General features: G+C 60.8%; 1 protein-coding gene across 1 annotated transcript; it reads left to right on the forward strand.

The window, feature by feature from the left end:
• Positions 1-15,163: 15,163 nt before the first annotated feature.
• PIGQ (phosphatidylinositol glycan anchor biosynthesis class Q) lies at positions 15,164-59,871 on the forward strand. Its single transcript, XM_054161358.1, has 10 exons — positions 15,164-15,855; positions 23,556-23,687; positions 27,410-27,530; positions 38,867-38,993; positions 39,917-40,070; positions 43,453-43,564; positions 49,825-49,905; positions 51,846-51,960; positions 56,422-56,483; positions 59,548-59,871. The coding sequence occupies exons 1-10, from the start codon at positions 15,182-15,184 to the stop codon at positions 59,698-59,700; spliced, it is 1,731 nt and encodes a 576-aa protein (XP_054017333.1). The 5' UTR covers positions 15,164-15,181; the 3' UTR covers positions 59,701-59,871.
• The last annotated feature ends 5,242 nt before the right edge of the window (positions 59,872-65,113 follow it).

Consider the following 65,113-nt stretch of genomic DNA (forward strand, 5'->3'; position numbering starts at 1 on the left):
CCTGGGCCCTCAGCATAGAACCACAAAACTCTCAGGGCTGGAAGGGAGCTCAAGGCTCAGCCAGTTCCAACCCCCCTGCCGTGGCCAGGGACACCTCACACTGCAGCAGGTTGCTCACAGCCACCTCCAGCCTGGCTGCAAACACCTCCAGCCAGGAGGCTTCCACCACCTCCCTGGGCAGCCTGTGCCAGGCTCTCACCACCCTCCTGGGCAACAACTTCTTCCTCACAGCCAATCTCAATCTCCCCCCTTCTACTTCTGCTCCATCCCCCCAAGTCCTATCCCTCCCTGACACCCTCCAAAGTCCCTCCCCAGCTTTCCGGCAGCCCCCTGCAGATCCTGGAAGGCCACAATGAGGTCTCCTGGGAGCCTTCTCCTCTCCAGCCTGCACAACCCCAACTCCCTCAGGCTGTGCTCAGAGCAGAGCAGCTCCAGCCCTCTACTCATCATCACAGAGACATAGAATCATCATGGAGACATAGAATCACAGAATCATAGGACCAGAGAATCACAGAGTCTCAGAATTATAGAGTCATAGACACACAGAATCACAGGATCATAGACTGATTTGGGCTGGAAGGGACCTTCCAGATCATCACCACAGGCAGGGACACCTCCCACTAGACCAGGCTGCTCAAGGTCCCACCCAACCTAGCTTTAAGCCACAAGTTCTCTGGGCAACCTGTTCCAGTGCCTCATCACTCTCACAGGGAGGATGGCTAATGAGCACCTCATCTAAATCCAGCTTCTCCCAGCTCAAAGCCATTGTCCCTCATCCCTGCACTCCCAGCCCTTGTCCCAAGTCCCTCCCCAGCTCTCCTGGAGCCCTTCAAGTACTGGGAGGCTGCTCTGAGGTCTCCCTGGAGCCTTCTCTTCTCCATGCTGAAGAGCCCCAGCTCTCCCAACCAGTCCCCACAGGGGAGGTGCTCCAGGCCTCTGAGTATCTTCATGGCCTCCCCTGGACCTGCTCCAACAGTTCCACTTCCTTCTTGTGCTGGAGGCTCCAGAATGAAAATGAAAAGTGAACATGGAAGAGTCACAGAAGGGACCCCCCCCTGGCCCAGCCATGTCTGTAGCTCCCTGGTGGGGACAATTTCCCTGGCTGTTTCCACACCTGTTCTTGGATTTTGAGCACTGTCCAGCTCTGAAGGAGGACCCTAACAAGGAGTCATGGGGGGTGGTGGGCATGGAGGACTTGCTTCCATGGAGCAGGACCTCTGCTGCTGCAGACACAAAGCACAGTGGGGAAGAAGGAGGCAGAGCTGTCCTCAGGCCCCAAGCCCAGCAGAAATTGGGCTCTCTGGGTGTCCAGACTCATCCCTACCTCATGTGGTTGTCTTTGAGAGCTCTGCAAGCCTTCAGGGGATGGCTTTGGGCAGTGGTGGCATTGGCACATGAGGTGAACATCCCAAATGCCTTCAGCTCTGCTTGGGGGAAGCACTGCTTGTGCAGGCAGTATGGAGCAGCAGGTCCTAGGCAGCCATGGGGTGACAAAGGTGGAGCAGTGGCTGGCAGGCAGCTCAGGGCAGCCAGGTGTGTCCTTTGTAGTGTTGGTAACAAACAATTACAGTTCCCTTCTGCTTCTCTAGGAGCCTTCAATGAGCTCACACTTCAGTACCCACAGAGAAGGACCTGGGAGTCCTGGGGAACTTTTTGTTCCCCAGGAGCCAGCAGTGTGCTGCTGTGGTGAAGAAGGCCAGTGGTCTCCTGGGGTGCTTTAGAGTGTGGCCAGCAGGGCAAGGGAGGTTCTCCTCCTACTGCACTACACCTTAGGGAGGGCACATCTGGAGTCCTGGGTCCACTTCTGGGCTCCCCAGTTGCAGAGGGACAGAGAGAGAGAGAGCTGGAGAGAGTCCAGGGCAGGCTGCAGAGCTGCTGAGGGGCCTGGAGCAGCTCTGGGAGCAGCAAAGGCTGAGAGCCCTGGGGCTGAGAGCCTGCAGAAGAGCAGCCCCAGAGGGCAGCTGAGCAATGCTCAGCAAGAGCTAAAGGAGCTGTGGGGGGCAAGAGGCTGGGGCCAGGCTCTGCTGAGTGCTGCCCAGGGCCAGCACAAGGGGCAAGGGGCAGCAAGTGTCAGGCAGGAGGTTGGAGCTGAGCAGGAGGAGAAAGTTGTTTGGGGTGAGGCTGCTGGAGGCCTGGAGCAGGCTGCCCAGAGAGGTTGTGGAGTGTCCTGGTGTGGAGAGCTTCCAACCCCCCCTGGGCATTGTGCTCCTGGGCAAGCTGCTGGGGGTGCCCTGCCCTCCAGAGCTCCCTTCCAACCCCTCCCTGCTGGGAGTCTGTAATCCTGTGATTTAACATTCCTATCCCCATCTCCTGCTCCAGCCAGCCCCTGGAGAGCACACAGCAGAGCTGTGCTGACATTGCTGCCTTTTCGGGTCTCCTACCTTTAAATTTTGAAAGTGGAAGGACAGTGGCAAACAAGAAGCTGTGGTTCTAATAGAACCATAGAATTGTCAGGGCTGGAAGGCAGCTCAAGGCTCAGCCAGCCCCAACCCCTTGCCACGGCCAGGGACACCTCACACCACAGCAGGTTGCTCACAGCCACCTCCAGCCTGGCTGCAAACACCTCCAGGCAGGAGGCTTCCACCACCTCCCTGGGCAGCCTGTGCCAGGCTCTCACCACCCTCCTGGGCAACAACTTCTTCCTCACAGCCAATCTCAATCTCCCCACTTCTACTTTTCTCTATCCCCCCAGTCCTATCCCTCCCTGACACCCTCCAAAGTCCCTCCCCAGCTTTCTTGGAGCCCCCTGCAGATCCTGGAAGGCCACAATGAGGTCTCCTGGGAGCCTTCTCCTCTCCAGCCTGCACAACCCCAACTCCCTCAGGCTGTGCTCACAGCAGAGCAGCTCCAGCCCTCTGCTCCTCCTCGTGGGCCTGCTCTGGACACCTTCCAGCACGTCCATGATGGCTCTGACATCTGAAATACCTTTGCAGGTTGAGAGTGTCCTTCAGAGCAGCACCTCCCCTCCACTTCCTGGCAGGTTGTTGGCAGTTTCAGGCAGAATTCCTTTATTTGGGTGGGGAGGGAGCTGTCCTTACCAAAGCCATGTCCTGGCCAAGTGTCACACCTGACCCACCACAGCGTGGAGCTTCAGCATCTCAGGTGTCTGCATGGACTGAGCACAGCCTGGGGAGAAGAGGCTTAAGGAAAACAGGGTCAAGAAGTGTAGAAGGCCTGAGAGAAGCCTCTAACCTCATGGACTGGAGGGCTGGAGATCCCATATGGGATCACAGAACGTTCCAGGCTGGGGGGGACCTGCCAGAGCAGGCTCACCTAAAGCAGCTCACACAGGAACACACCCAGGTGGGGCTTGAACGTCTCCAGAGACTTGAAAGGTCTTCAGAGGCAGGGATCTGCTCTACACAGAAATCTTTCAGGCAAGGTGTGGTGCCAGCCCAGCTGTTGTGGAAGCTGATGGGCCTTTCAGGCTGCTTCCTCCAGCTGCAGGTCCAGCTTGCTGCCACTCATTTTTGTGTCATGGTCCTTGTTTGTCTTGACATCCTGTGCATGTAATTGGCTGGCAGGGCTGTGAGCTGGTCCCTGGAGCCAATCCAGATTAGCACCAACAGCTTGACCCTGGGCAGACAGCAATCAGCTGAGCTCAGAGCACGTCCCCAGAGGTGGCAGCAGGCAGGGACAGTAACGCTCCTCCTGCTTCCCTCTAACAGGGGCCAGAGGTTAGTCATGGAGTACACTCTGGAGGGCAGCCAGCAAAAGGAGAAGCTGCTGAAGACCATCTACACCCTCCAGCTGAAGTCAACTGCCACGCTCCAGACAGCCAGCCCACTGCTGAGCAGCCAGCCTGGCATGGGCATGGTGACACAGCACCACCTCCACCAGCTGGCAGACAAAGCCAGGAGCCTGTGTGGAGATCTGGACAACATTCAGCACCTCCTCCGCTACTGCCAGGACAAGCTGGTGTGGCGGATCCCCAACCCCACGGGCAGCCGCTACGGGGGGGTGAGCGGGATCCACTGCTGCCTGGATGGCTCCCTCTGCGTGACAGCCGAGAGCGCTCCCTGGGTCCACGTCCTCAGCAGCAGCGGGAGGGCGCTGCGGGCGCTGCCCTGCCGGCCGGCCGGCAGCCCCGGCGCCCCCTTCTTACCGGAGGATGTGACGGTGACGCGGGCAGGGCTGGTGGCCGTAGCTGACCTGATGAACGGAGCCGTCTGGGTCTGCAAGCCTCATTCCCGCCTGCCCAAGGGGGAATGGGTACAGCTCAGAAGGGTGGCTTCCCCCAGGGGGATCGCAGCAGACTCCACGGGGAAGATCCTGGTAGCGGACTACGCGCAGGGCCAGGTCCACAGCTTTGCCCTGGACCACGCCTTGAAGGCGCTCACCAGCCACTCGGTCCCCAACCTGCAGGGACCTCGCTACGTGGGCTCAGCACCCCGGGGGGGCTTTGTGGTGAGTGAGGAGTGTGGAGACGTCAAGGTCTTCACGAGCAGCCGTCAGCTCCTCTGCTCCCTCAGCGGCCGGCACGGACACCGCTTTGGCAACCCCGCTGGGGTCTGCGTGGACGTGGACGGCAGCATCCTGGTGGCGGACGAGCAGCTCCGCACCGTCCACCTGTTCCCCGAGCGAGGGGCTCCTGTCTGCTTGGTGTCCTCAGGGCTGCAGAGGCCTACTGGCCTGGCCTGCTCCTCCTTTGGGCAGCTCTTCGTGGCAGACGCGGGGGACAACTGCGTCAAAGTCTTTAAGTACTGCGTGAGGTCACCCTTCAGCCCTGCCAAGCCTAGGGCACCGTGTGGTGACCCCAGCCCAGCACTCAAGAGGGGAGCAGGGCTGGTGCCACAGCAACCCCACTGAGCTTTGGGTCTGGTGGTGGGCTGTGAGCCCCCCTGCTCCCTTATCACAGAATCAGCCAGGTTGGAAGAGACCTCCAAGATCATCAAGTCCAACCGATCACCCAACCCTAACTAACCAGCCAGACCATGGCACTGAGTGCCTCATCCAGGCTTTCCTTCAACAGCTCCAGGGACTCTGACCCCACCACCTCCCTGGGCAGCACATCCCAATGGCCAATCTCTCTTTCTGTGAAGAACTTCTTCCTAAAATCCAGCCTAAACTTAAGACCGTGTCCTCTTGTTCTGCTGCTGGCTGCCTGGGAGCAGAGCCCAACCCCCACCTGGCTCCAACCTCCCTGCAGGGAGTTGCAGAGAGCAAGAAGGTCTCCCCTGAGCCTCCTCTTCTGCAGGCTAAGCAACCCCAGCTCCCTCAGCCCCTCCTCCCAGGGCTGTGCTCCAGACCCCTCCCCAGCTTAGCTGGGCACTGTCCCTATGCTTGACTGCCTCATTGCCTTCCAACTTCTCCAGAGGGCAGAAGCAAGGCTTAGAGCAGCTCTGACTTCCTTGGAGTCCCCAGAGGAGCTAAAGGGGGACCCAGCTGCTCAGCACTGGCCACACATTGTTGGCACCTGGACAAACTTAGCACCAGGCCCTGGATTCCTTGTGTGGTTTTGCCAAGATCATATAAACATTTCTCCTCCCCATCCCCCCTTTCTTTTGTGGTCGTGGTTCCACCTCCCTGGCTCCAGAGTAGGACTGGAGGGGTAAGGCCAGGCTGGAGCTGGCAGCCAAGGTCAGGTTTGCAGCAGAGCTCAGAACGGCAGAAGGAAGGTGACTCAGTTCTGTGCTGCATTCCTGACCTCTGCAGGGGAACAACCACTACTGCATGGAGAGCCTTGGATGGGGGCTTGCGGAATTCACCGCCCAGCTCACACCAACACGGCTCCTGCGGGCTGAGCCTGCCCTGCTCTCCTGTTCTCCCCGTGGAGAGGACTCAGACCTGTTCTCCTGCACAGGAGGACTCAGATCTGTTCTTCCCATGGAGAGGACTCAGATCTGCTCTCACCACAGAGAGGAGGACTCAGACATGTTCTCCATCTGGAGGAGAGCAGGACTCACAGTTGGGGCTTTATCAGCAGGGGCCAGGGGAAGGAGGGCCGGGTGTGGTGGCAGAGGCAAGGGTGTTCTCCTCTCCCCACACCAGACACCAGTGCTACACAACCCCTCGGCCTCTGCCAGCAGCTGAGACCCTCATGAGCCCAGTCACCACCTCTCACCCCAAACAACCCCCAGAGAGGATCCTTTCTCCACCCTGGCCCCGGAGCAAGGGCTGAAGTTGATGGACACCCTGCGGTGCCCCTCCAGACCCCCTCTCCCCAAGGAGTGAGGCCACCCTGGGAGCAAGCCCAACAGCAGAGAGGGACTCTGTGGTTTGCAGAACAGAACAAGCCTGTCCCATCCCCTCTCATCATGGTTGGACTTGATCTTAGAGGTCCTCTCTAACCTTAATGATTCTACTCATGTGAACACTCAACCCCCAACCTTCCCTCACCTCATTTCCAACTTGGTGGCACTCAACAATAAAACCTAAACCTTCTTCTACCTCACCCCCATGGGACCTGTGTCACTCACCTCCCTTTCCATGCAGGATCCCTCAAGTTGCTCACCATCTTCCTCAGCTTCTGACACCCTCCTGTCCCCAGTCCACTACTGGGTCACAGGAGGCAGGAGGGAAGGTCCTGAGCACCAACATCTGCACCCACAGACTTCTGCCAGGCTGAGGTGGCAGGGATGGGGGATAATGGGGTTCCAGGAGGAAAGGCACATTCCTGGCCTTTGGGGATGGGGGGAAACGGGGTTCCATGAGGAACTGGGAGCCCTTGGGCTTTGGGGATGGGGGGCAATGGGGTCCCACAGGGAAATGGGAGCCCCTGGCCTTTGGGGATGTGGAAATGAGGTCCACGAGGAGCATTGAGCCACTGGCAGTTGGGGATAGGGATAACAGAGTCCTGCGAGACCAGGCAAGCCCCTGGGCTGTGGGGATGAGGGACAACAGTGTCCCCTGGGGAAAGAGGAGCCCCTGGCCTGTGGGGATGAGGACAAGGGAGTTCTGTAAGAGGAGGTGAGCTCCTGGAGTTGGGGCAAAGAGGGTCCCATGAGGAAATGGGGTCCCTGGCTTTTGGGGATGGGGGACAAGGGGGTCATGAGGAAGGTGAGCTCCTGGCTTTTGGGGATGGGGGACAAGGGGGTCATGAGGAAGGTGAGCTCCTGGCTATTTGGGATGGGGTACAAGGGGGTCCCTGAGGAAGGTGAGCTCCTGGCTGTTTGGGATGGGGGACAAGGGGGTCCCTGAGGAAGGTGAGCTCCTGGCTATTTGGGATGGGGGACAAGGGGGTCCCTGAGGAAAGTGAGCTCCTGGCTATTTGGGATGTGGGACAAGGGGGTCCCTGAGGAAGGTGAGCTCCTGGCTATTTGGGATGTGGGACAAGGGGGTCCCTGAGGAAGGTGAGCTCCTGGCTATTTGGGATGTGGGACAAGGGGGTCCCTGAGGAAAGTGAGCTCCTGGCTATTTGGGATGTGGGACAAGGGGGTCCCTGAGGAAAGTGAGCTCCTGGGTTTTGAGGATGGGGATAAGGGGGTTCATGAGGAAGGTGAGCTCCTGGTTTTGGGGCATGGGGGACAAGGGAGTTCATGATGAAAACGAGCTCCTGGCTTTGCTCGGGCACGTCTGAGGGCTGGGCGAGCCGTGGCTCCTTATCACCCTGCCCTGCAGGACGCCGCCGCCCCTCCGGGCCCCGCGCAAGGGCAGCGCTGGGACGAGCCCGCGGCGAGCAGCGCAGCCGGTAAGCCGGGACAGAGCCCTCGGCGGCGGCTCGGGGCGGGCTCCATCTCCCGCGGCGGGCAAGAGCAAGGGGAGAAGCGGAGGGCGGCAGGGTCAGGGAGGCGGCAGGGGCAGGGAGGCAAGGGCAGGGCGGCAGCGGCAGGGAGGCGGCAGCGGCAGGGCGGCGGCAGCGGCAGGGAGGCGGCAGCGGCAGGGAGGCAGCGGCAGGGCGGCAGCGCGGGCGGAACGCGGGAGCGCAGTTCCCGGCGCCGGCCGGGCCGGGCGCGGTGCACAGCCCGGCGGCAGCGGCGGCTCCCGGCGGCGGCGGCGGAGCGGGCGGTAGGCGGCGGGCCGGGCCGGGCCGGGCCGGGCGGGACAGGAGCGGGGCGGCGGTAGGGGCACCGGGGCGTGCAGGCCTGCCCGGCCCCGCAGCGGCTGCCCGGCCCCGGCAGGGCTTCGGAGGCCAGGCCTGGCCGGGGCAGGCTGGGCAGGGCCGGCAGCGCGGGGTCCCGCCGGGCGCCCCCGGGCCCGGGGCGGGAGGGTGAGCCCCGGGGGTGCTGGGGGCAGGCACTGCGCTGCTGGGGTCGCCCAGCCCGCAGATCCCATGGGAAAAGCACAGAAACCCCGAGGGAGCCGCGGGTTGGAAACGCTCCCTAAGATCACTGAGCCCAACCGTGCCCTGACTCTGCCCGGGCTGGGGCTGAGCCCTGGCCCTCAGCACCACAGCTCTGCCTCTGGGAAACACCTCCAGGGGGTGGGGAGGCAGCCACCCCCCTGGCAGCCTGGGCCAGGGCTTTCAGGGAAGAAGTTTCTTCTCAGGTCCAACCTAGACCTGCCCCGGTGCAACCCGAGGGCATCTCAGCCTGTCACTTGGGAGAAGAGACCAACCCAGCACCACAACTAGGCACAGCTTTGAAACCCCTCCAGGCATGGGGACTCCACCACCTCCCTGGGCAGCCTCTGCCAGGCCCTGACCACTCTGCCACCAAAGACATTTTGCCTCCTCTCCAACCTAACCCTCCCCTGGCACAGTTTCAGGCCATTGCCTCTCCTTCTGTCCCCTGAGCCTAGGGAGCAGAGCCCAAGCCCCAGCTGGCTGCAGCCTCCTCTCAGGGAGCTGCAGAGAGCAAGGAGGTCTCCCTCAGCCTCCTCCAGACTAAGTACCCCCCAGGTCCCTCAGCTGCTCCTCACAGGTCCTTTTCTCCAGACCCTTCACCAGCTTCATTGCCCTTCTTTTGGCATGGTTCAGGTTGGAAAGGACCCAAAAGATTAGGTGGGTTGGGTTGGTTGATGGGTTGGACACGATGATCTTTCAGGTCTCTTCCAACCTGGTTTATTCTATTAAATACAGTTCCAAGCCCCTGCCATGGCCAGGGACATCTTGCCCTAGACCAGGTTGCTCAAATCACAGCATCACCAAGGTTGGAAGAGACCTCAGAGATCATCAAATCCAACCTGTCCCACAGACCCCATGACTAACCCATGGCACCAAGTGCCACATCTAATCCCCTCTTGAACACCTCCAGGGATGGGGACTCCTCCACCTCCCTGGGCAGCACATCCCAATGGCTAACAACTCTCTCTGTGAAGAACTTTCTCCTCACCTCCAGCCTAAACCTCCCCTGGCACAGCTTGAGACTGTGGCCTCTTGTTCTGGTGCTGGGTGCCTGGGAGAAGAGACCAACCCCCAGCTGGCTCCAACCTCCCTGCAGGGAGTGGGAGACAGCAAAGCCACATCCAGTCTGGTCTTAAACACTTCCCAGGGATCACCTCTCCTCAACTTTCCTGGGCAACCCTGATTTTCACTTGAGATCCCTAATACACAGAGGAAAACCTCTTAGATTGGATCTGTGTCTTCTGATGTCTTTATGGTCTCCCAGAAAACAAAACAAAGGCAAAGAAAAACCAAACCCTTCTAGAAGTGAAAAATCATCTTGGCTGCTTGTTTTTCTGTCCCTTTCAGTCTAATAGTCATTGAATTAATGATTAATTAGTAGGTTGGACTTGATGATCTCCGAGGTCCTCTCCAACCTGGTTGATTCTGTGATTCTGTGAACTTTATGGAAGTGAAATCTGGAGTGCTGGGGCCAGTCCTGGGCTCCCCAGTTGCAGAGGGGAAGGGAAGTGCTGGAGAGAGTCCAGGGCAGGCTGCAGAGCTGCTGAGGGGCCTGGAGCAGCTCTGGGAGCAGCAAAGGCTGAGAGCCCTGGGGCTGAGAGCCTGCAGAAGAGCAGTCCCAGAGGGCAGCTGAGCAATGCTCAGCAAGAGCTAAAAGAGCTGTGGGGGGCAAGAGGCTGGGGCCAGGCTCTGCTGAGTGCTGCCCAGGGCCAGCACAAGGGGCAAGGGGCAGCAAGTGTCAGGCAGGAGGTTGGAGCTGAGCAGGAGGAGAAAGTTGTTTGGGGTGAGGCTGCTGGAGGCCTGGAGCAGGCTGCCCAGAGAGGTTGTGGAGTGTCCTGGTGTGGAGAGCTTCCAACCCCCCCTGGGCACTGTGCTGCTGGGCAGGGTGCTGTGGGTGCCCTGCTGGGGCAGGGCTTGGGCTGGGGGAGCTCCAGAGCTCCCTTCCACCCATCCCCTGCCATCCCCGGCCCATGGCCTTGGCAGGGCTGCGGGGCTGGGAGGTGAGCTGCCATCCCCTGCTGGTGCCCATGGCAGGGCTGTGGGGCTGGGAGGTGAGCTGCCATCCCCTGCTGGTGCCCATGGCAGGGCTGTGGGGCTGGGAGGTGAGCTGCCATCCCCTGCTGGTGGCCTTGGCAAGGCTGCGGGGCTGGGAGGTGAGCTGCCATCCCCTGCCCATGGCCTTGGCAGGGCTGTGGGGCTGGGAGGTGAGCTGCCATCCCCTGCCCATGGCCTTGGCAGGGCTGTGGGGCTGGGAGGTGAGCTGCCATCCCCTGCCCATGGCCTTGGCAGGGCTGTGGGGCTGGGAGGTGAGCTGCCATCCCCTGCTGGTGCCCATGGCAGGGCTGTGGGGCTGGGAGGTGAGCTGCCATCCCCTGCCCATGGCCTTGGCAGGGCTGTGGGGCTGGGAGGTGAGCTGCCATCCCCTGCCCATGGCCTTGGCAGGGCTGTGGGGCTGGGAGGTGAGCTGCCATCCCCTGCCCGTGGCCGTGGCAGGGCTGTGGGGCTGGGAGGAGGTCCCTCGCTCGCCCTGGCTGCCTCCCCAGCTCCTCCTCCTCCTCGCCGTGAGCCGCCAGGTGCCGAGCTGCGCTCCAGCGACTGTCCTGCCGTGCGAAGCGGAGGAGCGAAGCCACCGGGGAGCTCTCCGCGCGTTGCAGAGCAGCTCCCTGCTCCTCTTTCCGACTGACTGGGTCCTCGCAGAGGAGGCAGCCTCGGGGGCCTGCCGAGTTCACATCCCTGACGAAGCTCTGAAGGACAGGGAAGGGCGAGGGGCGCCGACCGCTCTGCGCCAGCGCCCTGCTCGCTGCCGCTGCAGCCCTGCTGGCAGCCTGCGCCTGATTTAAAGAGACATTGTCACCTGCCCCGGCTCCTGCAGCTCCCGTCCTGCACGGCCCCTCCGCGGGCTGGGCACCCCCAGGAACCTTGGCCATAAGGAGCCCTGAGGAGGCAGAGATGCTGCTTTCATTTAGAATAGAATAGAATAAACCAGGTTGGAAGAGACCTTCAAGATCATTGTGTCCAACCTATCATCCAACACCTCCTAATCAACTAACCCATGGCACCAAGCACCCTGTCAAGCCTTGCCCTGAACACCCCCAGCGACAGCGACCCCACCACCTCCCCAGGCAGCCCATTCCAGTGGGCAATCACTCTCTCTGTGTAGAACTTCCTCCTAACCTCCAGCCTAAACCTCCCCTGGCACAGCTTGAGACTGTGTCCTCTTGTTCTGCTGCTGGCTGCCTGGGAGAAGAGACCAACATCCATCTGTCTACAACCTCTCTTCAGGTAGTTGTAGAGAGCAAGAAGGTCTCCCCTGAGCCTCCTCTTCTGCAGGCTAAGCAACCCCAGCTCCCTCAGCCTCTCCTCACAGGGCTGTGTTCCAAACCCCTCACCAACTTTGTTGCCCTTCTCTGGACTCATTCCAGCAAGTCAACCTCCTTCCTAACCTGAGGAGCCCAGAGCTGGACACAGGACTCAAGGTGTGGCCTAACCAGTGCAGTGTACAGGGGCAGAATGAGCTCCCTGCTCCTGCTGGCCACACTGTTCCTGATGCAGGCCAGGATGCCCTTGGCCCTCCTGGCTGCCTGGACACACTGCAGGCTCATGTTTGGCCTATCATCAACCAGCACCCCCAGGTCCCTCTCTGCCTGGCTGCTCTCAGCCAATCTGCCCCCAGCCTGTAGCTCTGCCTGGGGTTGCTGTGGCCAAAGTGCAGCCCCTGGCACTTGGATGTGTTCAATCTCCTGCCCTTGGCCTCTGCCCATCTGCCCAGCCTGTCCAGGTCCCTCTGCAGAGCCTCTCTGCCCTCCAGCAGATCAACTCCTGCCCCAGCTTGGTGTCGGCTGCAAATTTACTGAGGATGGACTCAATGCCCTCATCCAGACCATCAATGAAGATGTTAAAGAGCACAGGGCCCAGCACTGCTCCCTGGGGCACACCACTGGTGCCTGGCTGCCAGCTGGATGTGGCACCATTCACCACCACTCTCTGGGCTCAGCCTCCAGCCAGTTCCTAACCCAGCTCAGAGAGCTGCTGGCCAAGCCAGGGGCTGACAGCTTGGCCTGGGGTTTGCTGTGGGGGATGGTGTCCAAGGCCTTGCTGAGGTCCAGGCAGAGCACATCCACAGCCTGCCCCACAGCCACCAGGCAGTCCCCTGGGCATAGAAGGAGCTCAGGTTGGTCAGGCAGGACCTGCCCTTCCTAACTCCATGCTGGCTGGGCCTGAGCCCTTGGCCATGCTGTGAGTGCTGTGTGACTGCACCCCAGATGCCCTGTGCCATGACCTTGCCTGGCACCGAGGTCAGGCTGCCAGGCCTGGAGTTCCCTGGCTCATCCAACCTGCCCTGCCTGTGGCTGGGCACCACGCTGGCAGCCTCCAGCCCTCTGGGATGTGTCCAGTGAGCCAGGGCTGGTGAAAAATGATGGAGAGTGGCTTGGCCAGCTCATCTGCCAGCTCTCTCAGCACCCTAACCTCAGCACCTAATTTAGGGGCTTGTGGCTAAGGAAGGTGCTGAGGGGGCTGGAGCTGCTCTCTTACCATGCAGCCATAGAATTGATCAGGGTGGGAAGAGACCTTTAAGGCCACTGAGTCCAACCTTCAGTTTAGGAGCAATGCACTCAGTAGGGAAGAGTTCTGGTGGCTGCATCCTGGGGTGCAGCAGGGAGAGTGTGGCCAGCAGGTCAAGAGAGCTTCTCCACCCTCTCTGCCCTGCCCTGGTGAGGCCACATGTGGAACACTCTGTCCAAAGACTGTAGCCAGTTCTGGGCTCCCCAGCTCAAGAAGGGCAGGGACTTGCTGCAGAGGGTAGAGGCTATGAAGATGATTCAGGGGCTGGAACATCTCTGGTGGGGAGGGGGCTGGGAGCATTGGGGCTCTTTAGCCTGAAGAGGAGAAGCCTGAGAGGGGATCTGGAGTGGAGCACTGTGACTGAAGATGAGGCAAAGAATGGGTCCTGAGCACCTCCTTTGCCTCAGTGTTTAACAGCAAGGCAGGAGTTCAGCACCAGTGGCCTCCTGAGCTGGGCCATGGTGTCAGGGTGCAGTGTGATGCCCTGGAAATCCATGAGGAGTTAGTTGGGGACCTGCTGAGCCACTTGGACACTCCCAAGGCCATGGGACCGGATGGGATCCACCCTAGGGTGCTGAGAGAGCTGGCAGATGAGCTGCCAAGCCGCTCTCCATCATTCTTCTCCAGCCCTGGCTCACTGGAGAGGTCCCAGGTAACTGAAACTGGCCAAGGTGGTCCCCAGCCACAAGCCCTGTGCTCAGCACTGCTCAGGCCACACCTGGAGTCCTGTGTCCAGCTCTGGGCTCCTCAGCTCAAGAAGGACATTGAGAGACTTGAAGGTGTCCAGAGAAGGGCAACAAAGCTGGGGAGGGGTCTGGGGCACAGCCCTGGGAGGAGAGGCTGAGGGAGCTGGGGTTGCTTAGCCTGCAGAAGAGGAGGCTCAGGGGAGACCTTCTTGCTCTCTGCAACTCCCTGCAGGGAGGTTGGAGCCAGCTGGGGGTTGGGCTCTTCTCCCAGGCAGCCAGCAGCAGAACAAGAGGACATAGTCTCAATTTGTGCCAGGGGAAGTTTAGGCTGGAGGTGAGGAGAAAGTTCTTCACCAAGAGAGTCACTCACCATTGGGCTGTGCTGCCCAGGGAGGTGGTGGATTCCCCATCCCTGGAGGTGTTCCAGAGGGGATTGGATGTGGCACTTGGTGCCATGGGTTAGTCATGAGGTCTGTGGTGCCAGGTTGGACTTGATGATCTCTGAGGTCTCTTCCAACCTTAGTGATGCTGTGATGCTGTGATCTCATCAGTGCTGATGTGTCAGGAGGAGGGGACCAGGCTTTTGTCAGTGGTGCCCAGTGACAGTACCAGGGGCACCAGGCAAAAACTTGAGCACAGGAAGCTCCTTCAAAGATGAGGAGGAGCTGCTTTAGCTGAAAGGTGCTGGAGCAGGCTGCCCAGGGAGGTGGTGGAGTCTCCTTCTCTGGAGCCATTCAAAACCTGCCTGGATGTGTTCCTCTGTGACCTCCTCTAGGTGACCCTGCCTTGGCAGGGGGGTTGGCCTGGCTGATCTTCAGAGGCTTCCAAGCCCCTGCCAGTCTGTGATGCTGTGAATTAAAGCTGCCAGCTGAACTGGGATCAGTTCAGCACTGCAGGCCCTCGGCCAAGAGCCACGAGAGGGAGGAGGCAAGAGGAGAGGAGGGAGCTGACCAAGGATGTGCAGTGAGTTTGTTGCAGGACACAGTTGGGGGTTGGTGGCTGATGAAGGAGGCTCTGAAATGCTCTGGCTGCACAGCATGAAGCACTGTTTGATGGTTGGTAATGGGAGCAAACGCTGCCCAGAGGCATCAGAGTGTGCTGCGGTGCACTCCTTTCTCCAGCAAGTGCTCAAACACAGCCAGTGTCAGATCCAAGAGCTGAGGCTGGAGGGATCCTGCAGCTTTGCCTCCTGAAACACTGCCCCAGGACTGGGAGAAGGGCTGGGCTGAGGAACTACAGGCTCAGCATCCCTCTTTGCCATGAGGCTGCTGGAACACTGCCACAGGCTGCCCAGGGAAGAGGTTGAGGCTCCATCCCTGGAGATAGTCAAGGTGAGGCTGGACAGGGCTCTGGGCAGCCTGATCCAGTGGAGGATGTCCCTGCTGACTGCAGGGGGGAGTTGGACTGGATGCCCTTGGGAGGTCCCTTCCAACCCAACCCATTGTATGATTCAAAGGCTGCAGGTTGCCAGGATCCTCTCAGGAGCGTTGCTGCCGCTTCTGAACGGTACTCAGGAGTGGTTAGGTACTTCTCTGATGGCTCTCTGTCTTTGGCCACCACCAAGGTCATTGTGCAACTGGTTGGACTTAGTGTCTTAGACTTAGCTGGGGGCTTTGCTGAGCTCAGGCTCTCCTGGCATCTCACCTCCATCCTCAGGCTCCGGCTCTGTGTTTCTTGGCAGGTGCCCTGCTCCTCCCGGCTGGCTGCCATGGTGCTGAAGGTCTTCTTCCCCTCGTGCTGCTCTTCAGCAGACAGTGGCATTCTGGTGGGCCACTGGCTCCCCCAGCAGAGCTCTGCTGTTGTCCTGGCCGTGCTCCACTTCCCTTTCATCCCAGTCCAGGTGAGGAAGTACCTCAGCGAAGTCCAACGAGCGACGCAGGTCGGCGTTTGCGTGCTGGGCTCCTGGACCAACAGCAAGCAGGAGAAGGAGGAGAGCCTCAGGCAGTTCTTGGCAGACCTCGGGACCCTGTTCTCCCACGAGCTGTGGCTGCAGATAAGCAAAGAGGGGGACAGCAAGTTCTGGAGCTGCTCTGCCCTGCAGAGGCGCTGCAGCCGGCCTCGGGAGGAAGAGGTCATCTTGGTGTACTACGAGCAGCGGGAGGTGATGCTGAGCCAGCTGCATCCCCCGCTGCGGCCGGCGGCGCCTGGCCGGCAGGGGGCGGCCCAGGCCTGCCAGCTGGCTGCCGTCTTTGACACCGTGGCACGGAGCAAGGTGCTCTTCATGACAGACCGCTATGACGAGGGCCCCATCAGGCTGACCCACTGGCAGTCGGAGGGGGTGGAGGCCAGCATCGTGGTGGAGCTGCTGAAGCAGGCCTCGGGGCCCGCCTGCCTGCTGCTGACCTGCCTGCTCTCCCTGGTCTCCTGGATCTGCAGGAGCAGGTGGGTGCTGCAGCCTCAGCCAGCTGCTGTGCTTTGGCTGCAGATCTAACTCGTTGCAGGGTTCCTGCTCGGCCCCAGGGAGCAATGCACTTGGTAGGGAATGGCTCTGGTGGCTGCGTCCTGGGGGGCAGCAGGGAGAGCGTGGCCAGCGGCTCGAGGGAGCTCCTCTGCCCTGCCCTGGTGAGGCCACATGTGTAACGGCTGGCCAAGCTGCTCTCCAGCATTCTCCTCCAGCCCTGGCTCACTGCAGAGGTCCCAGGTGACTGAACCTGGCCAATGTCCACAAGAAGGGCAGGATGGAGGAACCTGGAAGCTCCAGGCCTGGCAGCCTGACCTCAGTGCCAGGGAAAGTGATGGAGCAGATTATCCTGGGGGCAATAACTGCACCTGAAGGATGGCCAAGGGCTCAGGCCCAGCCAGCATGGAGTTAGGAAGGGCAGGTCCTGCCTCTCCAACCTGATCTCCTTCTATGATCAGGTGACTGCCTGGTGGCTCTGGGGCAGGCTGTGGATGTGCTCTGCCTGGACCTCAGCAAGGCCTTTGACACTGTCCCCCACAGCAAACTCCTGGCCAAGCTGTCAGCCCCTGGCTGGGACAGCAGCTCTCTGAGCTGGGTTAGGAACTGGCTGGAGGCTGAGCCCAGAGAGTGGTGGTGAATGGTGCCACAGCCAGCTGGCAGCCAGGCACCAGTGGTGTGCCCCAGGGAGCAGTGCTGGGCCCCAGCCTGTTCAATATCTTCATTGATGATCTGGAGGAGGGCATTGAGTCAGGCATCAGCAAGTTTGCAGCTGACACCAAGCTGGGAGCAGAGGTTGGTCAGTGAGAGGGCAGAAGGGCTCTGCAGAGGGACCTTGCCAGGCTGGGCAGATGGGCAGAGGCCAACAGGATGGCATTCAACAAGTCCAAGTGCCAGGGGCTGCACTTTGGCCACAGCAACCCCAGGCAGAGCTACAGGCTGGGGGCAGAGTGGCTGAGAGCTGCCAGGCAGAGAGGGACCTGGGGGTGCTGGTGGGCAGCAGCTGAACAGGAGCCAGCAGTGTGCCCAGGGGGCCAAGAAGGCCAAGGGCATCCTGGCCTGCAGCAGGCAGAGTGTGGCCAGCAGGAGCAGGGAAGTCCTTGTGCCCTGTGCTCAGCACTGCTCAGGCCACAGCTTGAGTCCTGTGTCCAGCTCTGGGCTCCTCAGCTCAAGAAGGACATTGAGAGACTTGAAGGTGTCCAGAGAAGGGCAACAAAGCTGGGGAGGGGTCTGGGGCACAGCCCTGGGAGGAGAGGCTGAGGGAGCTGGGGTTGCTTAGCCTGCAGAAGAGGAGGCTCAGGGGAGACCTTCTTGCTCTCTGCAACTCCCTGCAGGGAGGTTGGAGCCAGCTGGGGGTTGGGCTCTGCTCCCAGGCAGCCAGCAGCAGAACAAGAGGACACAGTCTCAAGCTGTGCCAGGGGAGGTTTAGGCTGGAGGGGAGGAGAATGTTTTTTCAGCAAGAGAGATTGGCCACTGGGCTGTGCTGCCCAGGGAGGTGGTGGAGTCCCCATCCCTGGAGGTGTTCCAGAGGGGATTGGATGTGGCACTTGGTGCCATGGTCTAGTCATGTGGTGCCAGGTTGGACTCAGTGATCCTCGAGGTCTCTTCCAACCTTGGTGATACTGTGAGACTGTGTCCAAAGACTGTAGCCAGTTCTGGGCTCCCCAGCTCAAGAAGGGCAGGGACTTGCTGGAGAGGGTAGAGAAAAGGGCTATGAAGATGCTGAGGGGACTGGAACCCTCTGCTCTGCTCTGGGGAGACCTCACCTGGAGTGCTGTGTGTAGCTCTGGAGCCCCCAACACAAGAAACACCTGGACCTGCTGGAGCAAGTCCAGAGCAGGCTGTGAGCATGATCAGAGGGCTGGAGCAGGGGCACAGGCTGGGAGAGTTGGGGCTGTTCAGCCTGGAGAAGAGAAGGCTCCAGGGAGGCCTTAGAGCTGCATTCCCATATCTAGAGGGGGCCTGCAGGAAGGCTGGGAAGGGACTATTCAGAAGGGCCTGTGGGGATAGGATGAGGGGAGGGGGTTGGAACTGGAGCAGGGCAGAGTTAGGTTGGACATCAGGAGGAAGTTCTGCACAGGGAGGGTGGAGAGACACTGGGATGGGTTCAGACATTCAAGGTGAAACTTGATGGGGTCCTGAGCAGCCTGCTCTAGCTACAGAATCACAGAAGGGTAGGGGCTGGAAGGGACCTCTGGAGCTCATCCAGGCCAAGCCCCCTGCCAGAGCAGGGTCACCTAGAGCAGATCACACAGGAACACATCCAGGTGAGTTTTGAGTATCTCCAGAGAAGGAGACTCCACAACCCCCCTGGGCAGCCTGCTCCAGGGCTCCAGCACCCTCACAGTGAAAATCTTACTCCTCATGTCTCCATGGAGCTTCCTGTGCCTCAACTTCCCCTCATTGCCCTTTGTCTTTCTGGGCTTTTTGTGGTCTCATACAATTATGGACTGGTTTGGGTTGGAACCCAACCAACCTCCCAGCACTGATCAGGGACAGCTGCAGCCACAGCAGGCTGCTCCCAGCCCCAACCAACCTGCCCTGCACTGCTGCCAGCCATGGGGCAGCTCCCAGCTCTCTGGGCAGCCTGGCACAGGCTCTCCGCACCCTCAGCACCAAACCTTTCTCCCTTCTCTCCACTCTCAGTCTCCCTCTTGCAGTTCCAACCATCCCCCCTTGGCCTGCCCCAACAGGCCCTGCTCAGCAGTCTGTCCCCAGCTCTCTTCTGTCCCCTTGCAGACCTGCAAGGCCACCAGGAGGTCTCCCTGGAGCCTTCTCCTCTGCAGGCTGCACAACCCCAACCCTCCCAGCCTGGCCTCCCAGCAGAGGGCTTCCAGCCTCCCAGCACTGCTGTGGCCTCCTCTGGCCCTGCTCCAGCAGCTCCCTGGCTGTGCTGAGGGCTCCAGAGCTGCCCCAGCCCTGCAGGGGAGGTCTCAGCAGGCACAGCAGAGGGGCAGAATCCCCTCCCTGCCCCTGCTGCCCACACTGCTGGGGCTCAGCCCAGGCCAGGCTGGGGCTGGTTTTGCTGTTCAGGGACGGCCAGCTTTGAGAAGAGCCGAGTGGTGTCCTTCGGGGCCGTGTGTGAGCGGCGGGGGCGCAGCCCAGCGGCGCTGGGGACCCCAGGCAGGGAGCTCAGCGCTGCAGCCAGGCTGAGCCTGGCCCTGCGGCCCGGCTCGGCTCGCGGCCTTCCTGCGGCGCCACCTGGCGGCGAGGAGAGGCCACTGCAGAGCGCTCCCCGCGGGGGCCTGGCCGCGGTGTTTCCCTTGCGCTGCAGGTCCCTGGGGAGCTGCTGGGGCCGTCAGGATGGCTCAATCGTGAGCTCCCCTTAAAAGCGGTCTGTTGGCAAGAATCTGAGGGTGACGAAGGGACTTGAGCACCTCTCCTGTAGAGAAAGGCTGAGAGACCTGGGGCTCTTCAGGCTGGAGAAGAGAAGGCTGAGAGGGAACTTAGCAGCATCTCTAAATATCTGAGGGGTGGGGGCCCAGAAGAAGGGGCCAGGCTCTTCGTGGTGGTGCCCAGTAATAGGACAAGGACCAACGAGCATGAGCTGGAACCCAGGAGGTTTCACCTCAGCAGGAGGAGAAAGTTGTTTGGGGTGAGGCTGCTGGAGGCCTGGAGCAGGCTGCCCAGGGAGGTTGTGGAGTCTCCTGGTGTGGAGACTTTGCAAACCCACTTGGCTGTGTTCCTGTGGGAGCTGCCCTGAGTGCCCTGCTTGAGCAGGGACCCTGGACTGAATGCTCCGCAGAGGTCCCTTCCAACCCCTGTGATTCCCTTGCTGGGTGAGGCTGAGGAGAGAGAGCATCAGCACAGTAAAGGCTGAGCACAGGGCTTCAGGAGCCAGCAGTTTTCCTCCTCAGTTCTGCTTGACCTGAGGTGTTCTGGCAGCTGCTGCTTTGACCAGGAACTTGTCACCTTCAGCCACCTGCACAGAAGGACACAGGTGGAGCCTTCCTCCCTCCTCCCTCCCTTGCATTTCAAGTGCAATTCTCTGCTCTGGCACAAGGTTGCCACACCAGGACTCTGTAACCACTGGGCTGGGCTGTAATTGGAAGAGAAAAGTCATCTGCACTTGTGCCTGGGTGAAGCTGGGGAACCAGGACAGCTCTGCCAGGGGGACCCAGCCTGGCCACCCCTCCTTGTCCCCCTCCCCTGCACACAGCTCTTCCCTCTGCCACTTTGGATCTCACCTGCTGACAAGTCAGCTGAGGAACAGGCTGTGCATTGCTCTCCAAGGTGGGAGGCTGTAACCAAGAGCTGAGTGACTAACTGGGAGGCCTCCAGTGAAGGGTGATTCACAGAGCACTGCCTGGGCTGCAAACCCAGTGGCAGGGGGGAGGGGGACATGCCGGCACCCTGGATTTAAAGCTGGCATCAGGGGTGGTTGAGAGGGCTGAGGAGGTTGGGGGAAGGATGGGTACAGCAACCACACAGAGAAGGTCTTGGAACAAGCATTCCTTAGAGGGCTGGAGACAGGCTGGGAGAGCTGGGGCTGTGCAGCCTGCAGAAGAGAAGGCTGCAGGCAGACCTCAGAGCAGCCTCCCAGGACCTGAAGGGCTCCAGGAGAGCTGGGGAGGGACTTGGGACAAGGGCTGGGAGTGCCAGGCCCAGGGCCAATGGCTTTGAGCTGGGAGAGAGGAGACTGAGAGTGGAGAGGAGGAAGAAATTCCTTGCAGGGAGGCTGGGGAGACTCTGGCACAGGCTGCCCAGGGAGGCTGTGGCTGCCTCCTGCCTGGAGGTGCTGAGGACCAGTCTGGATGAGGCCCTGAGCAAGCTGTGCTGGTGGGAGGGGTCCCTGCCCATGGCAGGGGCTTGGAGCTAGATGAGCTTGAAGGCCCCTTCCAAGCTAAAGCACTCCAGGATTCTATGAGCCATTTACAGCTCAAGAAGGACATTGAGAGACTTGAAGGTGTCCAGAGAAGGGCAACAAAGCTGGGGAGGGGTCTGGGGCACAGCCCTGGGAGGAGAGGCTGAGGGAGCTGGGGTTGCTTAGCCTGCAGAAGAGGAGGCTCAGGGGAGACCTTCTTGTTCTCTCCAGCTCCCTGCAGGGAGGTTGGAGCCAGGTGGGGGTTGGGCTCTGCTCCCAGGCAGCCAGCAGCAGAACAAGAGGACACAGTCTCAAGCTGTGCCAGAGGAGGTTTAGGCTGGAGGGGAGGAGAAAGTTCTTTCAGCAAGAGAGATTGGCCACTGGGCTGTGCTGCCCAGGGAGGTGGTGGAGTCCCCATCCCTGGAGGTGTTCAAGAGGGGCTTGGATGTGGCACTTGGAGCCCTGGGTTAGTCATGAGGTCTGTGGTGCCAGGTTGGACTTGATGATCCTCGAGGTCTCTTCCAACCTTAGTGATGCTGTGAGACTGTGGAGAGGAGGAAGAAATTCTTGGCAGTGAGGCTGGGGAGACTCTGGCACAGGCTGCCCAGGGAGGCTGAGGCTGCCTCCTGCCTGGAGGTGCTCAGGACCAGGCTGGATGAGGCCCTGAGCAAGCTGTGCTGGTGGGAGGGGTCCCTGCCCATGGCAGGGGCTTGGAGCTGGGTGAGCTTGAAGGTCCAACCCAAGCCATTCCATGGCTCTCTGAGATGATGCCCAGAGCAGGATTTGTTCCCCAGCAGTGCTGTGCGGTGGTGCTGTGCATTCCCTGAGCAGCCTGCAGCCCTCCACGTCCCTTGAGTCCTCAGCAGTCACTGCTGTGCCTTTCTTTGGAGCTGGGGTGGTGATGGAAGTGAGTCCCCAGAATAATTGAGCATCACTGAGTACTTTGCCTGTGAGTCAGAGGGAACAAACTGTGTGGCTGCTTCCTCCCCTGCAGAGCCTAATGTGGCTTTGGGGAGCTGCTTTGCTGCTGAGGGCTCCCCAGCTGCTGCTGCTCACACTTGGCAGGGCAGGGGAAGAAGAGAGAGATGAAGACCTTGAGAAAGGAATTGGGAAGCAATAAAGGAAAGAATCAGGGAGTTGTTTGGGCTGGCAAAGCCCTCCCAGAGCAGCCAGGCCAACACCAACCAAACCCCACCATGGCCACCAAACCCTGGCCCCAGCTGCCAGGGCCCCAGGGTTCTGCAACCCCTCCAGGCATGGGGACTCCACCACCTCCCTGGGCAGCCTCTGCCAGGCCCTGACCACTCTGCCACCAAAGACATTTTGCCTCCTCTCCAACCTAACCCTCCCCTGGCACAGTTTCAGGCCATTGCCTCTGCTTCTGTCCCCTGAGCCTAGGGAGCAGAGCCCAAGCCCCAGCTGGCTGCAGCCTCCTCTCAGGGAGCTGCAGAGAGCAAGGAGGTCTCCCTCAGCCTCCCCTTAAGCAAGAGGACAGGAACTGCAGGAAGAAGCTGGTTCTCACAAGCTCCCAGTAGATTCTAGTCTCTAACTGCTTGTGCTGGGACCTGTGAGCAGCTGCACCATGCTTGTTGCTGTGCTGAGCACACAGGGGGCTTGAGTCCAGTCTCCAGAGACCCAGCACAGGATGCAATCCCAAAGCTCAGGGTGCAGTCAGGACCAGGAGGAGTCAGGACCAGGTGGAATCAGAACAATGTGGACCAGGGGGAGTCAGGACCAGGGGGAGTCAGGACCAGGGGGAGTCAGGACCAGGTAGAATCAGAACAATGTGGACCAGGAGGAGTCAGGACCAGGTGGAATCAGAACAATCAGGACCAGGAGGAGTCAGGACCAAGTGGAATCAGGTCCAGGTGGAGTCAGAACAATCAGGACCAGGAGGAGTCAGGACCAGGAGGAGTCAGGACCAGGTAGAATCAGAACAATCAGGACCAGGAGGAGTCAGGACCAGGTAGAATCAGGATGGGCCTTGGAAAATCAAGGCTGGTGGTTGTGTGGAATGCAAATGGAAGGCTGGGTTGTCTGCCTTGGATGGCTTGGTCTGAAAGGTTGCCTTGGATCTGCTCACCTGTGGGGGAGTGGTTAGCAGCTAATGGTCTTTGGTGCTACCACCTCGACACCATTGCTGCTTGCACAGCCTTGACTGTGCTCAGAATGCTTTGCAGGCCTGGCAGAAGGAGGAAGGGACATAGCCATGGTGCTTCCCATGGAGAAGGGCTTGGGGGTGCTGGGGGGTGAGAGGTTGGACAGTGCCCAGCACTGAGTGCTGCCAGCCCAGCCCCAGCCTGGCCTGGGCTGAGCCCCAGCAGTGTGGGCAGCAGGGGCAGGGAGGCCCTGCTGAGACCTCCCCTGCAGGGCTGGGGCAGCTCTGGAGCCCTCAGCACAGCCAGGGAGCTGCTGGAGCAGGGCCAGAGGAGGCCACAGCAGTGCTGGGAGGCTGGAAGCCCTCTGCTGGGAGGCCAGGCTGGGAGGGTTGGGGTTGTGCAGCCTGCAGAGGAGAAGGCTCCAGGGAGACCTCCTGGTGGCCTTGCAGGGCTTCAAGGGGACAGAAGAGAGCTGGGGACAGACTGCTGAGCAGGGCCTGTTGGGGCAGGCCAAGGGGGGATGGTTGGAACTGCAAGAGGGAGACTGAGAGTGGAGAGAAGGGAGAAAGGTTTGGTGCTGAGGGTGGGGAGAGCCTGTGCCAGGCTGCCCAGAGAGCTGGGAGCTGCCCCATGGCTGGCAGCAGTGCAGGGCAGGTTGATTGGGGCTGGGAGCAGCCTGCTGTGGCTGCAGCTGTCCCTGCTGGCTGCAGGGGCTTGGACTGGGTGTGCTGGAGAAGTCTTTTCTGACCCAAAGCCTTCTGTGACTCTGTGCTTTCTGCAGGGTGCTGAACCTGTGGCCTCTGTGTTTCGTCTGGAGCAAGCTCTCAGCCTGTGAGCAGCTGGGACATCGCCTGCAGCACCTCCAGCTCCTCAGCAGCAGCAGGAAGGCTCAAACCCAGCCTCAGCTGATGAGGTATGGAGTGCACACAGAGTAACTCACCCAGCTTTGCTCTAGCCCTGTGTCCTCTGAGCAGCCCAAGCCATGGAGCTGAGGACAGGCTGGGAGCATTGGGGCTGCTTAGCCTGGGGAAGAGCAGCCTGAGGAGGGAGCTCCTCAGTGCTGATCAGTGCTCCCAGGGTGGGTGTCAGGAGGAGGGGAGCAGGCTTTGCTCAGTGGTGCCCAGGGGTAGGACAAAGGGTAATGGGCACAGGCTGGAACATAGGAAGTTCCATCTGAACATGAGGAGGAACTTCTTGAACTGAAGGGTGCTGGAGCCCTGGGGCAGGCTGCCCAGGGAGGTGGTGGAGTCTCCATCTGTGGAGCCACTCAGAACCTGCCTGGATGTGTTCCTCTGTGACCTTCTCTGGGTGAGGCTGCCTTGGCAGAGGGGTTGGACTTGATGAGCTCCAGAGGTCCCTTCCAGCCCCTGCCACTCTGTGGTGGTGGAGTCTCTACCTGTGGAGTCACTCAGAACCTGCCTGGATGTGTTCCTCTGTGACCTTCTCTGGGTGAGGCTGCCTTGGCAGAGGGGTTGGACTTGATGAGCTCCAGAGGTCCCTTCCAACCCCTACCACTCTGTGATCCTGTGTCTGCACAGCACCACAGGCTCCTCCCCTGCACCATGGCCTCTTGTCTTCCCTGCTCTGCTCCCTGCTTGTTTGCAGATCTTTGCACTCTGGTCATGTTCCTTGGCTTGGGAGGGACCATGAAGGCCATCCAGTGCCAGCCCCAGTGGGGCTTCACCCTGCTCCACAGGGACTTGGGAAGGGCTGTCCCAAGGCTGGGCCTTGCCAGGTCATGCACAGATTCACTGAATGGTTTGGGTTGGAAGGAAGCTTCAGGATCATCCAGCTCCAGCCCCCTGCCATGGGCAGGGACACCTCCCCCTAGCACAGCTTGCTCAGGGCCTCATCCAGCCTGGCCTTCAGCACCTCCAGGTAGGAGGCAGCCACAGCCTCCCTGGGCAGCCTGTGCCAGAGTCTCCCCAGCCTCACTGCCTTCTTCCATAGCCTGGCAGAGGTGACAGGAATATCCCCTGGGGGCTGGAACTGGATGAGCTTTCAGGTCCCTTCCAAGCCAACCCATTCTATGATTCTGTATGGCCCCCAGGCAGGCTGTGCTGCCCCCCTGGCTGCCCTGCCTGGCTCTGCTCTCACTGCTCCCTCAAGCTCACAGCTCTCATCTCTGCTGCTGTTAAGCAGGAGCTGCCATCAGGGCTCAGTGGCACTTCCACAGTGCCAGAATCCCAGCATGGCAGGGGCTGGAAGGGGCCTCCAGAGCTCATCCAGTCCAACCCCCCCTGCCAGGGCAGGGCACACAGGGACACAGCCAGCTGGGCCTTGAGAGTCTGCAGGGAAGGAGACTCCACAACCTCTCTGGGCAGCCTGCTCCAGGCCTCTGCCACCCTCACACCAAGGATTCTCCTCCTGCTCAGGTGGAACCTCCTGGGGTCCAGTTTGTGCCCACAGCCACCAGTCCTGTCAGAGGGCACCACTGAAGAGAAAAGGCACCAAAGCCAGGCCTGAGGGGTGGCTTTGGTGCTGTTCAAGTGAGGTGTGCAAGGACTTGGGGCAAGGACCTGGAGGACTCAGCAGCCTTCTCCTTTCACTTCCATGCAAGGCAGAGTGGCCTGCAGGGAGACAAACTGAACTCTGCTTTCCTCTTAGGGGTTTTTATAGGATCATAGAATGGGGGTGGGAAGGGACCTCTGAAGATCCAGGCCAGGCTGGATGAGGCCTTGAGCCACCTGGGCTGGTGGGAGGTGTCCCTGCCCATGGCAGGGGGCTGGAACTGGTGGATTTTCAAGGCTCCTTCCAACCTAAACCATTCTAGGATTCTGGGATCATCTACTCCCCCCCTGCTAGAGCAGCCTAGAATCATGGAATCAGTAGGGTTGGAAAAGGCTTGTTAAGAAATCAGAGTTCTGAGAGCTGGACACTTAGAGCAGTGCCACAGAACACAGACTGCAGAATGAGCCAGGCTGAAAAGACCTCAGAGATCCTCAAGTCCAAGCTGTCACCCAGCACCTCCTGACACCTAAGCCATGGCTCCAAGGACCACATCCAAGCCCCTCTGGAACACCTCCAGGGATGGGGACTCCACCACCTCCCTGGGCAGCACAGCCCAGTGGCCAATCTCTCTGTCTGGGAAGAATTTCTTCCTCACCTCCAGCCTGAACCTCCCCTGGCACAACTTGAGACTGTGTCCTCTTGTTCTGCTGCTGGGTGCCTGGGAGCAGAGCCCAACCCCCAGCTGGCTCCAACCTCCCTGCAGGGAGTTGCAGAGAGCAAGAAGGTCTCCCCTGAGCCTCCTCTTCTGCAGGCTAAGCAACCCCAGCTCCCTCAGCCTCTCCTCCCAGGGCTGTGCCCCAGACCCCTCCCCAGCTTTGTTGCCCTTCTCTGGACACCTTCAAGTCTCTCAATGTCCTTCTTGAGCTGAGGAGCCCAGAGCTGGACACAGGGCTCAAGGGGTGGCCTGAGCAGTGCTGAGCACAAGGCACAAGGACTTCCCTGCTCCTGCTGGCCACACTCTGCCTGCTGCAGGCCAGGATGCCCTTGGCCTTCTTGGCCCCCTGGGCACACTGCAGGCTCATCTTCAGCTGCTGCCCACCACTACCCCCAGGTCCCTCTCTGCCTGGCTGCTCTCAGCCACTCTGTTGGAGTTCACCTAGGGCCTTCCAGCAGACCAGAAGGGTTTAGATGCTGTCCTCTTTCAGCCTCTCTTCTCTCCTGCAGTAGCAGAGACTCCAGCAGCAGTCCCAAAGGCAGTGCAGGAGGCAAAAGCAAACCTGCAGAACAGGGAGGGGCAGAGATCTGATACTGAGTGCCCTGCAGCCACTGCACCAGCAGGCCTGGGCTCTGGGCTTCTCTGATCAGGAGCACTTCAGACAGCAGCAGATCTGAAGGCCAAGAGTCCCTGTGGCTGTTTAATCTGACTTCCCACACAGCTCCCCTCAGGGAATTTCATTCACAGACTCTGGCAGCAAGGAGGCACTTCAGAAACCTTCTGGCTGGAGAATCACAGAATGGTTTGGGGCTGCAGGAGCCCTCCAAGATCATTCACTCCTGTATCAGCCAAGCACCACCATGGCCACCAAACCCTGGCCCCAGGTGCCAGGACAATCCCTGCCCTGCTGCCACACCATTGCTGCTCCAGGCCAGGCTGCTGCTGCCCTTCTTGCCCACCTGGGCACAAAGATCATCAGAGGGCTGCAGAACCTCCCCTGTGGGGCCAGGCTGGGAGAGCTGGGGCTGTGCAGCCTGCAGAAGAGAAGGCTGCAGGCAGACCTCAGAGCAGCCTCCCAGGACCTGAAGGGCTCCAGGAGAGCTGGGGAGGGACTTGGGACAAGGGCTGGGAGTGCCAGGCCCAGGGACAGTGGCTTTGAGCTGGGAGAGAGGAGACTGAGAGTGGAGAGGAGGAAGAAATTCTTGGCAGTGAGGCTGGGGAGACTCTGGCACAGGCTGCCCAGGGAGGCTGTGGCTGCCTCCTGCCTGGAGGTGTTGAGGACCAGGCTGGATGAGGCCCTGAGCAAGCTGTGCTGGTGGGAGGGATCCCTGCCCATGGCAGGGGCTTGGAGCTGGGTGATCCAACCCCAACCATTCTCCCTCATGCCAGTGAAGCTGGTGGTTGTCACTGAGGCCCTGTCACTGCCCTTCCTTGTCCTCTAACCCTGCTTCTCTTTGTGCTGCATGCAGGAAAGCCAACATCTTTGTGTCCCTGCTGCTGGATGTGGCTCTGGGGCTGCTGCTGATGTCCTGGCTCTACAGGAAGAACAGGATTGGACACCTTGCTGACACCCTCATCCCTGTGGCTGATGTAAGTCTGCTCCAGGCTGCTCCTCTCACAATCATGGAATCAGTAGGGTTAGAAAAGACCTCAGAGATCAGCAAGACCAAGCTGTCACCCAGCACCTCCTGACAACTAACCCATGGCTCCAGGTGCCACATCCAGTCCCCTCTTGAACACCTCCAGGGATGGGGACTCCACCACCTCCCTGGGCAGCACAGCCCAGTGGCCAATCTCTCTTGCTGGGAAGAATTTCTTCCTCCCCTCCAGCCTAAACCTCCCCTGACACAGCTTGAGACTGTGTCCTCTTGTTCTGCTGCTGGGTGCCTGGGAGCAGAGCCCAAGCCCCAGCTGGCTGCAGCCTCCTCTCAGGGAGCTGCAGAGAGCAAGGAGGTCTCCCTCAGCCTCCTCTGCTCCAGGCTCAACCCCCCCAGCTCCCTCAGCTGCTCCTCCCCAGCCCTCTTCCCCAGACCCTTCCCCAGCTCTCTTGCCCTTCTCTGGCCCTGCTCCAGCTCCTCAAGGTCCTTCTGGCAGTGAGGAGCCCAGAGCTGAACCCAGCACTCAAGCTGTGGCCTCCCCAGTGCCCAGCCCAGAGGCACAATCCCTGCTCTGCTCCTGCTGCCACCCCAGTGCTGCTCCAGGCCAGGCTGCTGCTGCCCTTCTTGCCCCCCTGGGCACCCCCTGGCTCCTGTTCTCTGTGTGTCTCTGTGCACCCAGAAACATTCTTGCCTTACACTGGCTGCTGGCTTCACCCAGTGTCCATGAAGCATCTTTCTCTCTCTCTCTCTCTCTCTCTTGGAAAGCCTTCTTCTCCTCTCCATGGGGCCACTCACTGCAACCTCTACTCCACCACCTCCCTGGGCAGCCTGTTCCAAGCCCTGAGCTGCCTTGCAGCAAAGAAATGACCTTTGCCTTGTTCCAAGCCCCAGGCCTGGGATCATTGTGGCCCTGCAGTGCTTTCAGAGGGTGTCATGCAGCATCCAGCCTGGCTCTGGATCCTGCTGGTTGCTGTCTGTGTTCTCTTCCCCTGTGCACATTGTGAGGGTTGCAGGTTTGGAGGCTGGCTGCAGGCAGCACAGCAGCAGTGCAGCAGAAGGCAGCACAGTTCTTGCCACAGCCTTGCTCTTGTCTTTGAGCCATGCACCAAAAGCATTTCCCTCTCTTATTTCTGAGCCTTTTCCCCTCAGAGATACTTCAGCAGCAGCTCTCCAGAGATCTCCCTCTGCAGAGGGACCTTGCCAGGCTGGGCAGAGGGGCAGAGGCCAAGGGCAGGAGATTGAACACATCCAAGTGCCAGGGGCTGCACTTTGGCCACAGCAACCCCAGGCAGAGCTACAGGCTGGGGGCAGAGTGGCTGAGAGCAGCCAGGCAGAGAGGGACCTGGGGGTGCTGGTTGACAGCAGCTGAACAGGAGCCAGCAGTGTGCCCAGGGGGCCAAGAAGGCCAAGGGCATCCTGGCCTGCAGCAGGCAGAGTGTGGCCAGCAGGAGCAGGGAAGTCCTTGTGCCCTGTGCTCAGCACTGCTCAGGCCACCCCTGGAGTCCTGTGTCCAGCTCTGGGCTCCTCAGCTCAAGAAGGACATTGAGAGACTTGAAGGTGTCCAGAGAAGGGCAACAAAGCTGGGGAGGGGTCTGGAGCACAGCCCTGGGAGGAGAGGCTGAGGGAGCTGGGGTTGCTTAGCCTGCAGAAGAGGAGGCTCAGGGGAGACCTTCTTGCTCTCTGCAACTCCCTGCAGGGAGGTTGGAGCCAGCTGGGGGTTGGGCTCTGCTCCCAGGCACCCAGCAGCAGAACAAGAGGACACAGTCTCAAGCTGTGCCAGGGGAGGTTCAGGCTGGAGGGGAGGAGAAAGTTCTTCCCAGCAAGAGAGATTGGCCACTGGGCTGTGCTGCCCAGGGAGGTGGTGGAGTCCCCATCCCTGAAGGTGTTCCAGAGGGGATTGGATGTGGCCCTTGGAGCCATGGGTTAGCTGTCAGGAGGTGCTGGGTGACAGCTTGGACTTGAGGATCTCTGAGGTCTTTTCAGCCTGGCTCATTCTGCAGTCTGTGTTCTGTGGCACTGCTCTAAGTGTCCAACTCTCAGAACTCTGATTTCTTAACAAGTCTGCAGGGAAGTGGCTCTTGGCTGGGTGCCTGCTTGCACAGGTGGCTCTGGGAGGGCTTCCATCTGCCCAGTGTCTTTGGCAGATGGACACTCTCCCTGCTCAAGGTGTGTCTGAGCCCAGCTCCTGCCTGGCAGGGGCTGGCTTGTCAGAGGTCCTTCCTCCTTCAGCAGCTCAGCTCCTCTGCCACTCAGCTCACACATCCTGGGGGCAGCTCTCTGCTGCAATTTATGAAGGACATTGAGAGACTTGAAGGTGTCCAGGAAGGGCAACAAAGCTGGGGAGGGGTCTGGAGCACAGCCCTGGGAGGAGAGGCTGAGGGAGCTGGGGTTGCTTAGCCTGCAGAAGAGGAGGCTCAGGGGAGACCTTCTTGCTCTCTGCAACTCCCTGCAGGGAGGTTGGAGCCAGCTGGGGGTTGGGCTCTGCTCCCAGGCACCCAGCAGCAGAACAAGAGGACACAGTCTCAAGCTGTGCCAGGGGAGGTTCAGGCTGGAGGGGAGGAGAAAGTTCTTCCCAGCAAGAGGAATTGGCCACTGGGCTGTGCTGCCCAGGGAGGTGGTGGAGTCCCCATCCCTGGAGGTGTTCAGGAGGGGCTTGGATGTGGCCCTTGGAGCCATGGCTTAGCTGTCAGGAGGTGTTGGGTGACAGCTTGGACTTGAAGATCTCTGAGGTCTTTTCTAACCCTATTGATTCTCTGTTTCTCTGTTTCTCTGTCTCCTGCTCTTGCTGGCTTCCTGACCCTGCTGCCTCCAGGAGCTGCTGCTTGCTTTCCTGGAAGTGCTAAGTCATGGGGGTGGCCTGGAGCTCAGGCAGTGCCTTGCACTCTGCTTCTCCAAGCTTATCAGTTCAGGCCACCAGCACCTTACAGAGTCATAGAATCTTGGAATCATGAAGGTTGGGGAGGCCTTCCCAGAGCAGCCAGTCCAGACAGCAGCCCAACCCCCCCATGGCCACCAAACCCTGGCCCCAGCTGCCATGGCCACAGGGTTCTGCAACCCCTCCAGGCATGGGGACTCCACCACCTCCCTGGGCAGCCTCTGCCAGGCCCTGACCATTCTGGCACCAAAGACATTTTGCCTCCTCTCCAACCTAACCCTCCCCTGGCACAACTTCAGGACATTTCCCCTGGTCCTGTTGTCAGTTGCTTGGGAGGAGATCCCAACACAGCCTCACTCCAACCTCCTTGCAGGTAGCTGTAGAGAGCAGTGAGGTCTCCATTCAGCCTCCTCTTCTCCAGGCTGAACACCCCCAGCCCCTCACACAGTCACAGGATGGCAGTGGTTGGAAGGGACCTCTGGAGAGCCCCCAGGGCAAGGCCCTGCCAGAGCAGCAGCCCCCAGGGCAGGGCACCCACAACACATCCAGGGGGGTTGGAAGCTCTGCACACCAGGAGACTCCACAGCCTCTCTGGGCAGCCTGCTCCAGGCTCTGCCACCCTCACAGGGACAAAGGTTTCCCTCCTGGCCCTCTGGCAGCTCCTCTGCTCCAGCTTGCCCCCACTGCCCCTTGTGCTGTGCTTGGCCAGCCCTGAGCAGAGCCTGGCTCCAGCCCTGCACATCTTTAGCCCCAGCACTGAGGGCAGCCCTCAGGCTGCTCTGCTCCCAGCTCCCAGCCCCAGCTGCCTCAGCCTGGCCTCCCAGGGAGATGTTGCACTGCCTGCAGCAGCTCTGTGCCTCTGGGCTGGACTCTCTCAAGCACTTCCCTGAGGTCCTTCTGGAGCTGAGGGGCCCAGAACTGGACACAAGATGCCAGAGGTGACCTCAGCAGGGAAGGAGAACCTCTGTGACCTCCTCAGCACAGCCCTTCTTGGCCATAATGGCTCATTGCTGGCTCAAGGGCATCCTTCTGGCCACCAGGACCCCCAGGTCCCTCTCCTCTGTGCTGCTCTGCAAACAGGACCTGCTCTCCAAACCTCTCCCCAGCTTCACTGCTTCTCAGCCTTCCTTGCCTCCTTCAGACCTCTTCAGCTGTGGCCATAAAACCTTTGGGAGTCCTTTGGCTGCCTTCAGTGGCTGCTGGTTTCTGTGCAGCCCTCGAAGCCCTGTGGAGCTGAGTGATCCCAAAATACACCAAGGATGAGCTCAGTCCTTGGCCTGGAAGCCAGCCCCACTTCTCCTGCAGGATGACAGCAAAATCTGCCTGTAGCCATGCAGCAGGAGGGTTCCTGCTGGCTGCTGAGTGTCCATCTGGTACACATTGTTCCCACCACTTGGGCTCCCTTCAGTGCTGGGGAGCTGCCAAGTGAAGCAGAGCAAACTTGCCCCTGTGCAGGATGAGTGACTTTGCCTTCCCTGGTGCTGAAGCAGATCTAGAGGACAGCATCTGGGCCCCTCTGGAGCTGAGCTGAGACTCCCACATCTTGTTCAATGTCTGAGCCTTGCCCCAGGGCTCAGCACTGGGCACAGCTCTCTTTGATGCCTTCAGCAAGGAGCTGGGGGAGGGCATGGAGGCAGCCTCAGGCAGCCTGCAGATGGGACCAAAGTGGGTGGCAGAGTTGATCTGCTGCAGGGCAGGAGGCTGTGCAGAGGGCCCTGGCCAGGCTGCAGCCATGGCTGAGGCCAAGGGGATGAGGTTCAACCAGGCCAAGGGCTGGCTCCTGCCCTTGGGTCACAGCCACCCCAGGAAGGCTCCAGGCTGGGGGCAGAGTGGCTGCAAAGTGCCCAGCAGAGAAGGCCCTGGGGGTGCTGGGTGCCAGCAGCTGGAGAGGAGCCAGGGTGTCCAACTTGCCCTTCCTTTAACCTCAGTGACCTGGCTGATGCTGCCTCTGCCAATCCAGCCTCACAGAGGGTAGAACCTCCTTGGTTTGACTGATTTCAGTACTGACAGAGCCAGAGCTGTGTGGGCCCTGGCTGCAGTGCTCCCTGGCTCTGCTCTGGAGGGAAGCAGATGCAGGCAGACTGCCTGGGCCCTCAGCATAGAACCAGGGAGCTCAAGGCTCAGCCAGCCCCAACCCCCTGCCATGGCCAGGGACACCTCACACTGCAGCAGGTTGCTCACAGCCACCTCCAGCCTGGCTGCAAACACCTCCAGGCAGGAGGCTTCCACCACCTCCCTGGGCAGCCTGTGCCAGGCTCTCACCACCCTCCTGGCCAACAACTTCTTCCTCATAGCCAAGCTCCAGCTCCCCACTTCTAGTTCTGCTCCATCCCCCCCAGTCCTATCCCTCCCTGACACCCTCCAAAGTCCCTCCCCAGCTTTCTTGGAGCCCCCTGCAGATCCTGGCAGGCCACAATGAGGTCTCCTGGGAGCCTTCTCCTCTCCAGCCTGCACAACCCCAACTCTCTCAGCCTCCAGGCTCAGCAGCTCAGCACCACACCATGCTCCTGAGCCCTCATTCCTCATCCCCTGGCAGAGTGGCTCTGAAGTGAGCACTTAGCTGGCAGGCCCTGCTGATCCCCAGGACATGCAGCTCCCACTCCCCCAGCTGCATGGCCTGGCCCTTCCCAGCACCTTGCTTCTGTCCCTCAGTGAGGCAGAAGTGATTCAGAGGCAGCTGGGGAGGGAATGCTGAGCTGTGTGCAGCAGGGAGTTTTGAGGCAGGCTTTCAGATCCAAGAATGGAAAAGGTGAATAATCCTCTCTCTGTGGGTGCAGTCACAGCCCTCCTCCTTCCTCTGGCTCCCACCAGGCTTCCCAAGGGTTGTCCTTGGGTTTGCCTGCCACAAGGCAGCCTTCTGTCAAAAAATAGCTGCTTGAGAGGGCTGCAGTTGTCTGTGTCACAGGGAGCAGCTGGTTCCAAACCACCTTCTCCTCCTGAGCCCTCAGCTCTGCCAGCCTTGCTGCTGGCTCTCTCTCTGCAGCTCTGAGCTCTTGGCAACAGGTAAATGTCTCTCACAGATCTTGCCTGCAGAAGTGGTGCTGGGACTGGGAGAGAATGGGATGGAGGTTCCTCTGCAGCTGTGTTCTGCTGGGCCATGACCCCAGCAAGGGGAGAGGAGGCTCTGGAAATATCCTGAGATGTTGGTTTGGGAAAGCAGTGTGTCCTGGTGGCCAAGAAGGTCAATGGTGGCCTGGGGGGCACCCAGCCTCTGCCCCCTCGTTTGGAGGGCCAGGGAGGCAGGGGGAGCTCCAGGAGCAGGGAGGGACTAAAGTGCAGCCCTTCAGCATGAGCCAGGCACAAGAGCTGCAGGGTGCTGAGCCAGCAGCAGGCTCCAGGGGAAGGCTCAGCCAAAGAGCCTTAACTCCATGCAGCAGGAGAAGTGAGGAGAGACCTGCTGGGAAGCAGCTCCAGGGAGAAGGAGCTGGCAGTGCTGGGGACAACAAATCAACCATGAGCCAGCAATGTGCCCTCATGGCCAAGAAGGCCAAAGGTGTCCTGGGGGCATGAGGAAGAGAGTGGCCAGCAGGGCAAGGGAGGTTCCCCTCCTCCTCTGCTCTGCCCTAGCGAGGCCACATCTGGAGTCCTGGGTCCAGTCCTGGGCTCCCCAGTTCAGGAGAGACAGAGAACTGCTGGGGAGAGTCCAGGGCAGGCTGCAGAGCTGCTGAGGGGCCTGGAGCAGCTCTGGGAGCAGCAAAGGCTGAGAGCCCTGGGGCTGAGAGCCTGCAGAAGAGCAGCCCCAGAGGGCAGCTGAGCAATGCTCAGCAAGAGCTAAAGGAGCTGTGGGGGGCAAGAGGCTGGGGCCAGGCTCTGCTGAGTGCTGCCCAGGGCCAGCACAAGGGGCAAGGGGCAGCAAGTGTCAGGCAGGAGGTTGGAGCTGAGCAGGAGGAGAAAGTTGTTTGGGGTGAGGCTGCTGGAGGCCTGGAGCAGGCTGCCCAGAGAGGTTGTGGAGTGTCCTGGTGTGGAGAGCTTCCAACCCCCCCTGGGCACTGTGCTGCTGGGCAGGGTGCTGGGGGTGCCCTGCTGGGGCAGGGCTTGGGCTGGGGGAGCTCCAGAGCTCCCTTCCAACCCCTCCCTGCTGGGCCTGTGGGATTCTGAGTCTGGCAGGGAATGCTTTGGCTCTGCCTGCTCTGACCTGTAGCAGATGCTGCCCCTCAGGGAGTTCACCCAGTGCTTCCCAGTGCCCACCTGCAGGGTGCTGGCTGGGTGTCCTTTTGCCATTGTCAGCACTTGGGGACTGGTGAGAAGAGCAGGGCCACAGGGCCAACATTTCCCTTGTGCTGAGCTGAGCTGCAGCCTTGCAGCACTTCCAGGGAGGGGCTGAGCAGCAAGCTGGGGACAGGCTTTTGAGCAGGGCCTGTTGGGACAGGCCAAGGGGGGATGGTTGGAATGAAGAGAGAGAGACTCAGGGTGGAGAGAAGGGAGAAAGGTTTGGTGCTGAGGGTGGGGAGAGCCTGTGCCAGGCTGCCCAGAGAGCTGGGAGCTGCCCCATGGCTGGCAGCAGTGCAGGGCAGGTTGGTTGGGGCTGGGAGCAACCTGCTCTGGTTGGGGCTCTCCCTGCTGGCTGCAGGGCTTGGACTGGATGAGCTGGAAAGGTCCTTCCCAACCCAACCCAGTCTATGATTTTATGCTTCCATGATGTCATCTAAGCCATGTTTGAGTCTCCAGCTTGGTCCCTACCCCTGGTGATGAAACCCTCCCAGTTCCCTGTGTCTCATCTATTAACTCAGCAACCATTCAGGGTTCCTGCCTGCAGCAGGGGAGCTGCACACAGCCCACAGCCACTTTCTCTGGGCCTGCTTTTGCTGTTGATCAGCCCTAAGACTGATCTGCCTGGGAGACAACCTGCAAAGCTCCTGCCTTCAGACTGTGTTTGCCCAGCTATAGAACAGCAAGAGAGGAGGGCACCTTCCAGAGCTGCACCTGGTGCCTTTGCCACCATCCCCCACAGCAAACCCCAGGCCAAGCTGTCAGCCCCTGGCTTGGCCAGCAGCTCTCTGAGCTGGGTTAGGAACTGGCTGGAGGCTGAGCCCAGAGAGTGGTGGTGAATGGTGCCACAGCCAGCTGGCAGCCAGGCACCAGTGGTGTGCCCCAGGGAGCAGTGCTGGGCCCCAGCCTGATCAATATCTTCACTGATGATCTGGAGGAGGGGATGGAGTCAGGCATCAGCAAGTTTGCAGCTGACACCAAGCTGGGAGCAGATGTTGGTCAGTGAGAGGGCAGAAGGGCTCTGCAGAGGGACCTTGCCAGGCTGGGCAGATGGGCAGAGGCCAACAGGATGGCATTCAACAAGTCCCAGTGCCAGGGGCTGCACTTTGGCCACAGCAACCCCAGGCAGAGCTACAGGCTGGGGGCAGAGTGGCTGAGAGCAGCCAGGCAGAGAGGGACCTGGGGGTGCTGATTGACAGCTGGCTGAACATGAGCCAGCAGTGTGCCCAGGGGGCCAAGAAGGCCAAGGGCATCCTGGCCTGCAGCAGGCAGAGTGTGGCCAGCAGGAGCAGGGAAGTCCTTGTGCCCTGTGCTCAGCACTGCTCAGGCCACACCTGGAGTCCTGTGTCCAGCTCTGGGCTCCTCAGCTCAAGAAGGACATTGAGAGACTTGAAGGTGTCCAGAGAAGGGCAACAAAGCTGGGGAGGGGTCTGGGGCACAGCCCTGGGAGGAGAGGCTGAGGGAGCTGGGGTTGCTTAGCCTGCAGAAGAGGAGGCTCAGGGGAGACCTTCTTGCTCTCTGCAACTCCCTGCAGGGAGGTTGGAGCCAGCTGGGGGTTGGGCTCTGCTCCCATGCAGCCAGCAGCAGAACAAGAGGACAGAGTCTCAAGCTGTGCCGGGGAGGTTCAGGCTGGAGGGGAGGAGAAAGTTCTTCACTGAGAGAGTTGTTGGCCATTGGGCTGTGCTGCCCAGGGAGGTGGTGGGGTCCCCATCCCTGGAGGTGTTCAAGAGGGGACTGGATGTGGCCCTTGGAGCCATGGTTTAGTCCTGAGGTCTGTGGTGCTAGGTTGGACTTGATGCTCTCTGAGGTCTCTTCCAACCTTGGTGATCCTGTGAGACTGTGACACCCCTGGGACTGGCAGCCTCCCCAAGTGCTGCCCTGCTGAGGGACTGCTTGCAAGCATTTCAGTGTTCCATTCCAACCTCCAAATGCTTTTCCTAAGTCACCCATCCAGCACTTTAAATATTAACCACAGGCTATTTATAACCTGGCTGCTGCTGCTGCTGCTGCTGCTGCTCAGCCCTGGGCTGAAGTCAGTCCTGGCTTGCAGGGAGGCAGAGGAGAAAGGAGTGAAAGCAAAAGGCAAAACCCCTTTGGATGTGTTGATTTTGCCACTGCACTGAGGGCTGAGTGATTCCACACTCACTTGACAAGGATCCTGTTGGTTCATAGGTGAAATGGAATCATTGCTTGGAAGTCAGTGTGCAGATGGCCCCAAAGTGGGTGGCAGAGTTGATCTGCTGCAGGGCAGGAGGCTGTGCAGAGGGCCCTGGCCAGGCTGCAGCCATGGCTGAGGCCAAGGGGATGAGGTTCAACCAGGCCAAAGGCTGGCTCCTGCCCTTGGCTCACAACCATCCCAGGAAGGCTCCAGGCTGGGGGCAGAGGGGCTGCAAAGTGCCCAGCAGAGAAGGCCCTGGGGGTGCTGGGTGCCAGCAGCTGGAGAGGAGCCAGGGGGTGCCCAGGGGGGCAAGAAGGGCAGCAGCAGCCTGGCCTGGAGCAGCACTGGGGTGGCAGCAGGAGCAGGGCAGGGATGGTGCCCCTGGGCTGGGCACTGGGGAGGCCACAGCTTGGAATATTTGGCACAGTTTTGGCCCCCAGGGAAATTCTCCTTGTGAGTGATGGAGAGAGAAGGCCACAGAGCATCAGGTGAGGTGGGGTGTCTGGAATCTTCTCCAGGTGCACCATTGGCAGGGCTCTTCTCTTGCATGGGCTGGACTACACCTGAGGCTGTCACTGCCTGTCTCTGCTCATGTGGCACAGTGTCAGAGGTCTTCCCAGTGAAGAAATTCTCTGCAGTGAGGCTGGGGAGACTCTGGCACAGGCTGCCCAGGGAGGCTGTGGCTGCCTCCTGCCTGGAGGTGTTGAGGACCAGGCTGGATGAGGCCCTGAGCAGCCTGTGCTGGTGGGAGGGGTCCCTGCCCATGGCAGGGGCTTGGAGCTGAATGATCCTGAAGGTCCCTTCCAACCCAACCCACTCTGTGAATCCCTGAGTCACTTCAGCCAGGGACATTCCTCACCTGTGTGCTGCAGGGTGCCACTCTCAGCCACCGCAGTTCACAGCCTGGTAAAGAGACCTCATGGCTGGCTCCAGTTTGGGTGAGCAGGTCAGAAATGTGCCCTCGTGGCCAAGAAGGCCAATGGTGATCTGGAGGGCATGAGGAAGAGTGTGACCAGCAGGGCAAGGGAGGTTCCCCTCTGCCCCAGGGATCAGTGCTGGGCCCCATCCTCTCTAACATATTCATTGATGATCTGGAGGAGGGCATTGAGTCAGGCATCAGCAAGTTTGCAGCTGAGACCAAGCTGGGAGCAGAGGTTGGTCAGTGAGAGGGCAGAAGGGCTCTGCAGAGGCACCTTGCCAGGCTGGGCAGAGGGGCAGAGGCAAACAGGATGGCATTCAACAAGTCCCAGTGCCAGGGGCTGCACTTTGGCCACAGCAACCCCAGGCAGTGCTACAGGCTGGGGGCAGAGTGGCTGAGAGCTGCAGGCAGAGAGGGACCTGGGGGTGCTGGTTGATGGTAGGCTGAACATGAGCCAGCAGTGTGCCCAGGGGGCCAAGAAGGCCAAGGGCATCCTGGCCTGCAGCAGGCAGAGTGTGGCCAGCAGGAGCAGGGAAGTCCTTGTGCCCTGTGCTCAGCACTGCTCAGGCCACACCTGGAGTCCTGTGTCCAGCTCTGGGCTCCTCAGCTCAAGAAGGACATTGAGAGACTTGAAGGTGTCCAGAGAAGGGCAACAAAGCTGGGGAGGGGTCTGGGGCACAGCCCTGGGAGGAGAGGCTGAGGGAGCTGGGGTTGCTTAGCCTGCAGAAGAGGAGGCTCAGGGGAGACCTTCTTGCTCTCTGCAACTCCCTGCAGGGAGGTTGGAGCCAGCTGGGGGTTGGGCTCTGCTCCCAGGCAGCCAGCAGCAGAACAAGAGGACACAGTCTCAGGCTGTGCCAGGGGAGGTTTAGGAAGGAGGTTAGGAGGAAGCTCTACACAGAGAAAGTGATTGCCCATTGGGATGTGCTGCCCAGGGAGGTGGTGGAGTCCCCATCCCTGGAGGTGTTCAGGAGGAGACTTGCTGGGGTGCTTGGTGCCATGGGTTAGTTGTTTGGGTGGTGCTGGATGATAGGTTGGACACAATGATCTTGAAGGTCTCTTCCAACCCGGTCTGGTCTATTCTATTCTATTCCATTCTATTCTGCTCTGCTCTGCTCTGCTCTGCTCACTGGAGCTGATCTCGAGGTCCTTGCCTCCTTGTGCTTGCAGCATGTGGCTGAAGAGCTGCAGGAGCTGCTGCAGTGGCTGATGGGAGCCCCGGCTGGACTCAAGATGAACCGAGCCTTGGACCAGGTGCTGGGACGCTTCTTCCTCTACCACATCCACCTCTGGATCAGTAAGTGCAGCTGACAGCCTCCCCAGCCTCCCCTGGCACCTCCTGGCTGCTTGCCTAGGGGCAGGTGATGAATCAGAGGGCGCTGCTGCAAGTGCAGGCCGGTCGGAGAGCCTGCCTGCTGTGGGAACTCCAGCCCGAGCTGCATTCCCACACGGGGAAGCGCTGGGGGGGATGGTCCTGAGGAGTGCAGAGCACAGCAGAGCTCCCTCACCTGCTGCCAGGATGCTGAGAGGACAAGGGAAGGCTTTAGGTCTTTGCCACATGAGGCAGCTGGTAGGATGTTAGAAGGGCTGTGGAGAGCAGGTCACAGAGATTCTCCTCCCACTCTGCTCTGCCCTGCTGAGGCCACCTCTGGAATCTTGTGCCCAGTTCTGGGCCCCTCAGCTCCACAAGGACCTCAGGGAAGTGCTTGAGAGAGTCCAGCCCAGAGGCACAGAGCTGCTGCAGGCAGTGCAACATCTCCCTGGGAGGCCAGGCTGAGGCAGCTGGGGCTGGGAGCTGGGAGCAGAGCAGCCTGAGGGCTGCCCTCAGTGCTGGGGCTAAAGATGTGCAGGGCTGGAGCCAGGCTCTGCTCAGGGCTGGCCAAGCACAGCACAAGGGGCAGTGGGGGCAAGCTGGAGCAGAGGGGCTGCCAGAGGGCCAGGAGGGAAACCTTTGTCCCTGTGAGGGTGGCAGAGCCTGGAGCAGGCTGCCCAGAGAGGCTGTGGAGTCTCCTGGTGTGGAGAGCTTCCAACCCCCCTGGATGTGTTGTGGGTGCCCTGCCCTGGGGGCTGCTGCTCTGGCAGGGGCTTGCCCTGGGGGCTGTGGAACTGTTTGACTTCCATGTTCTCCTGGCTGTGATTTCTGGAGCAGTGCTCAAGGGCAGGGGATGAGTGTTGGGAGAATGTTCCAGCCAAGTGCTGACCCTCTGCAATACCCTCCAGGCTACATCCACCTGCTGTCCCCCTTCATTGAGATGATCCTGTGGTACGTGGCGCTGTCAGCCTGCCTGGGCCTGACCGTGGCGCTCTGCATCCTCTCCGACATCCTCGCCCTGCTCACCTTCCACATCTACTGCTTCTATGTCTATGGAGCCAGGTGAGCTGCTGCCTCTGGCCTCTCTCTTGGGTGTCAGAGACTCAGACACTCACACAATGGGCTTGGGTTGGAAGGGATCATCCAGCTCCAAGCCCCTGCCATGGGGGCTCCCTTCCCACCAGCACAGCTTGCTCAAGGCCTCATCCAGCCTGGCCTTCAGCACCTCCAGGCAGGAGGCAGCCACAGCCTCCCTGGGCAGCCTGTGCCAGAGTCTCCCCAGCCTCACTGCAAGGAATTTCTTCCTCCTCTCCACTCTCAGTCTCCTCTCTCCCAGCTCAAAGCCATTGTCCCTGGGCCTGGCACTCCCAGCCCTTGTCCCAAGTCCCTCCTCAGCTCTCCTGGAGCCCTTCAGGTCCTGGGAGGCTGCTCTGAGGTCTGCCTGGAGCCTTCTCTTCTCCAGGCTGAACACCCCACACTCTCAGCCTGTCCCCACAGGGGAGGTTTTCCAGCCCTCTGAACATCTTCATGGCCTCCTCTGGTCAGCAGGTTTGGGGTTACAGTGTGGCTGTGACACCATCCTGGTGTCACTCTCTGGCCTCTTGGAGGTCCCCATGAGTCTCTGAGGGGGTGTGAGGGGGTGCCAGGGAGCTTTGAGGCATGGCTGGGGCACATCAGGGTTACCTTGCAAGTGGTGCCCACCAGTGTGCTCTGGTCCTGCCCTCCTTCAACACATCCTGCAGCCCACCCAGGCCACTGGACAGAGCTGCTCTTGCTGAGGAGTTGAGGGACACTGTCCCAAATGAAGGCTTAGGAGGTACAGAGTGGGCATGGTCCCTCCCCAGGCTGGGAGCAGAGCAGACAGCAGAAGAATTAGCAGTTTAGGGAATGGAAACACTGAGATGGGAGAAGGAATCAGGTCTGGGCTGAGCTCACCCCCAGCAGCAGACAGGGGCAGCCTCTTGCCAGCACCTCTCATGACTGCAGCTCCTGTCCTGGCCTTGCTCCTCCTCATTGTGCAGGGAGTGGAAAGAGGCAAAGCATCTCCTCAGCTGATGGCTTCTCCCCTGAGAGCTGCAGGGAGCCAGTCCACCCAGCTGTGAGGCAGAGGGAGCTACACCACTCCTGCACTGGCACCAAAGTGCCCCTCTGTGCCAGGTGCAGAGTCAGGAGGGGACAGCAGTCACCCACCAGCAGCACAGCCACCACCACCCTGTGTTCCTGCAGCTGGCAGGGGACTTGCTGGCTGAGGTGCTGGAGAAGCCTGAGATCCCCTTCTGCAGCAAGGCACAAGAGTGGGCCTGTGCAGGCAGGCAGGGGAGGTGGGGCAGGTGCTGCTGCTTGCTGCCACCTCAGGGGGCTGTGCATGGCCTCAGCCAGAGCCACAGGGCAGCTGTGGCCCAGCAACCTGCAGCAGCTGTCCTGGCAGCCTCCTGCCTCGGGGTTAGTGCACTGAGCAGTGCCTGCCAGTCTGGTGGCACCCTGCCAGCTCCTGGAAGCAGTTGGTGTTCCGCACAGCAGACTCCTCTCCTGGCCTCTGCTGCCTTGAAACCTGAGCAGCCTCCATGCCTTCCCTAGGCTGGCTCAGCAGCCTGGCCTTTAGCTCATGCTTCTCAGGCTGGGTCTCCTCTCTCTACCTCCCTCTGTGTTAGATGTTGCTTCCCAGGGCTCTTTGTGCCTCCTCTCCACCTCTGCCTTCTTCAGTGCCATTCTGTAGGGCTGTCTGTTTCCCAGCCCTGATCATCCCAAGCTTCCCTCACTGTTGCTGTGCTTCCATGAGGGAAGCCTGAGAGGGGAGATTGAGAGTGGAGAGGAGGAAGAAATTCCTTGCAGTGAGGCTGGGGAGACTCTGGCACAGGCTGCCCAGGGAGGCTGTGGCTGCCTCCTGCCTGGGGGTGTTCCAGGCCAGGCTGGATGAGGCCTTGAGCCACCTGGGCTGGTGGGAGGGGTCCCTGCCCATGGCAGGGGGCTTGGGACTGGGTGAACCAACCCAAACCATTCTCTGATTCTATAAAGTATCTCCAAGTGTGGTAGAACCAAGTGATGAAAGCCAAAGGCAAGGGTGCAGGAGGGGCCAGCAGCCACCCAGCTGAGCTCTTGCAGCTCTTGAGGGTGTGTTTGGAGCTGTGGTTAAGTGGAGAAGGTGCAGGGGCTCCACTCCTCCCCTTTGCCTCCCTGTGCTGCACTGACTCCAGTGTGAGGGGCAGGACCTTGGGCAGGGCTGCTGTGGCAGGAGGGGGAGCAGGGCAGATGTGGGCTGGTGAGGCAGCAATGAGCTCAGGGGAAGCAGCTTGCTGCTGCTTCTGTGCAGGGCTGGCATGGGGCTGGCCCCTGCGGCTCTGCCTGAGGGCTGCCCTCCAGCCGGGCACTTCCCTTACACCAGCCTCTGCCTCAGCAGGGGCAGAGGGCAGGAGCCTCGCACAGCCCTGGGGCAGGGCATGGCACAGCCTTTGCCCTCCTGAGGCCCAGAGCTGGCTGCCACAGCCTGTGCCGCCCGCGCCAGGGGCCGGCCCCGCTCGGGTTGCATCTGCATCAGGGGCCGTGGGGCAGCTGGGCCGTGGGGCCGGCGGCTGGGCCGTGGGGCCGGCGGCTGGGCTGTGGGGCAGCAGGGCCGTGGGGCCGGCGGCTGGGCCGTGGGGCCGGCGGCTGGGCTGTGGGGCAGCAGGGCCGTGGTGCTGCGGGGCTGTGGGGCTGGCGGTGGGGCTGTGGGGCTGGCAGTTGGGCTGTGGGGCGGCTGGGCTGTGGGGCAGTTGGGCTGTGGGGCAGCTGGGCCGTGGGGCCGGCGGCTGGGCTGTGGGGCAGCAGGGCCGTGGGGCCAGCGGCTGGGCCGTGGGGCCGGCGGCTGGGCTGTGGGGCTGGCGGTGGGGCTGTGGGGCTGGCAGTTGGGCTGTGGGGCGGCTGGGCTGTGGGGCAGTTGGGCTGTGGGGCAGCTGGGCTGTGGGGCAGCAGGGCCGTGGTGCCAGCATCAGGGCTGTGGGGCCGGCAGCGGGACTGTGGGGCGGCTGGGCTGTGGGGCAGCTGGGCCGTGGGGCCGGCAGCTGGGCTGTGGGGCAGCAGGGCCATGGTGCCAGCAGCAGGGCTGTGGGGCTGGCAGCTGGGCTGTGGGGCATCGGGGCTGTGGTGCCGGCGGCGGGGCTGTGGGGCGGCTGGGCTGTGGAGCGGCTGGGCTGTGGGGCTGGCAGCTGGGCTGTGGGGCAGCTGGGCCGTGGGGCCGGCAGCTGGGCTGTGGGGCAGCAGGGCCGTGGTGCCAGCAGCAGGGCTGTGGGGCTGGCAGCTGGGCTGTGGGGCATCGGGGCCGTGGGGCCGGCGGCAGGGCCGTGGGGCCGGCGGCTGGGCCGTGGTGCCGGCATCAGGGCTGTGGGGCTGGCAGCTGGGCCGTGGGGCCGGCGGCTGGGCCGTGGGGCAGCTGGGGAGCTCTGATGCTCTGCCTCCTCTCTCTGCCCAGGCTCTACCGCCTGAAGGTCTGCGGGCTGGCGTCGCTGTGGCGCCTGTTCCGCGGCAAGAAGTGGAACGTGCTGCGGCAGCGCGTCGACTCCTGCTCCTACGACCTGGACCAGGTACTGCCGAGCCGCAGGGGCTCCCCCGCTGCTCTCCTCCCCCAGGCTCGGCGCCCACTGGCTGATGAATGAGGGCAGAAGCCCTCCTGGCATATGGCAGTCAGATCCCAGACGTGCAGAGCAGAGAATCAGAGAAAGGCCTCGAGTAGAACATGAAGAGAAGAGTCGTGAACAGACCTTGTGGTTAGTGCCAGGAGAGCAGAGCCCACTGCAGGGACCTGACCCGGCGTTGGCCATGGGAGGGGTGAGCCCTGCCTTATCTATCAGCATCAGAGAGACACCTGGAGTCCTCCTGAGCAAGCTTTGTCTGAGGTTTAAGCTGCCGAGGAGCTGGCACAGCTGTCTTGGAGATCATTTGGAGTAGAATCATAGAGTCACAGAGTGGTCAGGGCTGGAAGGGACCCCAAGGCTCAGCCAGCCCCAACCCCCTGCCATGGCCAGGGACACCTCACACTGCAGCAGGTTGCTCACAGCCACCTCCAGCCTGGCTGCAAACACCTCCAGGCAGGAAGCTTCCACCACCTCCCTGGGCAACCTGTGCCAGGCTCTCACCACCCTCCTGGGCAACAACTTCCTCACAGCCAATCTCAATCTCCCCACTTCTAGTTCTGCTCCATCCCCCCCAGTCCTATCCCTCCCTGACACCCTCCAAAGTCCCTCCCCAGCTTTCCTGGAGCCCCCTGCAGATCCTGGAAGGCCACAGGGAGGTCTCCTGGGAGCCTTCTCCTCTCCAGCCTGCACAACCCCAACTCTCTCAGGCTGTGCTCCCAGCAGAGCAGCTCCAGCCCTCTGTTCCTCCTCCTGGCCCTGCTCTGGACACCTTCCAGCCCCTCCAGATCCTTCCTGGCACAGAGGCTCCAGCACTGGCCCCAGAGCTCCAGCTGTGGGCTCAGCAGAGTGGAGCAGAGGGGCAGAATCCCCTCCCTGGCCCTGCTGGCCACACTTCTCTTGCTGCAGCCCAGGCTCTGCTGCAAGTGCTCCCTGCTGGCTCCTGCTGAGCTTCTCCTCCCCCAGCACCCCCAAGTCTTCACCCACCTCAGAAGTCCTCCTGGAAGTCCTTTATTTCTGCCTTGCAGAATCCCCAGCAGCAGAGGGTCTCAGAGTCCCACTTACAGCAGGTCCTGGAAGCCCTTAAGAGACAAAGCAGCTAACAGAAGTCCTGAGCATATCCCTAGCAGCATCTCTGCACCAAAGCCCTTACCAGAAGTAGCTAACAGAAGCAGAAGTCCCTAGCAGGCCTAACCACCCCAAGCTGTTCCTAACCCCAGTGACTCTTGCTCAGGGTGCCTGTTTCCATACTCTGTTATCAATCCCCTAACCCCAATGAGCTCAAATCTGTTGCCAGTGAGAGGTGCCAGAGTGCCCAGGAGGTGGCTTCTGCAGCCTGTCCCAAGCCAAGGGTGCCAAGGTGAGGCTGCTGTTCTTGGCACCCATGGAGTGTGATTGTTTTGCTCTAGGCAGCTAAGGAATTGGTCAGCTCAGGCACCCTGCACTCTGCAGCTGCCCTCACAGCAGTGGCTGCAGCACTGCAGGATGCTGCCTGTGGCCAGTGTGATCCCATCCTGCTTCAGCTAAGCATGGAATCATGGAGTCAGAGAATGGTAGAGGTTGGAAGGGACCTCCAGAGACCATGGAGTCCAACCCCCTGCCAGAGCAGGGGCACCGAGGGCAGGCCAACACAGGAGCACATCCAGGTGGTGCCACATCCAGCTGGCAGCCAGGCACCAGTGGTGTACCCCAGGGAGCAGTGCTGGGCCCCAGCCTGTTCAATATCTTTATTGATGATCTGGAGGAGGGCATTGAGTCCATCAGCAGTGAGTTTGCAGAGGACTCCAAGCTGGGGGCAGGAGTTGATCTGTTAGAGGGTAGGAGAGCTCTGCAGAGGGACCTGGACAGGCTGGGCAGATGGGCAGAGGCCAAGGGCAGGAGATTGAACACATCCAAGTGCCAGGGGCTGCACTTTGGCCACAGCAACCCCAGGCAGTGCTACAGGCTGGGGGCAGAGTGGCTGAGAGCAGCCAGGCAGAGAGGGACCTGGGGGTGCTGGTGGACAGCAGCTGAACAGGAGCCAGCAGTGTGCCCAGGGGGCCAAGAAGGCCAAGGGTATCCTGGCCTGCAGCAGGCAGAGTGTGGCCAGCAGGAGCAGGGAAGTCCTTGTGCCCTGTGCTCAGCACTGCTCAGGCCACCCCTGGAGTCCTGTGTCCAGCTCTGGGCTCCTCAGCTCAAGAAGGACATTGAGAGACTTGAAGGTGTCCAGAGAAGGGCAACAAAGCTGGGGAGGGGTCTGGGGCACAGCCCTGGGAGGGGAGGCTGAGGGAGCTGGGGTTGCTTAGCCTGCAGAAGAGGAGGCTCAGGGGAGACCTTCTTGCTCTCTGCAACTCCCTGCAGGGAGGTTGGAGCCAGGTGGGGGTTGGGCTCTGCTTCCAGGCAGCCAGCAGCAGAACAAGAGGCCACAGTCTCAAGCTGTGCCAGGGGAGGTTTAGGCTGGAGGGGAGGAGAAAGTTCTTCCCAGCAAGAGAGATTGGCCACTGGGCTGTGCTGCCCAGGGAGGTGGTGGAGTCCCCATCCCTGGAGGTGTTCAAGAGGGGCTGGGATGTGGCCCTTGGAGCCATGGGTTAGCTGTCAGGAGGTGTTGGGTGACAGCTTGGACTTGGTGATCTCTGAGGCCTGTTTCAACCTTATTGATTCTGTGAAAGTCTCCACACCAGGAGACTCCACAACCTCTCTGGGCAGCCTGGGCCAGGGCTTAAGAAACCTCTTCCAATGTCCAACTTAAACCTCCCCTGGAGCAACTGGAGGCCATTTCCTCTTGTCCTGTCCCTTGGGAGCAGAGCCCAAGCCCCAGCTGGCTGCAGCCTCCTCTCAGGGAGCTGCAGAGAGCAAGGAGGTCTCCCTCAGCCTCCTCTTAAGCAAAGAGGGAGCAGAGGGACAGGAACTGCAGGAATCATGGAGTTGTTGGGGCTGGAAAACCTCTCCAAGAGCATCCAGTCCAACCAGCAACCCAACCCCACCACGGCCACCAAACCATGGCCCCAGGTGCCATGGCCACAGGGTTCTGGAACCCCTCCAGGGATGGGGACTCCACCACCTCCCTGGGCAGCCTCTGCCAGTGCCTTCATAAACATCTCCCCAGTTCCTCCTGAGCTTCTGTTGCACATCCAATCCCAGTTCTTTTTTCCATGGCTCTTGGATGCCTTTGTGCTGCCCTGAGCAAGTGCAAATGCTGACACTCTGCATCTCTGGCTCTTCAAGCAAACCCTTTGGTTGCAATCAGAGCTGCAGCAAGAGCACAGCAACTGTGCTGCTCTGCAGCACCCCTGCCTGGCATCCTGGAATGGCTTGGGTTGGAAGGAACCTTCAAGCTCAGCCAGCTCCAAACCCCTGCCATGGGCAGGGACCCCTCCCACCAGCACAGCTTGCTCAGGGCCTCATCCAGCCTGGTCCTGAGCACCTCCAGGCAGGAGGCAGCCACAGCCTCCCTGGGCAGCCTGTGCCAGAGTCTCCCCAGCCTCACTGCAAACAATTTCTTCCTCCTCTCCACTCTCAGTCTCCTCTCTCCCAGCTCAAAGCCATTGTCTCTCCCAGCCCTTGTCCCAAGTCCCTCCCCAGCTCTCCTGGAGCCCCTCCAGGCACTGGAAGGCTGCTCTGAGGTCTCCCTGGAGCCTTCTCTTCTCCACACACTACAGATTCCCAATTCTGGCTGGTGCTGAGTGCCTGCAAAGGGCCCTGGGTGAGCTGCAGTGGGTGCTGCAGCTGCTGGCAGCTCCTGGAGCATGGGAGAGGGTCTGGGGGAGGGAGGTGGGCTGGGAAGTGGTGCCCAGCAGTGTTGCCACAGTAACAGCCCTGCTGGAGCTGCTATTAAAAGGCTCTGCTTCATTCACACTGTGCTGGAGCCTGGCCCACTCCTTCTCCTCCAGCAGCAGAGGCAGCTTTTTGTCAAGCCCTTCAAGCCCTCCTTGAGTTCCTGAAAGGCTGTGGAAAAGCTCCACAGAGCCTGACCTGCTCCACCAGTGCAGCTCCTGCCCCACAGCCCAGCAGCTCTTTGCCTTTCTCCCTGCTGATGAAAGCCTCTGTGCCAGGGAGACAGTTGGCATCGGGGCTCCCTCCCTGTGTGCTTGGAGAAGAATTGGTTTGGCCCTCAGGCCTCATCCTGCTGCTCTGCAGGGCAGTGGGAGTTGTGTCATTGGCCTGGGGGGGGGGAGGAGACTTCCAAAGCAGACCTTGAAAGACTTCTGGAGCTGTTATAGAAGCAGAGAATCAGTCACTGCCTGAGCTCCTCCAACCATCCTCTAACTCCACCAAGGCTGGGGCTGAGCCATGGCCCTCAGCACCACAGCTCTGCCTCCTGGGAACACCTCCAGGGATGGGCACTCAGCCACCCCCCTGGCAGCCTGGGCCAGGCTTGCAGAACCCTACCAGAGAAGTTTCTTCTAATACCCAACCCAAGCCTCCCCTGGGGCAGCTTGAGGCCATTTCCCCTTGTCCTGTCCCTAGGGAGCAGAGCCCAAGCCCCAGCTGGCTGCAGCCTCCTCTCAGGGAGCTGCAGAGAGCAAGGAGGTCTCCCTCAGGCTCCTCTTCTGCAGGCTCAACCCCCCCAGCTCCCTCAGCTGCTCCTCCCCAGCCCCTTCTCTGGAGCTGCCCCAGAGCAGGGCAGGAGCAGCTGCTGTGTGGAGGGGAGGCTGGGCTGTGATCTGCTCCTGGCCCTGCTGTGGAGCTGGGCTGCTGCTGCTCTGCTGTGGCTGGCTGGGTTGCTTGCTGTCATAGCAGAGCCCAGCTGGGCCCTCTCTTTGCAGCAGTGGCAGTGCCCTGTGGCCTCTGTCTGCTGGGAGTGCCGGCTGCAAACTGAAGAGTCAGATCCCCATGTGCCAGAAATCTGCATCCTCCCAGCTGGAATGGGTTAGACTGGAGGCAACTGGGCTGGCCCAGAGTAAGAATCCCCTTGAGTGTGAGCAGAGGAGCTGATGACTCCTGCTTCCCTGGGGATGCTTCTCCAACATCCCTTCAGTGCTGTTCCCCCCACCCCAGGACCGCCAGCTTCCTTCTGCCTCCCACTTCCCCACTGAGCAAGGGGCAGAAGGGCTGTGGCTGGACTGCCCAGCCAGCTGCTGCTGCTGGGACTGCTCCTCAGCCACACTTGGGCAGCTTCTCCTCACCTGCCTCCTCTGCTAGAACAAGGAGGAGCAGAACCACTTCCCAGCTCTCTACAAAACTCCCTCCCAAAGTGCCACCTCCTGAAGCCCTTCCACATTTGGCTGCAGCAGGGCCAGGGAAAGGCACCAGAGCTGGGGAAGGGGCTGGAGAAGAGGGCTGGGGAGGAGCAGCTGAGGGAGCTGGGGGGGTTGAGCCTGGAGAAGAGGAGGCTGAGGGAGACCTCCTTGCTCTCTGCAGCTCCCTGAGAGGAGGCTGCAGCCAGCTGGGGCTTGGGCTCTGCTCCCTAGGCTCAGGGGACAGAAGGAGAGGCAATGGCCTGAAACTGTGCCAGGGGAGGGTTAGGTTGGAGAGGAGGCAAAATGTCTTTGCTGCCAGAGTGGTCAGGGACTCCCCAGATGCCAGAGTCTCCCCAGCCTCACTGCCAAGAAGTTCTTCCTCCTCTCCACTCTCAGTCTCCTCTCTCCCAGCTCAAAGCCATTGGCCCTGGGCCTGGCACTCCCAGCCCTTGTCCCAAGTCCCTCCCCAGCTCTCCTGGAGCCCTTCAGGTACTGGGAGGCTGCTCCTTGGTGCATCTCAGGCATTGGCAGAGGCTGCCCAGGGAGGTGGTGGAGTCCCCATGCCTGGAGGGGCTCCAGAACCCTGTGGCCATGGCAGCTGGGGCCAGGGTTTGGTGGCCATGGTGGGGCTGGGTTGGTGCTGGACTCAATGACAGGAGAGGTCTCTTCCAGCCCCAAAGCATTCTCTGATCTATGCTCTGCTGGTAAAATCTGAGCCATGGCTCTAAGCCTCAGCTGGGCAGGGAGTGGACAAGCAGCAGGCTGATGTGAGCTGTGCCCAGAGGAGGAAACCTTTGAGGAGAGGGCAGAATGCTGTCAGGTGCCAGTCAGTTCTGCTTCCAGGCACACTCCTGGCCCAGGCAGCCTGCTGCAGGCTCAGGGAGGGAAGCAGCACTCAAAAGCTTGGAGGAGGCAGCAGCAGGAGCAGAAAGCCACAGGCAGGAGCCTTGGAAAGCTTGGGTTTGACACAGCTTCCTGTTCCCTTCTGCTGTGCTCCTGTTCTGCCACTGCTCTGCTAACCAGGAGCATTCCCCTGTGTTTCTCTCCCCCCAGCTGTTCATTGGCACCTTGCTGTTCACCATCCTGCTCTTCCTCCTGCCTACAACTGCACTCTACTACTTGGTGTTCACCCTGGTAAGACACAGCCCTTGGAGCTGGTCGTGTGCTGCCTTCTGAGACACCCAATGGAGCTGGCCTGCTCCTTCCCTGCCATCCAGAGGCCACAGCTCTTTGTCTGGGTGTCCCAGGAAAGCTCTCACACAGCCCTTGCAGGCCAAGCAAGAGGAGTTCAGGACTCATTCATGGAGTCATAGAAGGGGTTGGGTTGGAAGGGACCTCAGAGACCATCCAGCTCCAAGCCCCTGTCCTGGGCAGGGACACCTCCCACCACCACAGCTTGCTCAGGGCCTCATCCAGCCTGGCCCTCAGCACCTCCAGGCAGGAGGCAGCCACAGCCTCCCTGGGCAGCCTGTGCCAGAGTCTCCCCAGCCTCACTGCCAAGAATTTCTTCCTCCTCTCCACTCTCAGTCTCCTCTCTCCCAGCTCAAAGCCATTGTCCCTGGGCCTGGCACTCCCAGCCCAGGTCTTTCCTGTGCTGGGGGCCCCAGAGCTGGAGGCAGTGCTGCAGGTGGGGGCTGAGCAGAGCAGAGCAGAGGGGCAGAATCCCCTCCCTGTGCTGCTGCTCTCCCTGCAGCTCAGCACTCAGCTGCCTCTGGGCTGCCAGGGACCAGTGCTGGCTCCTGGGGACTCTGTCACCAGCTGACCCCCCCAAGGCCTTCTCCTCAGGGCTGCTCTCAGCCACTCCTCACCCAGCCTGGGTTTGTGCTGGGGATTGCCCTGCCCCAGCTGCAGGACCTTGCCCTTGGCCTTGCTGACCTGCATGAGGCTGCCTTGTGCCCAGCTCTGCAGCCTGCCCAGGTCCCTCTGGATGAATCCCTTCCCTCCAGCCTGCCCAGGTCCCTCTGGATGGATCCCTTCCCTCCAGCCTGTCCAGGTCCCTCTGCATGGATCCCTTCCCTCCAGCCTGCCCAGGTCCCTCTGGATGGATCCCTTCCCTCCAGCCTGCCCAGGTCCCTCTGGATGGATCCCTTCCCTCCAGCCTGTCCAGGTCCCTCTGCATGGATCCCTTCCCTCCAGCCTGCCCAGGTCCCTCTGGATGGATCCCTTCCCTCCAGCCTGCCCAGGTCCCTCTGGATGGATCCCTTCCCTCCAGCCTGCCCAGGTTCCTCTGGATGGATCCTTCCCTCCAGCCTGCCCAGGTCCCTCTGGATGGATCCCTTCCCTCCAGCCTGCCCAGGTTCCTCTGGATGGATCCTTCCCTCCAGCCTGCCCAGGTCCCTCTGGATGGATCCTTCCCTCCAGCCTGCCCAGGTCCCTCTGGATGGATCCTTTCCCTCCAGCCTGCCCAGGTCCCTCTGCATGGATCCCTTCCCTCCAGCCTGCCCAGGTCCCCCTGGATGGATCACTTCCCTCCAGCCTGCCCAGGTCCCTCTGGATGGATCCTTCCCTCCAGCCTGCCCAGGTCCCTCTGGATGGATCCCTTCCCTCCAGCCTGCCCAGGTCCCTCTGCATGGATCCCTTCCCTCCAGCCTGTCCAGGTCCCTCTGGATGGATCCCTTCCCTCCAGCCTGCCCAGGGCCCTCTGGATGGATCCCTTCCCTCCAGCCTGCCCAGGTCCCTCTGGATGGATCCCTTCCCTCCAGCCTGCCCAGGTCCCTCTGCATGGATCCCTTCCCTCCAGCCTGTCCAGGTCCCTCTGGATGGATCCCTTCCCTCCAGCTGCCAGCAGGGCCACACAGCTTGGAGGCTACTGGGAATGGAAAGCTGAATTCTCCCTTCCAGACTGGGACTGCTGAAAGCAGAGGAGCTCTGGTGGCCTTCCCTGCAGCTCACAGCCTCTGCCACCACAGGGGCTTCATTTCACCTACAGCCTCCAGCTGCTGTTGGCCCAGAAGGCCAGGCAGGGTCTGCATTCCAGCTCTTGCAGGCATCCCCCAGCTGGGGGAGGCTGTAGCTGAGCAGCTGAGCCGAGGGCCTGGCCGTGCTGGTGGTGCTCACTGCCTCTGTGTCTGCAGCTGCGCTTGCTGGTGGTGATTGTGCAAGGCCTGCTGCACCTGCTGGTGGATCTGATCAACTCCCTGCCCCTCTACTCGCTGCTCCTTCGGCTCTGCAGGTCCTACAGGCTCGCAGGTAAGTCCCTTCCAGAGCTTCAGGGCTTCTCTTTCTCTCCTGGGAAGGGTGGCTGAGAGCCCTGGGGCTGGGTAGCCTGGAGAAGAGAAGGCAGAGAGGGGATGACAGCATCACAGCATCACCAAGGCTGGAAGAGACCTCAAAGAGCATCCAGTCCAACCTGGCACCACAGACCTCATGGCTAGGCCATGGCACCAAGTGCCACATCCAGTCCCCTCCTGAACACCTCCAGGGATGGGGACTCCACCACCTCCCTGGGCAGCACAGCCCAATGGCTAACAACTCTCTCAGGGAAGAACTTTCTCCTCCCCTCCAGCCTAAACCTCCCCTGGCACAGCTTGAGACTGTGGCCTCTTGTTCTGCTGCTGGCTGCCTGGGAGCAGAGCCCAACCCCCAGCTGGCTCCAACCTCCCTGCAGGGAGTTGCAGAGAGCAAGAAGGTCTCCCCTGAGCCTCCTCTTCTGCAGGCTAAGCAACCCCAGCTCCCTCAGCCTCTCCTCCCAGGGCTGTGCCCCAGACCCCTCCCCAGCTTTGTTGCCCTTCTCTGGACACCTTCAAGTCTCTCAATGTCCTTCTTGAGCTGAGGAGCCCAGAGCTGGACACAGGACTCAAGCTGTGGCCTGAGCAGTGCTGAGCACAGGGCACAAGGACTTCCCTGCTCCTGCTGGCCACACTCTTCCTGCTGCAGGCCAGGATGCCCTTGGCCTTCTTGGCCCCCTGGGCACACTGCTGGCTCCTGTTCAGGCAGCTGTCAATCAGCACCCCCAGGTCCCTCTCTGCCTGGCTGCTCTCAGCCACTCTGCCCCCAGCCTGTAGCTCTGCCTGGGGTTGCTGTGGCCAAAGTGCAGCCCCTGGCACTTGGACTTGTTGAATGCCATCCTGTTGGCCTCTGCCCCTCTGCCCAGCCTGGCAAGGTCCCTCTGCAGAGCCCTTCTGCCCTCTGACTGACCAATCTGATCAATCTGACTGATCTGATCAATGCCTCTCAATAGCTGAGGGGTGGGGGGCAAGGTGAAGGAGCCAGGCTCGTGTCACTGGTGTCCTGTGATAGGACAAGGAATAAGCTGGAAGCCAGGAGGTTCCAGCTCAGCATCAGGAGAAACTTGTTCAGTCTGAGGCTGCAGGAGCAGGCTGCCCAGAGAGGTTGTGGAGTCTCCTTTGGAGACATTCAAGGCCCACCTGGATGTGCTGCTGTGTGACCTGCCCTGGCTGCTCCTGCTGGAGGTCCCTTCCAACTCAGCCCATTCTGTGATCATGGAATCACAGATTGGCTTAGATTGGAAGGGACCTCAGAGGTCATCCAGCTCCAAGCCCCTGCCATGGGCAGGGACCCCTCCCACCAGCACAGGCTGCTCAGGGCCTCATCCAGCCTGGCCTGTAACACCCTCAGGCAGGAGGCAGCCACAGCCTCCCTGGGCAGCCTGTGCCAGAGTCTCCCCAGCCTCACTGCAAGGAATTTCTTCCTCCTCTCCACTCTCAGTCTCCTCTCTCCCAGCTCAAAGCCATTGGCCCTGGGCCTGGCACTCCCAGCCCTTGTTCCAGGCCCTCACCACCCTCACACTGAACAACTTCTTCCTCAGCTCCACTCTAACCCTGCTCTGCCTCAGCTCCAAACCCTTCCCCCTTGGCCTGGCTCAGACCCCCTCAGCCAAAGTTCCTCTGCAGCCTTCCTGCAGGATCCCTTCAGGTGCTGGCAGCAGCTCTGAGGAGCCCCTGGAGCCTTCTCCTCTGCAGGCTGCACAGCCCCAGCTCCCTCAGCCTGTGCTCCCAGCAGAGCTGCTCCAGCCCTGGCAGCATCTCTGGGGCCTCCTCTGGCCTCTCTGCAGCAGCTCTGTGTCCTTCTGCTGGACACTCAGAATGCTTCTGCATTATGCATTTGGTATTGATGCAGTGGGGAGACAGGAGAGGAAGCACAGCTTGAGCTGCTCACTGATTCCTGCAAGGGAAGAAATCTGATGCTGCAGCAGCTCCAAGAACACCTCTGGAAAGCCTGTGGCAACTAAAAGTGCCACCCACAGCAGCAGCAGCAGCACAGAAATGGGTTCAGCTTTTGCTTTTGGCTGAGGAGCACTGGCTCAGGTGAAACTGCTGAGGGTTAAACAAGTTGTGAGCCTGGGGGGGTGAGCTCTGAACCAAGGCAGCCTGCAAAAGAAGGCAGAAAATGTGCTGCATCCCAGGGCTGGCTCTGCACTGGCTGTGGGCTGCTGGCACTGCCTCAGCTCTGGGCTGACTGAAGTCCTGAGCTGTTTGCTGTTTTAGCCTGGAGCAGAAGAGCAGCCCCAGAGGGCAGCTGAGCAATGCTCAGCAAGAGCTAAAGGAGCTGTGGGGGGCAAGAGGCTGGGGCCAGGCTCTGCTGAGTGCTGCCCAGGGCCAGCACAAGGGGCAAGGGGCAGCAAGTGTCAGGCAGGAGGTTGGAGCTGAGCAGGAGGAGAAAGTTGTTTGGGGTGAGGCTGCTGGAGGCCTGGAGCAGGCTGCCCAGAGAGGCTGTGGAGTGTCCTGGTGTGGAGAGCTTCCAACCCCCCCTGGGCACTGTGCTGCTGGGCAGGGTGCTGTGGGTGCCCTGCTGGGGCAGGGCTTGGGCTGGGGGAGCTCCAGAGTTCCCTTCCAGCCCCCTCCCTGCTGGGGCTCTGTGAGTTAGTTGCCTGACTTTGTCTCTTTGTTGGCTGCTTGCTTGCTCCTCTTCCACCTTTTAAGACAGAGGGCAGGCAGTGCCCTGCTGCCTGCACCTGAACAGGCAGCTTGAGGAAGTTCTGCAGCCTGCTGTGTTCCTGGCCCCAGCACAAACCAAGGCACTGCTGTGGTGACTTGGGTTGGAAGGGACCTTCCAGATCACCCAGCTCCAGCCCCTGCCATGGGGCTTCCACCTGCACAGCTTGCTCAGGGCCTCATCCAGCCTGGCCCTGAACACCCCCAGGCAGGAGGCAGCCACAGCCTCCCTGGGCAGCCTGTGCCAGAGTCTCCCCAGCCTCACTGCAAACAATTTCTTCCTCCTCTCCACTCTCAACCTTCCTGAAGCCCCAGGGGAAGCCCAGCTTTCAATACAGCTCAGCAAAATGCAGAGAAACCCTTCCCAGCCCCTCCAGAAAAGGCTTCCTGAGTGGGGAGAGAGTTGAGAGCAGAGCTCCCTGCTAGACCACAGAGCTCCCACAGCTTTCTCTCCCAGCAGCTTTAAACTAATTCACAGCTTGAGGAAAAGAGAAAATGGTTTGGTCTTAAAGCCAGCAAGAGTCCTAACAAGGGACAGGAGGAGAGGCAATGGCCTCAAGTTGCCCCAGGGGAGGTTCAGGTTGGACATGGGAAGAAACTTCTTCACTGGAAGGGTTCTCAGTGCCTGGCTCAGGCTGCCCAGGGAGGTGGTTGAATGCCCAGGCCTGGAGGTGTTTCCCAGAGGCAGAGCTGTGGTGCTGAGGGCCAGGGCTCAGCCCCAGCCTTGGTGGAGTTAGAGAAGGGTTGGGCTGGAGGAGCTGGAAGGGCTTTCAGCCAAAGCATTTCTGTGGTTCCAGGAGTCACACAGAGCCTGCAGCCATGCTGCTGACACCCAGGCAGAGCTTCAGCTCTGTTTCTCCTGAGCCACTGATCTGTGGCAGGTCCCTTCTTCACTTTTGCTTCATCTTCCTATGGAGTCACAGAACTGTTTGGCTGGGAAAAGCCCTCCCAGAGCAGCCAGGCCAACACCAGCCCAGCCCCACCAGGGCCAACAAACCCTGGCCCCAGCTGCCATGGCCACAGGGCTCTGCAACCCCTCCAGCCATGGGGACTCCACCACCTCCCTGGGCATCCTCTGCCAGGCCCTGACCACTCTGCCACCAAAGACATTTTGCCTCCTCTCCAACCTAACCCTCCCCTGGCACAGTTTCAGGCCATTGCCTCTCCACAGGAGACTCCACAGCCTCTGTGGGCAGCCTGCTCCAGGGCTCTGCCACCCTCTCAGGGCAGAAGTTCCTCCTCACCTTTAGATGGAACTTCCTATGGTCAGGTTTGGGCTCAGTGCCTCTTGCCATGTCCCTGGGCAGCACTGAGAAGAGTCTGGCCCCAGCCTCCTGCCACCCCTTAGATGTTTGTAAGCATTGATCAGAGCCCTCTCAGCCTCCTCTTCTGCAGGCTGCCCAGCCCCAGCTCCCTCAGCCTCTGCTCAGAGCTGCTGCAGTGCCCTCAGCAGCTCAGTGTCCCTGTGCTGGACTCTCCCCAGCAGTTCTTTGTCCTTCCTGGGCTGGGGAGCCCAGAACTGGACACAGTTCTGCAGGTGAGGCCTGGAGAGGGGGAGGAGAACCTCCCTTGACCTGCTGGAGCTCAAAGAAACCCAAATCACTTCTCACTGCCCTGCAAAGCTGCTGCAAAGGTGGAAGGGTTCAGCAGTGAAGGGGAGGCTGCAGGCTCCAGCTCCAGCCCCTCAGAGCTGAGCAGCACAGCCTGGGCTCTTCTCCACCCATGGATTTAGTTCCTTTGCTTTGTTCCTTTTCAGCTGGTGTGAAGTTCAGAGTCCTGGAGCAGCAGGATGGAAAACCTCTGCGGCTGCTGATGCAGGTCAGCCACTTGTGCCCCTCCATGACACAAAGCACAATGCTCCAGGCCAGAAGGGAGCTCCAGAGCTCCTCCAGCCCAACCCCCTGCCCTCAGCAGGGACATCCTCCACCAGCTCAGGCTGCCCACAGCCCTCTCCAGCCTCACCTTGATCTCCAGGGCTGGAGCCTCAGCCCCCTCCCTGGGCAGCCTGTGGCAGTGCTCCAGCAGCCTCCTGGGGCACAACTTGTTCCTCACATCCAAGCTCAATCTGCTCTGCTCTGCTCTGAAGCCATTGCCCCTGGGGCTGTCCCTGCAGGCCTTTGGGAACAGTCCCTCTGCAGCCTTCCTGTAGCTCCCTTCAGGTCCTGGCAGGCTGCTCTGAGCTCTCCCTGGAGCCTTCTCCTCTGCAGGCTGAACCCCCCCAGCCCCCTCAGCCTGTCCCCACAGCAGAGCTGCTCCAAGCCCCTGAGCATTCTCCTGGCCTCCTCTGGAGCCTCTCCCTCAGCTCCAGGTCCTCCCTGTGCTGAGGGCTCCAGCCCTGCACACAGCCCTGCAGGGGAGGTCTGCCCAGAGCAGAGCACAGTGCCAGGATCTCCTCTCTGGCTCTCTGGCAATGCTGCTCTGGGTGCAGCCCAGGCTGCCCTTGGCCTCCTGTGCTGCATCTCACCCTGCCTGCCCCTGGCCAGCTTCTCCCCACCAGCACCCCCAAGGCCTTCTCCTCAGGGCTGCTTTCTCTGCCCTCCTCCCCCAGCCTGTGCTGACAGTGAGGAGGTGCAGGACCTGCCCTTGCTCTGCTTGAGCCTCAGGAGCTTGCCCTGGGCACCACCTCTGCAGCCTGCCCAGGTCCCTCTGGATGCCCTCCTGGGGGATGGACAGCAGCACTCAGCCTGGTGCCCTCTGCACACTGCTGCTGCTGCCTCGATCTCACTGCCTGTGGCATTGAGACAGAGATTAACCAGCACAGAGCCCTGAGGGACACCACTTGTTCTGTGGGAGGCTTCCCCTCTGCCTGGCCCCAAGCTCTTGGCCTCAGCTGCAGCTGTTCTGAAGCTGCAGCCACGGAGAGGCTTCACTGCAAAGATGGCAGCTGGCAGCTGCTGCAGCAGGGCAAATCCATTTCACAGCAGCATCATGCAGCTGTGGAGCCATGAAGCTTGGAACAGACCTCCAGGCTCATCAAGCCCAACTGTCCACCCAGCACTGAAGCACAGCCCTCAGCACCACATCCCCATGGCTCTGAACCCCTCCAGGCATGGGGACTCCACCACCTCCCGGGGCATCCTCTGCCAGGCCCTGACCACTCTGCCACCAAATACATTTTGCCTCCTCTCCAACCTACCCCTCCCCTGGCACAGTTTCAGGCCATTGCCTCTCCTAGGGAGCAGAGCCCAACCCCCACCTGGCTCCAGCCTCCTCTCAGGGAGCTGCAGAGGTCTCCCCTCAGGATTTTCTGCCAGGGAAGGAGGTGCTGGCAGCAGGGAAATCCTTCTTCCCCTTGCAGGAGGGACACTGAGACCATTCCCTGCCTTTGCAGCAGCTCTGCCACGTCCCTGAGCTGCTTTTGTGCTCTTTGCATCCTGGGAGGAGGGTCTGCAAGCAGCCTTGAGAGCTTGGAAGGGACCCCTGGGCTGGGGGGGCTGTGTGGGAAGGGATTCAGGGCAGCTTCTCAGGGCTGTTGATTTTTTTTCCATCCCCAATCTAGCCCTGCTTGAGCAGAGGTCAGGGCAGCACAGGAGCCAGCAGCAGTCCAAGGGGAATGCCTTCAACAGATGTCCTCTGGAGCAAAGCTGCACTGCCTGAGCACAGTCTGCTCTGGCCAGCAGGGCCAAGGGAGTGGTGCTGAGGCCACACCTCGAATGCTGGGAGCAGTTTTGGAGCCTTCACTCCCAGGAGGAACATTGAGGAGCCAGAGCAGGGCCAGAGCAGAGCAAGAGAGCTGGGGAAGGGTCTGGGGAAGAGGGCTGGGGAGGAGCAGCTGAGGGAGCTGGGGGTGTTGAGGCTGGAGAAGAGGAGGCTGAGGGAGACCTCCTTGCTCTCTGCAGCTCCCTGAGAGGAGGCTGCAGCCAGCTGGGGCTTGGGCTCTGCTCCCAAGGAACAAGGGACAGGATGAGAGGAAACAGCCTCAATTTGCACCAGGGGAGGTTTAGGTTGGCCATGAGAAACAATTTCTTCCCCACAATGATTGTCCAGGCCTGGCCATGCTGCCCAGGGCAGTGGTGGAGTTCCTGTCCCTGGAGAGGCTTCAGAGCTGTGTGGCTGTGGTGCTGAGGGCCAGGGCTCAGTGCTGCCCTGGCAGTGCTGGTTAAGGGCTCTTGCCCTCCCCCACTGCCTCTGCTCCTTCCTACAACACATCTCCTTGCTGCTGTCACAGCTCACAGGGTGCCAGGGGCTGGAAGGGACCCAAAGAGATCTTCCAGTCCAAGCCCCCTGCCAGAGCAGGAGCAGAGAGCCCAGCACAGGGCACACAGAACACATCCAGACAGGGCTGGGAAGGCTCCAGGGAAGGAGACTCCACAACCTCTCTGGGCAGCCTGCTCCAGGCCTCTGGCAGCCTCCCAGGGCAGAAGTTCCTCCTCCTGTTGAGGTGGAACCTCCTGGGCTGCAGTTTCCATCCACTGCCCCTTGGCCTATCCCAGGGCACAGTGAGCAGAGCCTGGCCCTGGCCCTCTCTGACCCCCAGCCCTCAGCTATTGATAGACATTGATCAGATCCCTCTCAGCCTTCTCCTCTCCAGCCTCAGGGCTCTCAGCCTCTCCTCCCCAGGCAGTGCTCCAGGCCCTGCAGCATCCTTGGAGCCTCCCTTGGCCTCTCTGCAGCAGCTCCCTGTGCCTCCTGAGCTGGGGAGCCCAGACCTGGCTGCAAGCTTCCAGGGGAGGTCTCAGCAGGGCAGGACAGAGGGGGAGGAGAAGCTCCCTGGCCCTGCTGGCCACACTCTGCTGAATGCCCCCCAGGACCCCCTTGGCCTCCTTGGCCCCCAGGGCACATTGCTGTGCCCTGCAGCCCTTGCTGCCCCCCAGCACTGCCAGCTGCTTCTCCCTGGGGCTGCTCCCCAGCCCTCCCAGCCTGTGCCTGTCTCTCCTCACAGATCAACCCTCTGTCATATGGCAGTGTGGTGCAGACCTACAGGCTGCCAACCTACAGCTGCTACCCTAAGGATTCCTGGGCATCCCTCTGCAAGAAGCTGTTCCTGGGGGAGCTGATCTACCCTTGGAAGCACAAAGGGGAGAAGCAGGACTGAAGAGAGGAGTGAAGCTTGAGAGGCCTGGTCAGGAGACCACCTTGGATCCTCCTGCTTGTGGACCAAAGGCAGATCTGAGCCTGGGTGCCTGCCCTCAGAGCCTGGCCAGCTGGGGAGGGCAGGAGCTGCTCAAGGCAAGTGTTTCCCAACAGGATGTTCCAACTCCCCTCTTCCCCTCACTCTCTGTTGTACAACATGCTGGGAATGCTTCTTGTAGCCCAAGCTGAAGCCCCTCAGTGCCTCCTGAGAGCAGCCTTTGGTGTGGCTGAGGAAGTACCTCCTGAAGAGACTGATGATGATGATGATCTCCTTCCATGTGAGCTGCCAGGGCTGTGTTGAATCAGCCCTTAGGGAGCTGCAGAGCCACAGCACTGAGGTGCCAAAGGGTGCTTTGGACCTGTTGGGCTTCAGCCTTCAAGCTGGATGATGAGAGCCAGGGTGGAGGCTCAGCTTGCTGAGTCCTGCTCTGGACTGGCTGTCTTCAAGGGGGATTGATTCTTCTCCTTGTGGCTGAGCTGGGGTTCACCCCCACAGCACACCACAGCAGTGGGGCTGGAGGCCCAGAACTCAGCCTGCTCCACCTGGGTGCACTTGGGGGCTCAGCTACCTGTGCTGGAAAGCAAAGAGTCCTTGGGGGGGGCAGGCTGAGCCCCGAGCTGACAACAGCACCGATGTGCTGAGCACAGGGCTCAGCCCCCAGGCTGCTCAGCTCTGCAGCCAGAGGGCTCAGGGCTGCTTCTCTTGGCCACACAGGGCCAGCCCTGGCTGGGGGGGGGTTGGTTGTGCCAGAGGAGAGCAGCAGCTCAGCTCTTGGACAGCTCCCCCAGCCCGGGGGCGGATTGTGCTGTGTCCTCACTGTGCCACTGCAGCCTCCTCTTGCTCAGGGCCCAGCTGAGAGCCTGCCCACGTGGAGCCTCAGCTTTTGCACCCTGTGGGAGTGGAGGGGCTCTGGAAGCCACCTCAGATGGGTGCCCATGGAAAGCACTGCAGCTGCAGAGAGCTTTTCCTTGGCAGAGAACTCCTGCTTGGGCTCCTACCCCGGCTGTGGGCCTCGGTGTCCTGCACTCACTGTGCTCTCACCTTGATGTGAGCCTTCAGTGCCCTCTCTTGGGGAGGTGCTTCTGAGCACAGCACTGTGATGTCCCTCTGGGTGCTTTGCTGTGGCACAAGAAGGAGCTGGAGCTGTTGGAGTGGGGCCAGAGGAGATGCTCAGAGGCTGCAGAACCTCCCCTGTGGGGCCAGGCTGGGAGAGCTGGGGCTGTGCAGCCTGCAGAAGAGAAGGCTGCAGGCAGACCTCAGAGCAGCCTCCCAGTACCTGAAGGGCTCCAGGAGAGCTGGGGAGGGACTTGGGACAAGGGCTGGGAGTGCCAGGCCCAGGGCCAATGGCTTTGAGCTGGGAGAGAGGAGACTGAGAGTGGGGAGGAGGAAGAAATCCTTGGCAGTGAGGCTGGGGAGACTCTGGCACAGGCTGCCCAGGGAGGCTGTGGCTGCCTCCTGCCTGGAGGTGCTGAGGGCCAGGCTGGATGAGGCCTTGAGCAGCCTGTGCTGGGGGGAGGTGTCCCTGCCCATGGCAGGGGCTGGAGCTGGATGATCCTGAAGCTCCCTTCCAAGCCAAGCCCTCCTGGGATTCTAAGTGCTTCTCTCCACAGCAGGCAGGAGGAACTCCAGGCTGTGAGTCTGAAAGGTGTTCCTCACTGCAGCTTTAGTGACAGTCCTGGAGGCCCATCCTTGGTGGCACTCAGCAGAGCAGAGTTACACTCCCTGTCCCTCTCATGTTCCCAGGGGAGCTCCTAGCTGACATCTCCCTGCTGCTTCCTCCCACTCCTGCAGCCTCTGCTTGGCTGCCTGCTGCCACAGCCTGCAGGGCCTTTGGTGCTGTGAAGATGATGCTCCTGACATCCTGGCTCTGAGCTCTTGCTGGGAGCCCAGAGAGGCAGCACACCAGGCTCCCTGCCCCAGGGGAAGCCCAGAGCCCTGGGCACCAGCAAGCCTCAGCTGCCTGCTAGGAGCCTGCCAGGCACATTGCCTGTTCCAGGCCTGGGGCCCCTTGGGAGAGGCTGATCCTGCCTCTGGGATGGTGAAGTCACAGCGTGGCAGGGGCTGGAAGGGAGGTCTGGAGAGCACCCAGTCCATCCCCCTGCTAGGGCAGGAGCACCCAGGGCAGGGCACACAGGGACACAGCCAGGGGGGGTTGGAAGCTCTGCACACAAGGAGACTCCACAGCCTCTGTGGGCAGCCTGCTCCAGGGCTCTGCCACCCTCTCAGGGCAGAAGTTCCTCCTCATCTTTACATGGAACTTCCTGTGGTCAGGTTTGGGCTCAGTGCCTCTTGCCCTGTCCCTGGGCAGCACTGAGAAGAGTCTGGCCCCAGCCTCCTGCCTCCCCTTAGGTGTTTGTAAGCATTGATCAGAGCCCTCTCAGCCTCCTCTTCTGCAGGCTGCCCAGCCCCAGCTCCCTCAGCCTCTGCTCAGAGCTGCTGCAGTGCCCTCAGCAGCTCAGTGTCCCTGTGCTGGACTCTCCCCAGCCTCCAGCTCAGCTGCTCCAAGCAGGCTCAGCCCCAGTCCTGAGGCCCTGGTGGGATGGTTACCAGCTCTCTGCTGCCCCATCACTGAGGCACCACTGAGAGCCTGGCCCCAGCCTCCTGCCACCCCTTAGATGTTTGTAAGCATTGATCAGAGCCCTCTCAGCCTCCTCTTCTGCAGGCTGCCCAGCCCCAGCTCCTTCACCTGGGCTCAGATAAGAGCTGTTGCAGTGCCCTCAGCAGCTCAGCTGACTGCAGCCCTGCTTTGGACTCCTCCTCACATTGGCAGCAGCTCAGCCTGGAGCCCCTGCACGCAGAGCCCCTGCAGCTGGCAGCTGCCAGCCCAGCTGGGAGGTGACCAAGACCTGGGGGGGGCAGTCCTGTGCCAAGCAGAGCTGCTGCCTGAGCTCTCTTGCTCTTCCTCACCCTCAGCATTCTCCTTGCCCACCTTGGTGTCTGAGCCTAGGAGTGTGTGCTGCTGGCTGCCTGCCATGGCTCTCCTCTTCCTCCCCAGGCTGTGCTGGGCAGGACTCTGCCCCCACCCTTCCGAGGGCGCAGGGACAGGCCAGCAGCTGAGCACACATCCTGCTCGGGAGCCTGGGCCCCAGCTCAGCTCTCCCACTGCAACCTGGGGGCAGCAGCAGCAGCAGCACAGACTGGCACAGTGCTGCCATTTCCTCAGGGAAGAGGCTGCAGGAGGGGGCTCTAGGCCACTCACTCCCACTGAGGGGCTGGAGCAGGGCCAGGGAAGGGCAAGAGAGCTGGGGAAGGGTCTAGGGAAGAGGGCTGGGGAGGAGCAGCTGAGGGAGCTGGGGGGGTTGAGCCTGGAGCAGAGGAGGCTGAGGGAGACCTCCTTGCTCTCTGCAGCTCCCTGAGAGGAGGCTGCAGCCAGCTGGGGCTTGGGCTCTGCTCCCTAGGCTCAGGGGACAGAAGCAGAGGCAATGGCCTGAAACTGTGCCAGGGGAGGGTTAGGTTGGGGAGGAGGCAAAATGGCTTTGGTGGCAGAGTGGTCAGGGCCTGGCAGAGGCTGCCCAGGGAGGTGGTGGAGTCCCCATGCCTGGAGGGGTTGCAGAAGCTGTGGCCATGGCAGTTGGGGCCAGGGTTTGGTGCCCATGGTGGGGTGGGGTTGGGTTGGTGCTGGACTGGATGCTCTTGAAGAGCTTTTCCCACCCAAACCATTCCATGGTGCTGTCCTCCAGTCCACATTATCAGTCCCTGGGTGAGAAGCAGTTACAGATTCCAGCCCTTCTCTGGTTGCCAGCACCCAGCCCTCCCAGCAGACCCAGGCAGCCTTTGGCAGCCACCACCCAAAGGCTCCAACTGTGCAGATTTCTTGTGGTACCTCATTGCCTTGTGATTGTTTCTTCCACTTTGTGGTTCCCAGTGCTGCCACAGCACTTGCCCCCCACAGCTCCTTTAGCTCTTGCTGAGCATTGCTCAGCTGCCCTCTGGGGCTGCTCTTCTGCAGGCTCTCAGCCCCAGGGCTCTCAGCCTTTGCTGCTCCCAGAGCTGCTCCAGGCCCCTCAGCAGCTCTGCAGCCTGCCCTGGACTCTCTCCAGCAGTTCTCTGTCCCTCCTGAACTGGGGAGCCCAGGACTGGACCCAGGACTGCAGAAGTGGACAGCGCAGGGGAGGAGGGGAACCTCCCTTGCCCTGCTGGCCACACTCTCCCTCATGCCCTCCAGACTCCAGCTCACAACTGCTGTAGCTGATCCTTCTCCTGGGAGTGTTTCCTGGGTTTGAATAAAGGCTTTTGCCAGAAGCTCTCAGGGCTGAGGTTCAGGTCTGTGTGTGTGCAGAGCTGGCTGAGGCAGCTGGCAGGGCTCAAGCAGCTCCTTTTCTCTTTGCTTTCACATGAACTACCAAGGGCTGAGCAGCACCCAGGCCCTCTTTGGTTTAAAATGTCCCCATCTGAAGGTGACTCCCTTCCCACCACAGCACTCCAGCTTGCAGAGTCCAGGGACAAGCCCTGGCTCTGTCACCGGCTTCCTGCTCACCATGGCAGCATCTCTGTGGCCAGAGGGACCAGGCAGAGCCATTCTGGTGCCAGCAGGGCTGTGCCAGCAGCTGGGAGCAGAAAGACTCAGTATGTTCTGGGTGGAAGTGCTTGTGTGAGGGAGCTTGGGGATGGAGATCTTTGTCCTCACAGTGGAAGGGAACTCTGAGTCCAACCCCTCTGCCAGGGCAGGAGCAGCCAGGGCAGGGCACACAGGGACACAGCCAGGGGGGGTTGAATGTCTCCACAGAATGAGACTCCACAGCCTCTGTGGGCAGCCTGCACCAGGCTCTGCCACCCTCTCAGGGCAGAAGTTCCTCCTCACCTTTGGATGGAACTTCCTGTGGTCAGGTTTGTGCTCAGTGCCTCTTGCCCTGTCCCTGGGCAGCACTGAGAAGAGTCTGGCCCCAGCCTCCTGCCACCCCTTAGATGTTTGTAAGCATTGATCAGAGCCCTCTCAGCCTCCTCTTCTGCAGGCTGCCCAGCCCCAGCTCCCTCAGCCTCTGCTCAGAGCTGCTGCAGTGCCCTCAGCAGCTCAGTGTCCCTGTGCTGGACTCTCCCCAGCAGTTCTTTCTCCTTCCTGAGCTGGGGAGCCCAGAACTGGACTCGGTGGCTTTGAAACTGTTCCCAGCCCAAGCTGCTCTTTCTCCTGGCTTGGTCTCACTTGTTCCACCAAAATCTCTCCCCAGAGGCAGAGAATGTCTCCAGAAAGGCCTGGGGTTTCCCACCTGCCCCCAGCTGCCCATCCTGCCTCCTCTTCTGCAGGCTGCCCAGCCCCAGCTGCCTTCAGCCTCTCCTCAGATGAGAGTCTGGTGTGGAGCTTTGGATGAAGTAAACCTTTCAATCAGATCTTGGATGGAATCCCCTGGTGGGAGGCAAACCCAGCTCTTCCCAAGCC

This window comes from Dryobates pubescens, chromosome 4 (genome assembly GCF_014839835.1).
Source record: "Dryobates pubescens isolate bDryPub1 chromosome 4, bDryPub1.pri, whole genome shotgun sequence".
In the NCBI taxonomy this organism is placed as follows: domain Eukaryota; kingdom Metazoa; phylum Chordata; class Aves; order Piciformes; family Picidae; genus Dryobates; species Dryobates pubescens.

Coding starts and splice junctions, on each gene's coding strand:
- PIGQ (XM_054161358.1), top strand. CDS start 15,182: ATGGTGCTGAAGGTCTTCTTCCCCTCGTGCTGCTCTTCAGCAGACAGT. Junction 38,994..39,916: donor CCACATCCACCTCTGGATCA/GTAAGTGCAGCT, acceptor AATACCCTCCAG/GCTACATCCACCTGCTGTCC. Junction 43,565..49,824: donor GCTCCTACGACCTGGACCAG/GTACTGCCGAGC, acceptor CTCTCCCCCCAG/CTGTTCATTGGCACCTTGCT.